This window comes from Cervus elaphus, chromosome 32 (assembly GCF_910594005.1).
Source record: "Cervus elaphus chromosome 32, mCerEla1.1, whole genome shotgun sequence".
In the NCBI taxonomy this organism is placed as follows: domain Eukaryota; kingdom Metazoa; phylum Chordata; class Mammalia; order Artiodactyla; family Cervidae; genus Cervus; species Cervus elaphus.
Window position 1 is genome coordinate 37,233,464 of NC_057846.1, and position 72,089 is coordinate 37,305,552.

At 37.6% G+C, this 72,089-nt stretch overlaps 1 pseudogene; it reads right to left on the reverse strand.

Moving 5' to 3' along the window:
- Positions 1 to 32,266: 32,266 nt before the first annotated feature.
- LOC122687945 lies at positions 32,267 to 32,817 on the reverse strand (annotated as a pseudogene).
- Between the last annotated feature and the right edge of the window lie 39,272 nt (positions 32,818 to 72,089).

Genomic DNA, 72,089 nt, shown 5'->3' on the forward strand with positions numbered 1-72,089 from the left:
AGGGGGCTAAAAAACCCAAAGCAGGAGAGACTAGTCAGCAATGGCAGCCCAACTCTTTAAGTAAAACCTCCACCAACTCAATGCATCTCACATCATTTTCTCTTCTCCATCCCTATTGCTTCTGCCCATATTGATGAGATCATTCCATTGCTAGTACTTCTCTCTGGAACTATAAATGGTGTTTCAACTCATTCTTCATGGCTGTCAAAGTTCTGGCCTGAACAAATCAGTTCATGTTATTTTTTCCTACTCCAATACCTAAAACCTCAGAACTTGGACAATCAAGTCCAAGTTTTTACTTCAAAGTTCTCCATGTGATGGCACCAACAAATTCTTCTGACTTAATATCCTCCAGCATCTTCTTTCACTCTTTCACTCCTTTCACTGCTAATTACGAACATTCCTGCACTGGGCAGAGACTTTCAATTCTTCCTGACTTTATACATATCCTAGAATTACCCTCATTCTAGAATTATCAAGATATCTCTCTGCATATACCAAAAATCTTTTCATTCAAGAATTAACTCAAATGTTAACTCCTTGTAAAGCCTTTTCTGAGTCCACTATTCATAAATACTTTCTTTTCTTACAATGTGGACGTTTTAGTTGCGTGTTTTCACACTTAGTTTATTCCATTTTCTATTATACAAAGTTTCAGACACATAACTATTACCATTAATAACTCTTCATTTTTCACCCCAGTATTTTCTATCCCCAAACTTTCCAAATTTTGCACCCCTGCCATATATTTTTTAAAGTAGTTGATGCTTGAATTCTGAGTTCACTTGGGCCAAATGATGAAGACTTTTCTATAGATATGTGTGTGTACATGTATGCATGTTGCAAAAATATACAGATCAATAACAACTTGCTGATTTTCTCTCAAAAGCTCCTACACATTTTAAAAGTCATCGCATCAGAATCTAGAGGGTTTCATTTGCTAGTTGTTAAGAATAACATACGATACTTGATACTGAGAGCAAAAATGCTAACTGAAATTCTCCTTCTACTAAAGAGAAACTGAAGTCCAGTGAGATGTAATAATTCACTCCTGATGATACATATTCATGTGCACTCTGGAAACTCTCCAAATCACTCAGTACCATCTTTGACTTGATTCAGTGATACAGAGTTATACATCTGGGACTTTTAAGAATGTCAAGGCAGGGAGGCATTTAAAGATCATTTAATAATAATAATAACCACAATTATGGGGTTTCCACCTGACACCTTACAAACATCATAATTAATACAATACCTCATGAAGTGGATATTCTTATTTCCATTTTCATGAGAAATTTATTCTTAATATGATGGAGTAACTTACCAGCAGCCATTGCTTTCAAATGTGACATATGACAAATCAATGGTGACATACAGCAATTTTATTTGCTTCTAAGTGGAAACTTTATTCTTATAGCTGTTGATTATTATAGTGAAGTCTAAGCAATATGGAGAATCAGCTCCTCTATGGCATCAAGACCAGAACATAAGAGCAGATAGCTGAGGACTTTCTAGGTGGTCCAGTGGTTAAGAATCCTCCTGCTATTGCAGGGGACATGGATTTCCTCCCTGGTCTGGGGAGATCCCACATGTCATGGGGCAACTAAGCCTGTGTGCTCTAGAGAGAGAAGCCACAAGAAAAGCCACCGCAACGAGGAGCCCATGCACTGTAATGAAGAGTACCCCTACCCATCGTGACTAGAGAAATCCTGGGTGCAGAAACAAAGAGCCAGCACAGCCATAAATAAATAGACAGATAGATAGATAAATACATTAAAATAAAAAGAGTAGGTAGCTGAGCACAGATGGGAATTTGGAGCACCTTACCCTTGGGCTCTTGTCCAGACCTTGTCCTCTTATGCGTTGATGGTGGCATAACCCTTGGTGGCAGATATTCTCTAGCAAAACTTGTGGGTCTTTGCTTCAGGAGCTGATAAAAAGATCTGATCCTAGAAGATATTTCATTTTCTAAAATTTCTCACAAATGATTTTTTCGTCTTCTGTCAACCTGAACATCAGTCAAATTCTCGATAACTGTGTAATTTACAGCAAAATCTTGAAACTAAAGTTTTTAAATTCTAGGTTTCAGAGCTCATAAACCCTTAATTTCAAAGAAAATAAGCAAGTGGTTGCTCTGCCCTTGAATTTTCACTCTAATTAAGCACTGCTTTCTTGAAGGGTGAGCATGTCTCCTAGATGTTAGAATGTATTTATTTTTATTTTTAAAAATTTTTTGCCCGTAACAAAGAGTATGATGATTTCTCCCTCATGAATAACTGATCATCAGAGGAACTCTCAAAAGCCATTGCATTGATTTGCATCTCAGAGTAAAACACAGATTTTAAACCCTGGCTAGGATTTCCCCTTGATTATCTCTGGGAGAAAGAAAACACAATACACCCGGAGGAGAGATTTTAAGTTGATTCTCTCCTTTTGTACTTACAATAAAGACTTTTCTTCCCAAACCAATCAGCAACCCATTGGCCAGAACCCAGGCCTGGCTCATAGGAGATTCAAGTCTGCAGTGGATAGCGGGAAGCTGCCTTTTTGAGCAATATCTCAAGATAAGTAAAACAAATTCGAACATTATGAAGCTTGAGTCACCTCATTACTATGAAGCACTCCCTGACATTCTCACCATCACATGAATGGTGAGAAATCTTGATGTTGACAGCCTGCCTTGTCCTAACTGGAGATTTAGCATCAGTCACCCTGGTTACCTGCTTAGAGGTCTATATTTTTCACTTTTCTGGAAATAGAACAGGAAAGCGTTCACTTTTAGCTAACATTTACTGAGTCCTCATTCTGTGCCAAATTCCATGCTAGATGCTTTTGGACCAAACACTGAAGCCTGGGAGCAGATAGAAGGGCTGCCCAGGGTACGGCCAGACTTGGAGTTGAATACATTTTCCCCCGGAGAAAAACAGAATGAGAAATCAAAGCCTTCAAAACATTGCACTTATTTATGCTGACAAAATATTCAAAGAGCCAGCATGAACATTTGCTCTAATGGAAGAGGGGGGAAAAAAAACAAAACTTAATAAAATCCATTTCATCTCTCTGATTAAGCTAAAATGGTAGTTGAAGTTGATTGTTTTATTTGGCACCTCAGTATGGGAATTTTTTTTTTTTTCTTTGCAAATTAGTAGCAATGGCAGGACCGTGTAGAGCATCAGGCAAGTAAGGATTTTAGCACTAACTTTATTTTACTGGATTAGGTGGGAAAAAAAAGAAGAAAGTGTGTGTGGGGGTAGGATGCTAAGTAATATCCCAGATACCAGCAAAGTAATTAAGCTTTGGCTAATAATATTTCAATGAAAGGTTCCAAGGCAGCATCTTAAATAAGTAGGGAGATGTTCCCAGAGGTTAGCAGTAGCCTCTAATCACAGACTTTTTTTCTCGTTTTATCTCTGTATGTATAACTTTTCTACATCATCCCAGTGAGATGAACTTGGCTTCTTTATCTGGATTATTAAAAATTATGGACAAACAGCAGTAGTTCCTGGGTCTTGCTGAGCAAACAGTCAGCATGAACACTTGATGAATTCATGGTAGATGACAGCATGGTGGATGGGCAGTGCTTGGTAAAAGGATGAAGAGCTGAACTTCATCCTCAAAAACAGCTGTAGTGTAGTGGAAAGAATATTGGATCAGAAGCCAGGAACCTCAGTGCCACTTACTACAACTATAGCTACTTCCTGCCTACATGACACCTGCAAGTCACTTACCTTCTCTGGGTCATAGCATAGTGGGGTTAAAGGTGTTTTGAAAGTTCCTTTAGGGAGCATGATTTCATTATGAATGAAAAAAACTTAAGCTGCATAGCACTAGATGAGAATTATGAATATCATTTCTACCTTGGTCCCCATTAAGATCATCTCTCACTCCATGTTTGAGGCTATCTGTCCCTTGACCCCTTGTTGACTGCTCCACACCTTACTCTGGATCAAGACCTCACGTTGATGATGCTGCATGGAGACAGAAAAGTCTCGGATGTTGAGAATAGTAAGAGGTGGACAGGAGATCTATTTGGGGACAGAAGGACCTGAATCTAAAATCGCTCAGATCATTCCGCTTACTCTGCACATGTCCTTTATGCCACCTTTTGCCTTTCTTCAGTCCAGAATTGTCATGTGATAGGATGAAATGAGCACTGCAACTACTCCACTAAAACTTTTTAGCAACTCCCAGTTGTTATTAGAGTAACAGTCAAATCTTTAGTATAACGTGACTGGTTTACATTTCCCCAGGCTTCCCCTCTGTGTTCCAGTCACTCCAGACATAATGAAATTAATTTCCTTACACTGTGCGCGCTCTCTCTCTCATTTTCTTCCTGTCTCTCTTTCAACTCCATGACTTCATTATTTTCTTGTCTCAGACAAGAAGAGATGAAGCAAGAATGAAGTGAAATAAAGTGAAAGTCGCTCAGTCGTGTACAACTCATAGTCCATGGAATTCTCCAGGCCAGAATACTGGAGTGGGTAGCCTTTCCCTTCTCCAGGGGATCTTCCCAACCCAGGAATTGAACCTAGGTCTCCCACACTGCAGGCAGATTCTTTACCAGCTGAGCCACAAGGGAAGCCTAACAATACTTTAGTGGGTAGGCTATCCCTTCTCCAGCAGATCTCCCTGACCCAGGAATCAACCTGCCTGCATTGCAGGTGGATTCTTAGAAATGTTAACTCACATTCAGGTCCCACTTTTGCTAACACTCATTCCAAGATGTCACGTCTGACCCCTGTCCCACCCACAATGCTCCCCTTCGCTGTTCTCTTGTGCTCATTGAACTTCATCACCTTTCCCCTTGCTCTCTGGCTCACTCTGCCCTAGTGCCTGACACAGGGCCTGCAAAATGAACTCTCTCATTCACTGTATTTGTTTAACTGAACTGACAGAACAACAAGAGACCATGATACTTCTATCAACTTGATATTATGACTTGGGTTGACTTTACCATTTTAGCCTCAATATCGTAATCTATGGAAGAAAAAATTGATGATATGAACTTTGTAATATGACTCTCTGGGCTTCCCCAGTGGCTCAGTGATAAAGAATCTGCCTGCAATGCAGGAGCTACAGAAGATGCAGGTTCAATCACTGGGCTGGGAAGATGCCCTGGAGAAGCACGGCAGCCCACTCCAATATTCCTGCCTGGAAAATCCCATGGAACAGAGGAGACTGGCCGGCTACAGTCCATGGGGTCGCAGAGAGTAGGACACAGATGGACCGACCGGCACACAGCACACACAATATATCCTCTGGTTTGTAGAAATAGTTTTACCAGAACAAAGCAGCATCCATAAAAGGGAATTCAGGCATATCCTCAATAACGACATCCAGAAATTACAGACTTTTAATCAGGTTGGGTAGACTCTTCACAGAAAAGGAAGGGTTTATATGTTGATATTTCAAGAAATGATCATATAGGTTTGATTCCTGATATTTAGGAGATGCCTGCATTATCATAACAATGATTAAACTCTCTTTTTCATGATGACTCTATTTCACAATCTTACTATATAACTCAATCAGTCCTCACACAGCATAATAATACTATCTATTGTATGCTTGAAGTGGCTGTAAGAGGGGTCTCTTTTTCTCAGCCTGAGTTGACTTGGCAAATCTCCTCCTCCAATGACTTTTGAGTTGAACTGGTGGGAAGAAAAATGAGAGGAAGAAAAATAGACATATTTATTGTTAAAAGAGAGAATAAATCTATCCCAGATAGAGATGCTATTAATATTCTGAACCACATGTTCAAACAAAGTTATGTTTCCTGTACAGGCTAAGAAGCTGTGGGGTAATAAACAAGACTTTCTGTGGCTTCATTTTTCCAGCTGTTAGTGGAGAGATCTGACATTTACCAACATGCACTCGGCTGTTTGACAGAAAATGGAATTATCACATCTTTCCAGCAACTGTCCACCAGGCAGATCTCACTACTCACTGCTGCCAGATGTCTTCTTGAGCCTAGAGTAGAATTTCCTGCAGAGGAAATTTCAAGTGCAGTGAAAATAAAGGGTGGGGGACATTTAAAGCAAGAGCGAGAAATAGCTCTTAAATACAACGATTTTCTAGGCTATGTCTTTTTCTTTTGATGAGAAAGAAAAAAAAAATCAATGTGTCTTCTGTCACCTCAGCCATCTGTCTTAGCCCTAGTCTCACAAAAGGCATCATCTTTAGCAAATAAAATATGGTATTGTGTCACTATTGTCTTTGCCAAGCCTCTGCATTCTCTTCATTGGTAGATGGGTTAGAAATATAACACTCTGTTGGAAGAAGCATGAAAATGAGATATGGAAGCTTATTTAGCAATCGACTGCCCCCCCCCTTTCTTTTCTTTGCTGAAATCTGAAACTCCGGAACAATGCCATTGCTAAGCAACAGATCAGATATTTCTTTTCAAGATGCAGGTAAATAGGAAGGTATAATGCCTGCTCAATCAGAGCCCACATGGATGCATCAGCCTTCTGTTCATCAGGGTCTTTGGTGTTCATCAGGGTCCTTGCACCCTGCACTGTTCATCGAGATGTGTGCCAATCTGGATATAGGAGGCAAAAATTCTGAACCCAGAGGTGTCATTAAGAATGGGAATTTGCCAGTGTCACTTAATGTCTCTAGACCTAGTTTCTCAATGCATAAAAGGAGGTAATTGGATGATAGATTAGCATTTCCCAAGTTTTAATTGCATCAGAATAATCTGAAGAGGACATTTATGTGTCTGAGTCAGTTGATTTTGGAGATTAACCAGATGGCTGTATTATTAAGCAACCCACTAGTGATTTTGATACAAACTCAAGAGTAGATCAACAGTTTCTAAGAATCCTTTCTCTCATGACTTTCTAAGTTTATAAATCTGCAAGTGTTCAACATTGTTCTTCAGTTAAAAATCTAACAATCCTAAAATCCTAAAAATCTCTTAGGAACATCATATTGTCACCAAACCAGGAAAGCTTTGTATATTTCATAAAGTTTATTTCATTTAACTCATGAACCACTAGAAGCAACAGTATCATCTGACCCTGAAGTTACTTTGACAAAAGTCTCCCATGTACACTCAAAATAATAATGGTAGTTAAGACTAACATAGCATGCATTTTGGGCTAGGAATTCTTTTAAGTTCTTTTTATTTGTCAACTAGTTTAATCTTTACAACTCAGTAAAATTGGTGGAATTATTAACCTCATTTTTACAGATGAGGAAAATGAGACTCAGAAGGTTTAAATAATTTATTCAGAGTCCCACCACTAATACTAGACTAAGCCAGAATTTGAACCCAGGAAGTCTAGCTCCAATATTCATACTCACCACTATGCTGTTCTGAACCTAGTTTATTGGTACAGTTTTGCTGTTTCCATAATTTATTGGGTGCTGCCTTGATTGATTCTTATCTTTTAATTCCTACTAGCAAATTCCTAATTAATGTTAATGCCAATTCACCTTAAATAAGTTCAAGAATTTACTGAGCACCTTGAAATGTGAGTAGAATCATGCTACAACATGTAATAATAAGATCTCTGCTTTCAAGGAATTATGTAGCCTTTTTAGTAGAGTTCCAGGTTTTCTTATTTCTGATCTGTCTAAAACAATTCTATGAGTAATTTGACCATGGGTTTTTCCACTTTAAAATTACAAGTTTGCTACCAATTTCTCAATGCTTCAGGTTACTGTACACTTTGTGTCAATAATTAAAACACTTATCCTCTTCTTTCATGATCACTAAAGGTACTCATTACTCAGTCTCTTTACCGAAGTTTCATACAAAGCAGTCAAAATATTACAGAGAAATGCTACCCAAATATAAATGTTCTAAATCAAACTTTCCCATCTTTGAAATCCTATTTAGAATTCGTATTTGCTAGGAAATACTAAATCAAATTAAGCAAAATTGATTTTCAAAGCATTTATAACTCCCCAAAGAATATTTTGCAAGTGTGATTGTAGATGTGTTTGAATACATCTGTGGAACAGTTTCACACATAGATAATATTCAGAATTTATATAAGAAAGCTATATTTAATTCTGGTCTTAGCTAGTTGAATCTGATATCATAAAATCAATCATGTGTCAAAGCTTATTCTCAAAATATTAACAATGTAATTTTTATGTAAATAAACAGTGATCATTTGTCAACATTTTAATTTAATTCTTTAATGAGGAAGCCAGTGATTTGAAAAGGAAACTGATTCAAAAAATACATAGAAGAAATGGGATTTTATATAATCAATGAAGTAAAGTAAAACACTGACCTGAGATTTTAAAATAAATATTCATATCTTATTTCATTGAAATCATGGATTTAAGTTATCGTTCCTACTTACAAAAAAATAAAATCACCTTGTCTTATTATTGTTGTAAAAGTTAACCTCTAGATTTATGGAGTTATATTTGGGCTATGATTGATAGTTAACCTTATGTTAAACATAAAATCCCCAAGAGAGTCAGTTGGCACTTAGGTAAAATGTTGGACAACCCATTCCAGTATGATATTAAACTTATACATAGTCAATGTTTTGCTTTAGTCTCAAATTTTGGATCTTTAATTACATGTTTATTTCATAGAATTCATCATGCAGTCAGATATTTGGCTCATTTCAGTGGATAACAGTAATTTTTAGTGTTAAGTTTAGCAAGAATTGGATCTCTCTTTCCCGCAGGCAAAGTTATTGTAGATTAAGAGAGATTGTATCAATACAGGCAAGTTGATAGTCCATGGGACCATGAAGAAAAAAACTGTAAAACAGCAGGTTAAGTGGTGACAAAGGGTTCAACCAGGAAAGACAGTGACTGGTAACTTATGAGTCATTACGTAAAAGTTGATAGAATCAGTATGTCTAAGTATAACTTTAAAGAAAACAACTGTCCCTAATAGGTACCCACTGGCAAAAGTAAAGGTAGATTAGCTAGGCAGTACTTTTAAAAGTATTCGGGGGTTCGAGACTTTTTTTCTCACCTGTTTTATTGTCTGTTGTTGCATATGCACTACATGGTTAATAGTCTCAAATAGAAGTGCAGGACCATTTTCTTTGCTATTTATCTCTTGTGATTGTACTTGGCTGGAACATTCTTCCCTCTGGTATCCCCATGGCTCACTCAGTTCCTACAGGTGCCTGAGCCTTTGGCCTCCCCTTTCACATTCTTTCCCTGGCCTCCTTCTCTGAAACAGCCTTCCCATTGGTACTTCTTATCTTGATTTGCCTCTCTTCATAGCTGGAGACACATTGCATTAACACTTAATTATTTTAAAAATAAATTTTATTTTTAGAGTATTTTAGGTCCACAGCAAAACTGACTAGAAAGTAGAGAGGGCTCTCCTAAACCTCCTGCCCCATGCCCTATAGCCTTCCCACTACCAACATCTCACATCACTACTAATAATAGTGCAATTATAAAAATCAGTGAATCTACACCAGGATGGGGTTAGGGGAAGGGTTAGAGTTAGGATTAGGGTTAGAGTGAGGGTCATTGTTACCCAAAGCCCATAGTTTACATTAGGGGCTCATTCTTGGCATTGTACATCCTATGGGTTTCGATAAATGTGTAATGAGATATATATATATATAATTGATATATATATTTATAATATATATATGATAAATATAGAATCATACACAAAATTTCAGTGCCCTAAATATCTAACTGCATCCTGCCTGTTCATCCCTCCCCTTCCTCAAACCCCTAATTACCATCAAGGGAGTAAAAAGTTCCAGAATCTTTGACTTTCTCAAAGAATGGTAAAATATTTAGAGCATAGTAACTATGTATTAAAAACAAGACTTTTAACCTCTAAGCACCTGATAAAAATATGCCTGTCTGATGCTGGACTGGTGATGATGCTGAAGAGAAAGCTCTAATACGTTGGCCTGTCATGGTAGAATTATAAGACTTGCCGCTTGATCAATGCATTGACTTTGGGAAGTGGAAAAAAGACAAAAGAAGCTGGCACACGGAGGTCAGAAGCAGCATGGAGAAGAGCAGGTGATTTTTTTTAGCAGTAATCATTGTTTACTTTTTTATTTTAAAGGGTTTTGTTTTTTCACCCAACCCATTGTTGCTTTTGAATGGAATGAGATTAAACCCATATGATGGCTGATAGGCTGTGTGTTCCGAAGATTCTTATCACAATTTGATCTAATGTCAGGAAATAACTTGGAAGCCAGACCTGGACACACCTGCAGAGTTAAGCATGTCTGAGCTGCTTCTGCTAATGTTTCCAGGAAGCTAACTACCATGCCAGGTACATGACTTGTTGCTTGGCAACCTCAGAACTCAAGCTTTAACTGCACTGGAGGTACTGTTCTGATGAGGGTCCATGGGTATTTTGGGACTTCATCTCAGAACACTGTGGCCTGATATCCATAGTCAAAGCAACTAGGAAGATAGGGACAATTTTCCAGAAAATTTATAAAATATTCCTATGGCTCTAATTGATTTGATTGAATTAAATTGATGCTTTTGAGTTGTGCTGGGGAAGACTCTTGAGAATCTCTTGGACTACAAGGAGACCAAACCAGTTAATCCTAAAGGAAATCAACCCTGAATATTCATTGGAAGGACTGATGCTAAATTTGAAGCTCCAATACTTTGGCCACCTGATGCAAAGGGCCAATTCACTAGAAAACATCCTATTTTGGGGGCCCTAGAAATTTTGCAACAGTGTGAGAACTTCTTTGGTATAATCGTTCTCCAGTTTCTGGGTCATCTGCTCAGCAGTTCTATGGTGGGGCTAATGGCGACCTCCTCCAAGAGGACTTATGCCACATACCTCACCTCCCAGGTCTGCTGCAGCCAGAGCCCCTGTCCCCACAGCAGGCCACTGCTGACCAGTGCCTCTGCAGGAGAAACTCAGACACTCAAAGGCAGGTCTGGCTCAGTCTCTTGTGGGGGTCACTGCTCCTTTCCCGGGTCCTGGTGTGCACAGAGTCTTGTTTTGCCCTCTGAGCTTCTCTTGTGGATATGAGGTTTGATTCTAAACACAATTGTGCCCCTCCAATCATCTTGTTGTGGCTTCTCCTTTGCCATTGGACATAGGGTATCTTTTTTTAGTGGAATCCAACATTCTCCTGTTGATGTTCGTTCAGCAACTAGCGGCGATTTTGGTGTTCTTCCAGGAGAAGATGAGCACACATCCTTCTACTCCACCATCTTTGCCAACATCCACTGGATCACAGAAAAAGCAAGAGAATTCAAAAGAAAAAAAAAATTTACTTCTGCTTTATTGACTACGCTTAAGCTTTTGGCTGTGTGGATCACAACAAACTGGAAAATTCTTCAAGTGATGAGACTACCAGACCACCTTATCTGCCTCCTGAGAAATCTGTGTGCAGGTCAAGAGGCAACACTTACAACCAGTCATGGAACAATGGACTGGTTCCAAATTGAGAAAGGAGTATGTCAAGGCTCTATATTGTCACCCTGCTTATTTAACTTATATGCAGAGTACATAATGTGAAATGCTGGGGTGGATGAAGCACAAGCTGGAATCAAGATTGCCAGGAGAAATATCAATAACCTCAGATATGCAGATAACACCACCCTTATGGCAGAAAGTGAAGAACAAAAGAGCCTCTTGATAAAAGTGAAAGAGGAGAGTGAAAAAGTTGTCTTAAAGGTCAACATCCAGAAAACTAAGATTATGGCATCTGGTCCCATAACTTCATGGCAGATAGATGGGGAAACAGTGGAAATAGTGGCAGACTTTATTTTCTTGGGCTCCAAAATCACTGCAGATGGTGACTGCAGCCATGAAATTAAAAGACACTTGCTCCTTGGAAGAAAAGCTATGACCAACATAGACAGCATATTAAAAAGCAGAGACATTACTTTGCTCACAAAGGTCCTTATAATCAAAGCTATGGTTTTTCCAGTAGTCATGTATGGATGTGAGAGTTGGACCAAAAAGAAGGCTGAGCACTAAAGAATTGATGCTTTTGAGCTGTGGTGTTGGAAAGTACTCTTGAGAGTCCCTTGGACAGTGACGAGATCAGACCAGTCAATGCTAAAGGAAATCAGTCCTGAAAAGTCATTGGAAGGACTGACATTGAAGCTGAAACTCCAGTACTTTGGCCACCTGATGCGAAGAACTGACTCATTGGAAAAGACCCTGATGCTCGGAAAGATTGAAGGCGGGAAGAGAAGGGGACAACAGAGGATGAGATGGCTGGATGGCATCACCGACTCGATGGACATGAGTTTGAGCAGTCTAAGGGAGATGGTGAAGGACAGAGAAGCTGTCATGCTGCAGCCCATGGGGTGGCAAAGAGTCGGACACAACTGTGTGACTGAACAACAATAGCTGATTTACAACATTGCGTTTGTTTCAGGTGAACCCACGCACAAGTATCCACTATTTTTTAGATTCCTTTCTCATATAGGCTGTTACAGAGGACTGAGTAGACTTCCCTGTACTATACAGTACATCCTGTTTAGTCACTCAGTCATGTCCGACTCTTTGTGACCCAATGGGCTGCAGCCCACCAGGCTCCTCTGTCCAAGGGATTTCTCAGGCAAGAATACTGGAGTGGTCACCATTTTCTGCTCCAGGGGACCTTCCCAACCCAGGAATTGAACCTGTATCTCCTGCAAGTCTCCTGCATTGCAGGTGGATTTTTTTTTTACCCCGAGCCACCATTTTACATGCAGTAATATGTGTATTAAATATGTCAATCCCAATCTCCCAGGTTGTCCCTCCCCACTTACTGGCTGGTAATTATAAATTTGTTGTCTACATCTGTAACCCTATTTCTGTTTTACAGATAAATTCATTTAAAATAGAAACCCTTAGATTATGATACAGTTTATCATCAGCAAAATCATGATTATTTAATAGGTATGAAGATTCTACTTCTTTTCCAGGCTGAACTAAAGTACTATTTTTTAGGTTCTGGTGCAGAGACAGTAGTGAATTGTAGGAATTAGATACTTGCCTCTTTCCATGGCTGAGGTGCCTTACCCCTCAACTCTGTGCTCACTATACTCCTAGCCAACAATTTTACAGCATTTTCACGAGCAGGGAGTATTAAAGCACTTTACGTAAAATGATTCATTTAATCATCACAAGGATCATAAAAGATAGGTGCTATTATTTCATTGCACAAGTGAGGAAACAAAATACAGAGATTAAGTAACTCTAAGAAATGTCACAAGGTCATTAAGCTAGGATTTGAGCGTGTGTTCTTTGGCTCTAGAGTTTGTTTCCTTGAGGCTCAGGAGCCAATTCTGACCTCGACAGGGGTTTAAGAAATTCTAAACTAACACATCAGGGGCTTCAGTGAATTTATTTGTTGCTTGGCAAGCTCTAATCTCATAGCCTAACTCTGACAATTGGATTTCTGCATTATTCCCAAGGCCAAATGCATATCTCCTAGGAACATTCTATTTTCTAGATACTGGCTTTTCCCAATTGGAACAATAAACTTCTGCCCAGCAACTTCACAAGTGAGGAAAGAAATGGCACTTTTGACATTGGTATAACATTGTAAGTCAACTTTACTTCAATAATAATCATAATAATAAAGAAACAGCATTTTTGGTAATTGGTTTACTCCCATTTACATATTCATCAATTCATTATTTGGCAGCAATGCACTTTGTAAGCAGTTGGGGATGCAATTCCAGGCACAATGAACACTATAAGAAATAGAAGGGAGACACAGGGAGCTCAACCCGGCGCTCTGTGACAAATGATAGGGGTGGGAAGTGGTGGGAATGTGAGGTTCAAGAAGGAGGGGACATCTGTATACTTACGGTTCATCCATGTTATTGTATGGCAGAAACCAACACAACATTATAAAGCAATTATCCTCCAATTAAAATTTTTACAAAGAAATAGAAGGGAGATTAGCAAATATTTTCCGGGGCTCTCTACACACTGGGCATTGTTCTTGGTGGTGAGATTATGATAGGAACTGAAGCCAAGTTCCTACTCTACTGGAACTTGCACTCAGGAAGACAGATACAAACAAAGGTATGTCATAAAATATAAGGACACTCTGTGTTAAAGTTTGAAGAGTTATGGAGTAAAATAAAGAAGGTGAAGATAAAAATAATAAAATAATAGGCAATTTTTTAAAACAGAAGGTCAGGAAGGTCTCCCTGAGGAGATACCATTTGAGTCAAAACTAAAAGGAGGTAACAGGCCATGCATGTGGACAAAGGACCATCATTGTTGGAACCAGAAGAATACTCACACATACCCTGTGGAAGAAACAAGCAACAAGGGAGGTAATGTGTTGGAAGAGGGGAGGTTAGTAGGAGATAGAAGATGAAGTTAGAAAGGTGCTAAGGGCCAGGATTGTGTGAAATTGTAAGCCAGGAAAGAACCTGGGTGACTATTGACTCACTGATGTTATTTATTCAAGTCCATAAATTTGCTCATTTGCACATTCTCAAAATTATGTTCAGTCCTATAAGAATCATAGAATATTAAAGCTGGAAAGGATACTCACATGATTCATTGTGGTCATAAATATCATACTTGATTCTCTCAGAAAATGCCCCCAAAAAGCAGAAACAGTTAACAACTTAAGTGCTGAGTATTTATAAGGCAATCATTGTGCAAAAAATTATGTACATGGTTTTCAATTGTTTTCATTGGTCTTTTCAGTCTCAGAAAGAAATGGTAAAAACAAATCTTACAGAAGTTAATCAGCCTCACTGTCTGGGGACCATCCATCCAGAGCTTACCATGTCAGGACAGGGTGGAAATACGAATACGCTTTGTGGTACAGGTCAGAAAGCCTTCTCTTGTCTCTCTCCATTTCCCTTTTTTTCTTATTGGGTGAAAATTTTTTCTGTGTGTGTGTCTGTGAGTGTGTGGGTTTTCTTCCCTAACTAGGTTGACTTGGCCGATAGGGTACTTTGAATAGAAAAGGCAAAGTTGTCACAGTGAAGTTAGGGAGACTGAAGATATCTTAGTATCATGGGGCCAGTTTAAAATTTTCCAGGGTCAAGTGTAAATTGCTTACTCTTTTGTGTTCAGATGCCTCAGGGCATGCATTGTCTAATTGGAGGCAAACTCACATTTAACCAAGGTCACAGATCCTGAGATGCAAAATCAGGAAATCCATCTAAGAATGTGCATTAAAAATTGAGGCTGCTAAAGGGATGGAAACTTTTCTTCTTCTGATGCATTGTTTCTGTGGACAGACAACATGAAAAGTCAGAGTACAATGTGAAGACTGCTCAGAATCAGGACAAAAATAGTTAAATAATTTAATTTTTACTGATATCCAGCTACGACTCTTGCTATCAATAATACAGGTAGAGTGAGTCCTTAGACCTACCTGTCCACCAGCAAGGGTTCCAACGGGGGCTTCCCTGGTGGCTCAGGGGTAAAGAATATGCCTGCCAATGCAGGAGATATGGGTTTGAAATCAGGTCTGGGACGATCTCACCTGCTGCAGAGCCACTAAGTCCATGTGCCACAACTATGGAGCTGGTGCCCTAGAGCTCAGGAACTTTGGCTACTGAGCCCACACACCACAACTGCTGAAACCTGCCAGCCACAGAATCCTCGCTGCTCAACAAAAGAAGCCATCACAGTGCGAAGCCCGCGCACCACAGCTAGAGAGTAGCCCCGCTCATCGCAACTGGAATAAAGCTAGAGCCGCAGGGAAGACCCAGCACGGCCAAAATTAAACAAACAAATAAAAGAAAAACCAGCAACAGAACCTTTAAAAAAAGTTATGAAAAAGGAAGAGAGAAAGAAAGGGCTCCAATGAACACTGCCAATATTCGCCCAAGTATTTCTCCATTTCCCCTGGTTTTAGGGTTGAAGTCATTTTTTCTCAGCGTAGCGCAACAGTAACTAGGGTCCCATATGGACCGTTTCTTACATGGCAACACTTTAAAGATACCACAGTCTAGCAAGAGTAATTAAAAGACAATTCTAGCCTTTACTTGTAAGCTCTCAGTGAACATTAATGAGCATCCAATTCTTAACCCACAGCAGGAACCCACGAAAAGAATTCCCTTTCTTCTCCTTTTCAGTTCTCTCACAGACTGCAGGTACCTTGAACTCCCATTGGCTCACTTCTTTCAACTCTCTCCAGGAACTATCCCCAGGACATCCTACCCATGTGGGATCTTTGCATTCCGCCTTCCCTGGCATCCTGCAGCAATCGCCTCCTGAGAGGGGCCATTTACATTTATGGTCTTGCCCACCAGCTGAGCCAACTTGCTTCCAGAGGATTGGAGAAACCAGCAACTTTCCATGCCTCAGTCTCCCTCCATCTGCAATAAAGTACACAGAAGACCTTGGGAATGGAATTCTTTTCTCATTTAGCCTGAATTTCTCAGGAGATATTCTAGTATAGAATTCTCAAGGACAAGCTCTGGTAGATAAAAATTCTTCATCTTGTTATATCCATAGAGAGTAGCACATTCAAGGATGTAACTGAATCAAGGTCACTTCAAGGTGACCATGTTTATCACTGCTGTGACCCATTATCAGTAGATAATATAACCCAAATATATAAACAACAACAACAACATTATTTTCTCTACATTCACATTCTTGAGTGACATCCCACTGTAGCCCTTGGACTTTTGGACTCTGTAATTATCTAAAGGATCAGTTATTATTTTTACAACGCTCATGTACTTATTATCATTTTGACTGCACTTCAGCTGTATATCCATTAAAGCAACACAGAGAATAGCTTTAATTCCCAGCCGTCTAAACTCTGGAAAGTACTACAGCAGTCAGTAAGTCAGCCTATAACTTTTCCCTTTAGTTAGCTGCCAGATCCAATCTAATCCAATACCAACATATTTTTGTTCAAAAGGGATATCATAGCAGAGAACTATAATGAAACTGGAGTTGAGAGGCAACACACAATCTTATAGGGAACAGTTTACTCTTTGGAACTGTTTTCATGGGGAATATTTAATGCCCGGAGATTTTTGAACAAATTAAGTCAAAGAGTGGCACTTCAGAGCACTGGGAAAATTAATGTTTTTTTGAACCCAGTGTTGTAGAATTCTATGTTTTTGAGTTCTCTGGTCATCCACTGTATGTGACACATTTGATGTCATGTATATGTTTCCAACATATTTTTATGATTCTAATGTTGAACCACTTTGACTAGTCTATCTTGTAACAAATTTTCTGTTGTTTTTCTCTTCTTCCTTATTTTTAACCTTGGATTCATCTTCTTTTAATCTTTTAATCATCTATCATTGCTAAATGGTACACATAATAATGAATCTATCATTGCTAAATAATATATATAATGCACTTTACATAATTCACTATTTCTTCAGCTTTATTCTTTTACCTGCCAGTTCAACCATTCTTTGAATACTATGTCTATCTAGACCATCTTCCTCTAGACATCTTAGATATATGGATCTAACTCAGCCCCCAGAAACCTTGAACATTTTCCAAGTCTCTATAACTGACTAAATCATCCCTAGTAATGTCAGATGCTATCTAGAAGGCATTTTAAACAATGGTACCTTTTGTTTACATAGATAAGAGCATGCTTACTATAAAAATCAGTTGAGTAACAGAACATCCAGCTCATTCATAAGTAAAAAAAGGGGTTACTATTTGAGTCCCATAGAATGAAATAAAAATCATATCTGTTACATTTAGCTCCCAAAGTTCTTTCACCCATAATCTTCAAACTAGTTGCAATTCCAGTAGCATCCCAAATTTTGTAGGGTCATCAGATATTATCTTGTCAGATTCTTTGCTTATGCATAAAGATCCACTTCAAAAACCCCAACAAATCGATGTCTATTTTTGCCGAGCACTTCTCATTTAGCTTCTATCTCTGAAGAGCCAATTTTGCACTCAGGAAAATTATAATCATGTTAATAAAGATATTAATTTAAAAGAAGAATGGCTTGGGAAGTGATGGTGTTGATCACACATAATTCACACTTAACTAACTAAGAAAATAATACATTATTTTCTTTGGACAATGAGGGCGCCCTTGGGAGTGGAAAAGGTTTCAGAAGTCCTGACATGAAATAGGAAGTTTAACTTGCATCAGATAGCATTCATCTTTGAAGACCAATAATCTTGGCAGGTAAACACACACACAAACCAAACTCCCTTTTACTTGGATAGGTTAAAATACTCATAGGTTCCCATGAGTAATCAGTCCTTTAGCCATTAACCTCAATTGCTTTCTAAATTGGCCTATCAGTTCCAAACCTTGTATATTCTTTATCCTCTGACTCTGAAATGACTCTTGGATTATTTATCCTCTGATTTTTCCCTTATGACAGAAAGCGAGGAAGAACTAAAGAGCCTCATGATGAAAGTGAAAGAGCAGAGTGAAAAAGTTGGCTTAAAACTCAACTTTCAGAAAACTAATATCATGATATCCGGTGCCATCACTTCATGGCAAATAGATGGGGAAACAATGGAAACAGTGACAGACTTCATTTTTGGGAGCTCCAAAATCACTGTAGATGGTGACTAAAGCCATAAAATTAAAAGACGCTTACTCCTTGGAAGAAAAGCTATGACAAAACTAGACAGCATATTAAAAAGCAGAGACATTACTTTGCTCACAAAGGTCCATCTAGTCAAAGCTGTGGTTTTTCCAGTAGCCAGGTATGGATGTGAGAGTTGGACCATAAAGACAGCTGAGTGCTGAAGAATTAATGCTTTTGAACTGTGGTGTTGGAGAAGACTCTTGAGAGTCCCTTGGACTGCAAGGAAATCCAACCAGTCCATTCTAAAGGAAACCAGTCCTGAAATATTCATTGGAAGGACTGATGCTGAAGTTGAAACTCAATACTTTGGCCACCTGATGCGAAGAACTGACTCATTGGAAAAGACCCTGATGCCGGGAAAGATTGAAGGCAGGAGGGGAAGGGGATGACAGAGGATGAGATGGTTGGATGGCATCACCAACTCGATAGACATGAGTTTGAGCATGCTCTGGGAATTGGTGATGGACTGGGAAGTCTGGCATGCTGCAGTCTATGGGGTTGCAAAGAGTCAGACACAACTGAGCTGAACTGAATTGAACTGAACTAACTCTGAAATGTTCTGGCAAACCGGAAGCTACCAGAGATGATTACAATTTTTCCCAAATAGAAGTGTGTCTAATCCTATAGTTCCCACCATCGGTTAAGTTAAAACATCAGCAATGAATTCAAATTCAAAAGACAGAGTATGACTCTCAAAAGACTATGACAATTTCATGATAATTGAGATGCTCTTACACACATACACACAATCACCCATGCACACACATATAAGCTCTTTACAGTTAAAAAGTGTATATTTAAGAGTGCTTTGGGGGATTTCCCTGGTGGTCCAGTGGTTGAAACTTCATCTTCTAATGTAGAGGGTGTGGGTTCAATCCCTGTTCAGGGAGCTAAGATCCCACATGCCTCCCAGCCAATTAACCAGAAAATAAACAACAGAAACAGTATTGCAACAAATTTAATAAAGACTTTAAAAACGGTCCACATAAAAAAAAGAAAGACAGGGCTTTGGCATGACGGAAATTCAGTCTGAAGGGTTCATAGCAAGGGGGCTAGTTGCACTACCTGCTGCCTATGTTTTCTCATCCCTCAGTGAAATGGGGTCATGGTTAAGTCCTTGACCTGTCATCTTTGGAAGGGTGTCCGTTCTCCAACTTGTCAATGGCTAGAGGAATCCTGAGGTACAGGTATTAATACAAAGCCAGGCCTATGTTCCAGCTGTTGTGTAGTCTCTGGGTTGTGTTGCAGAAGAATCACGACTCACATCAGAGAAAGGATGTGAGCCCAACTTGAGATCTGCATAAATTGAACATTAGCAAGTCCTAATATTTAAAATGGGATAACGAAGTAAAAACTCCCTGTAAGCTATTTGACAGCCTTATGAATATGCAGATAAGAAACCCCCAAACTGACTACCAGTCGTCTGCAGAAAATACATCTGCAGAAATGTGGAGCCAAAGTAGAGGATTTAAGTCCGTACAGTGTTTTCCCCGAAGTACAACACTTAGAGGCAAGTTTTATTGTAATGCACTGAATCTATTGAGCACTCAAATCATCTGATAGCGTTTTTAAATCACAGTTATTTTGGCATTTCTTATTGAAAGCAATAGAAGAGCAACCAGAAGTAATAAATTTGTTTGTGAAAAGCAGCCTTGCTCATCATTGCTGTACATTGTTGTAACTAGGACAGAATTATGCAGTAAATTTACAGATGCATCGCCTTTATTGTCAGCAATGGCCAGCTTTTTTCCTGTTTATTTTAAGCATGTTTATCCATGGAATTGCTTACATTTTCATCATTACTGCATGGGCATATACTTCAACCAAACTATATCTACCAGAGGACAAGGCTCAGGCTATTTAAATGAATAATATGTCTTTGCAAACTCTAGATTATTTGCAGCAAGTAATACTTAGCTCAATGTTCTGACAAACAAATGCCAGGAAAGCACGAGTTTTAAATACATGGCTGTGTCTGAATAAGTCACATAATTTCTCTCTACTCCAACAACTTAAGAGGTGACTTGGTTCCTTCTGACACAGTGCATGCACCCTGCGTACTCAATCACTAAGTTGTGTCCGACTCTGCGACTCCATGGACTATAGCCCGCCAGGCTCCTCTGTCCATGGGATTCCCCAGGCAAGAATAAAGGAGTGCGTTGCCATGCCCTCCTCCGGGGGATCTTCCTGACCCAGAGGTCGAACTCTCATCTCTTAAATCTCCTGCATTGGGAAGCAGGTTCTTTACCACTAGCGCCACCTGGAGGCCCAAATGGGATTGAATGCTTACCCTCAAATAATGCAACATACGATGAATTGGAAAACAAATCACTGGAAGGGACTAAAAATCTTAGAGGGAGCAAACACTCCTCACAGGCAGCTCTAATATGCTTTCTTGTTATTTCTTCCTACCACTCCATACTTTTTTGCCCTAGAGAAGGGAAGGATGGGGAGTAGACAAAACTAGAGTGATGACAATTATTTTTAAAAATTAGAAATGTCTCCTGTTTGTATGTTGTTCTGCTGAGGGTCATGATGAAAGTGAAAGAGGAGAGTGACAAACCTGGCTTAAAACCCAACATTCAAAAAGTGAAGATCATGGCACCCAGTCCCATCACGTCACGTCAAATAGATGAAGAAAAAGTGGAAACTGTGACAGATATTATTTTCTTGGGCTCCAAAATCACTGAGGATGGTGAATGCAACCACAAAATTAAAAAAACAGTTGCTCTTTAGAAGAAAAGTTATGACAAACCTAGACAGTATAGTAAAAACCAGAGACGTCACTTTGCTGGCACATGTCCGTATAGTGAAAGCTATGGCTTTTCCAGTAGTCATGTACAGATGTGAGAGTTGGGCCATAAAGAAGACTGAATGCCAAAGAATTGATGCTTTCGAACTGTGGTGCTGGAGAAGACTCTTGAGAGTCCCTTAGACAGTAAGGATATCAAACCATTCAATCCTAAAGGAAACCAACCCTGAATATCCATTGGAAAGACTGATGCTGAAGCTGAAGCTCCAATACTTTGGCCACCTGAGGCGAAGAACTGACTCATTGGAAAAGACCCTGATGCTGGGAAAGACTGAAGGCAGGAGGAAAAGGGGATGACAGAGGATTAGATGGTTGGATGGCATCACCGACTCAATGGACATGGCTTTGAGCAAGCTCCGAGAGATGGTGAAGGACAGGGCAGTCTGGCGTGCTGCAGTCCATGGGGTTGCAAAGAGTTGGACATGATTGAGTGGCTGAACAACAACTGCTGAGGGTATTCAATCCAATGTATAATAGAATTATATAAGGAAAAATATGGCACATAATTTCCCTGCTCTCAATCTAATGGCTTCCTGCTGCCTTCTTACTTTTGAGTATAAATTAGATTTTTACAATACGTGGCATTAAGAGTCATTGTATGGGATAGGGTAGGAAGTCTTCTAATATTTTGATCAGAAGGTGACTGGCTTTTTTTTTTTTTTTTTTGGCCCTTACTGCATGGCATGTGGGATCTTGTTCCCTGACCAGGGATCGAAACTGTGCCCCTTGAATTGGAAGTATGGAGTTTTAACCTCTGGACCACTTGATTGACTAGTTTGTGAGTCTAGAGACATTATTTAATCTCCACTTTCCTTCCTCCACAGGAATCAACAAACTGGCAATATGTATTAGTAACAATCCACTTCTATCCAAAGCTTTTGCACCTGAAGCACTTTCCTACTCATTGCTACATTTGATCCCCACAATCCTTCTTTATTTCCTTTTATTTTTCTCAATTTAATTATTTATATTAATTGGAGGATAATTACTTTACAATAATGTGATGGCCTCTGCCATACATCAACAACGCCTCTTTAGGACTGTTATTTCTATCTCAACTTCCTTAAAAAAAAATTGGGACTCATAGAGTTCTAGATGGAGCAGGAAATTGGCAACCCACTCCAGTATTCTTTCGTGGGAACTCCCATGGAAAGAGGCAGGCTACAGTGTGAGTGCTTGGGATCACAGAGTGTGGACAGAACTCAGTAACTAAACAACAACAACACAGCTCTAGAACCTGAAGTTCTCCCAGCTAGTCAGTGAAGCAGGAAAAGTAGAAGCCGAGTGTCAGCCCACAAAGCTATGACAGAATACCCATAGTGATGAAAAATGGAATGTAATTGTGGCAGAGACAATGTTCACGAATGCTATGGGCATGCAGGAAGACAGATTTTCTACCACGTGCATCACTGGGAGCCAGGAACTAGTTAGTGCCCATGGAATGTTCAGAAAGGTTCGAATGCTGCTGGAGGACCACAATCAATTTCACCCTTAATATGCTCCACTGGTCTTTGTTTATCAATCAATCAAATGCGGAGGATACAGAAGAGGTTCTCGAGGTTTTGAAGGGTTGGGATTACATGAGGTGGAAGACAGCATGGATTCTAGATCTCCCACATTTAGAACAGAAATTCCTAGGAGATTGCCTCAAACATAGGCATCTCCACTGTCCTTTTTGAGTGAGTCAATTTGTTTTTTATTAAACCGCTGAGATGTTAGGATTGTTTATTACTGAAGTTAGCAAACTCTGGGCTAATACAGATATCGAACCAGAAGTAATTACATCTATGAATTACTCTTGCAGAAGAGAATTCTAGTTTTCTCCCTTACTCAAATTGTAATTTCTTGATTTATTGAAATGTCTTTCCTGTGGTAGACAATGAGTTAGTGAGCTCCAAATGATAATACATCAAGATCCAAATAGGGCTTGTGGCTTGATTTTTTTTTTTTTAATTCAAAAAATCCATTTGAGGAAAAGAGTAACAGGAAAACACTTTTGGGGTTGCAGAGAAGTAGGTAATTTAGTTGTACTGAAATAGGAAGATAAACTGAGGCTTCTTTCAAAGCCTGATAGAATAGAAATTTAGCAGGAAAGAATGGCACTGGTACAAGAGGTGTAAAAACCAAAGGCGGGGATTAATTATGTCTGAGAAATATTCCTAGAAAGCCATTAAACCATTGTTTTTCATCCGTTGTCAGAGTAACCACTAGAGATGAGTGACCTGCCAATAATAATCAAAGGAGAGCAGAGTCAGGTCATGAACTCCTACAACTGACAAGTGTAAAACCTCCAAATGGGAGAAAAAAAAAAAAGCCCTTTGAGTCTGAGGACAGCAAGAGGCTTAAGTGGGGACAGCAAGTCTTGTTGACTGAGGACAGCTTATAATGTATCATCAAATGCAGAGTTTTGTCACTTCTTAATTCTCAGAGGGTATGCTGAATGATGAGTGTAAATTTGATTGTCCCAGGAGTCATGGAAGTTGCTGTGTGGTCCTGTAATCATAAAAATGAGTATTTAACACCTTCTTTAAAAGTATGTATAATTGAATAAGGAAGATTATATATCTCCTTATAATTAAAATAGAAAAATAAAGGATTTTACTAGACCCAAAGACAAGAAACAACAGCAGGAATGGAGGACAGATGGGAGATGGATGACAGGCAGGGAAGAAAAGCTCTTAGGAAATAATAAGAAATGTATAAGAAAGAAAGTGCAAGAAATCCCTCACAAAAACACAACCGCTGTAGTTCAAGCAAAGTAATAAAGAGGCCAGTGTCACTAGAACAGATAAAGTGTTCCTTGCTCAGTAGTGTCTGACTCTCTGTGACCCCATGGGCTGTAGCCTGCCAGGCTGCTCTGTCCATGGGCTTCTTCAGGCAAGAATACTGGGATGGGTAGCCATTCCCTTCTCCAGGGGATCTTCCCAACACAGGGATTGAACCTGGGTCTCCTGCATTGTAGGCAGATTCTTTAACATCTGGGCCACTGGGAAGCAGATGGAAACAGACTATCTGAATGGTCTATCAGGGAGGAAAGTCAATTGAAATGTATCAACTGAAATAAGAATTACTTCAGCTATACAACTGAGGGGGCAAAGAGTTTTCTCATTGTAATGGGATAGAATGAATAATATTCAGGCATCAGGACTGTCCAAAAAGAGAAAGAAAAAGATAATCAAATATAATGATATCTGACAACTACGTTCAAATAATCAGCTACATTCTTCTTAGAAAATATCACTAATTAACATAGGTTTGAAGAACATAAAAAGAAAGGTTTGACTATTATCACTTTAAATTTATATGAAAACTCATGCTTTAAAAGAACTTTCACAAGGTCATCTAATGCAATCTAATGATTGCATTCATGACAAATAAAATACATATGTATAATGTATCATATATTAAATAATACTTACATAATACTCATACACTGCATATATTATATAGTATATAAAATACTTATAATAAACTTATATACTTATGTATCTATATTATATATAAGATATACATTATATATTATATAATACATACAATATATATCTAATATATTATACAATGCACATATACAACATATAGTTGTTTTGTCATTATGTCCAACCTTTCACTACCCCAGGCTCCTCTGTCCATGGGGTTTCCCAGGCCAGAATACTAGAGTAGGTTGCCATTTCCTTCTCCAAGGGGTCTTCCTGACCAGGGATCGAACTTATGTCTCCTGAATTGGCAGGCAGATTCTTTACCACTGAGTCACCAGGGAAGCCACATTGTATATATTTTATATACTGTAGAATGTCTAACATATATATTGTGTATATATATTATGCAAAACTTACTGTAGGTATATATAACGTACAGATAGTCTATATATTGTGTTTGTAAAGTTTATACAATGTTTATGGCAGGCACATGTACATATATCTAGGTATATAACATGGACTTTAAAGCTTGGCCAAGTGTCAGTTCAATTCAGTCGCTCAGTCGTGTCTGACTCTTTGCGACCCCATGAACCGCAGCATGTCTGACCTCACTGTCCATCACCAACTCCCGGAGTTTACCCAAACTCATGTCCATTGAGTTGGCAATGGTAATTTATAGAATTTGGATTCAAATTTAGGTAGATACCTAGATACTCCATAGATTTGATACTCTTTCACCATGGCACTCTAGGAAGAGGATTATCAATGTTTTCTTTCAGCTATTCAGTTATTAAAACTAATTTGTTCATTAGTTGTTTGTTAGAAACGTTAGATTTTCTAGTAGTACCTAATTTGAAGAATGTACATTCCACTATCACAAAGACCTAGACATGTTCAACTTCAAAGGCAACTTGGAAACAAAGTAAGCCATCTTTGCTTTAGTCCTATGTTTCTGAAGTTTGCACAGTTACTATATCATCTGCAAAGTTGATTATAGATTTTCAGTCCCTGAACTATTAACCAGAACCCTATAAAAGGGACTTGGGAAACTGATTATTAAAGAAGCACTCTAGAGGACTTTTACGATCAAAGAAGTTTAAGAAATACTAATTTAAACCCTTGCCGTTCTGAGAGCATGTCTGAACCAACAGGTGTTTAAGAACAATGCAAAATACAAATTTTTAACCACCTTAGTATTTCTAGCTTGGGATGAATAAATAGTAGAACATTTTTTACTTCAAGACAGGAACAAGAAATGAGGGTGCATTATAAAAATATAACATCCAGAAATGGTTCACAATTATCTTTAAAAATAGTGTTTTATGATGTTTACCTTCAAAGACTTTTTTTCCTACTGGCATTTCTAACACCTTTACTATCACCTAAATCTCATTTTTCTCCTTGTGTTATCTTCAGTGGAAAGAAGCACCTTGAGGTCTTTGACTAAATTCACTTTGTAGGAACAAATCTTCAACTGTCTTGACTGCTTACTTCATATAAGAGACAGTCTTTAAAAACACTAACATTTACCTTTTAATAAAAGTGTACCAAAATAAATTTCTCCTTTGGCTCACAGTATGAATTGGATGGATTAGGAGAGCTGTATTTGTTAAGGTTCATGATGCAATACTGTGTATGGCCCCTGAGCCAGGGCACCATAATGGTGAGGAATTATTTCTTATGTTTCTGAATTATCAGATAATTTGCATGACTGTCTCCAACAAACTGGCATTCTCTTTGCCCAAAGAGTTTTGCTGTATCTCAACTATTCCTCTTCTTTGCTGTGGGGAGGATAAAAAAAATATTGACTTGGATTTTTAACTGTTTATGGAGATTGAATATATAATAAGCTGCATGTATTTAATGTATAGAATTTGATAAAGCTTGAAATACATCTGTTTATAAAACCATCACCATAGTCAAGATAACAGGTGTGTCCATTAGCACTAAGAGTTTCTCATGCTCTTTTTAATCTATCTCTCTCTCCGCCTTCATTTCTAAGGAACCACTGTAGTTTGCGTTTTTTAAAAATTAATTATACATTACATTTTACTCTTTCTTTCTTTGTCTAGTTTCTATTGCTTAGCATAATGGTTTTGAAACATTCACATCAATAGTGAAAGTGAAGTCGCTCAGTCGTATCTGACTCTTTGTGACTCTATGGACTGTAGCCTATCAGGCTCCTCAGTCCATGGAATTTTCCAGGCAAGAGTACTGGAGTGGGTTGCCATTTCCTTCTCCAGTGGATCTCCCCAACCCAGGGATTGAACCTGGGTCTCCCGCACTGCAGCCAGATGCTTTACTCTCTGAGCCACCAAGGAAGCCTCAACAGCTTACTCTTTTATTTCCGAGTTGTATTCCACAGCATATAGTGTATACAAGATGGAGGAGTAGAAGGACATGTGCTCAACTTCTCCTGTGAGGACTCCAAAATTAGAACTCGCTGCCAAACAACCATCAACAAGAGAACGTTGAATCCCACCCCCTCCCCCAAAAAAAACCCCTACCTCCAAGAGCAAAGGAGAAGCCCCAGCAAGAGTGTAGGAGGGGCAAAATCATGTTCAGACTCAAACCTCATACCCACTCCAGTATTTTTGCCTGGAGAATCCCATGGACAGAGGAGCCTGGTAGGCTACAGTCCATGGGGTTGCAGAGTCAGACATGACTGAGCGACTTCCCTTTCTTTTCACTTTCCATAACCACCAGAGATGCTTGGAGGGCTCAAACAAAACCTTGGGCACACCAGCAGACCCTACAAAGACTGAACCAGACCTGCCTTTGAGTGTTTGAATGTCTCCCATAGAGGTATGGGTCAGTAGTGGCTCTGCATGCAGCAGACCTGGGTATGGCATAAGCCTTCTTGGAGGAGGTCACCATTTACTCCACCATAGAGTCACCAGAACTTACATAGGGCTGGGGAAACAGACTCTTGGGGGGCACAAACAGAACCTTGTGTGCACCAGGACCCAGGATAAAGGAACAGTGATCCCACAAAAGACTGACCCAAATTTGCCTGTGAGTGTGCAGGAGTCTCCGATGGAGGCATGGGTCAGCAGTGGCCTGGTGCAGGGTCAGGGGCACTGAGTGTGGCGTGCTTTCACAGGACCTCTTGAAGGAGGTCACCACTATCTTCATTACCTATACCATAGTTTGGACACAGGTCAAACAACAGGAGGGAACACAGCCCTGCCCATCAACAGAAAACTGGATTAGAGATTTAATGAGCATGGCCCATCAGAATAAGAGCCAGTTTCCCCCTCAGCCAGTCTCTCCCATCAGGAAGCTTCCATAAACCTCTTATCCTTATCCATCAGAGGACAGAGAATGAAAACCACAATCACAGAAAACTAATCAAACTGATCACATGGACCACAGCCTTCTCTAACTCAAAGAAACTATGAGCCATGTCGTCCATGTAGGGCCATCCAAAACAGGCAGGTCATGGTGGAGAGGTCTGACAAAATGTGGTCCACTGGAGAAGGGAATGGCAAACCACTTCAGCATTCTTGCATTGAGAACCCCATGAACAGTATGAAAAGGCAAAAAGATAGGATACTGAAAGATAGGATACTCCCCAGGTCGGTAGGTGCCCAATGTGCTACTGGAGATGAGTGGAGAAATACCTCCAGAAAGAATGAAGAGATGGAGCCAAAGCAAAAGCAACACCCAGTTGTGGATATGACGGGTGATGGAAGTGAAGTCTGATGCTGCAAAGAGCACTATTGTATAGGAACCTGGAATGTTAGATCCATGAATCAAGGTAAATCGGTAGTGGTCAAACAGGAGATGGCAAGAGTGAACATAGACATTTTAGGAATCAGTGAACTAAAATAGACTAGAATGGGTGAATTTAATTCAGATGACCATTATATCTACTACTGTGGGCAAGAATCCCTTAAAAGAAATGAAGTAACCCTAATAGTCAACAAAAGAGTCTGAAATGCAGTACTTGGATCCAATCTCAAAAATGGGAAAATGATCTCTGTTCATTTCCAAGGCAAACCATTCAATATCATGGTAATCCAAGTCTATGCCCCAACCAATAATGCTGAAAAAGCTGAAGTTGAACAATCCGATGAAGACCTACAAAACCTGCTAGAACTAACAACCAAAAAAGATGTTTTTTTCACTATAGGGGACTGGAATGCAAAAGTAGGAAGCCAAGAAATACCTGGAGTTAACAGGCAAATTTGGCCTTGGAATACAAAATAAAGCAGGGAAAAGGCTAACGCAGTTTTCACAAGAGAAGGCACAAGTCATGGCAAATATTCTCTTCCAACAACACATGCATGGAAGACTCTACGCATGGATACCGCCAGATGGTCACTACTGAAATCAGATTGATTATATTATTTGCAGCCAGAGATGCAGAAGCTCTGTACAGTCAGAAACAACAAGACCAGGAACTGACTGTGGCTCAGATCATGAACTCCTTATTGCCAAATTCAGACTTAAATTGAAGAAAGTAGGGAAAACCACTAGACCATTCAGGTATGACATGTCAAATCCCTTATGATTATACAGCGCAAGTAACAAACAGATTCAAGGGATTAGATCTGATAGATCTGATAAAGTGTCTGAAGAACTATGGATGGAGGTTCATGACATTATACAGGAGGCAGGTATCAAGACCATCCCCAAGAAAAAGAAATGCAAAAATGCAAAATTGTTGTCTGAGGAGGCCTTATAAATAGCTGAGAAAAGAAGAGAAGCTAAAGGCAAAGGAGAAAAGGAAAGATATACCCATTTGAATGCAGAGTTTTAAAGAATAGCAAGGAGAGATAATAAAACCTTCCTCAGTGATTAATGCAAAGAAATAGAGGGAAAAAATAGAATGGGAAAGACTAGGTATCTCTTCAAGAAAATTAGAGATACCAAGGAAACATTTCATGCAAAGATGGGCACAATATAGGACAGAAATGGTATGGACCTAACAGAAGTAGAAGATATTAAGAAGAGGTGACAAGAATACACAGAAGACTATATAAAAAAGATCTTCATGGCCCAGATAATCATGATGGTGTGATCATTCACCTAGAGCCAGACATCCTGGAATGTGAAGTCAAGTGGGCCTTAGGAAGTATCATTAAAAACAAGGCTAGTGGAGGTGATGGAATTCCAGGTGAGCTATTTCAAATCCTAAAAGGTGATGCTGTGAAAGTGCTTCACTCAATATGTCAGAAAATTTGGAAAACTCAGCAGTGGCCACAGGACTGGAAAAGGTCCATTTTCATTCCAATCCCAAAGAAAAGCAATGCCAAAGAATGTTGAAACAATGCACAATTGCACTCATCTCACACGCTAGCAAAGTAATGCTCAAAATTCTCCAAGCCAGGCTTCAACAATACATGAACCGCGAACTTCCAGAAGTTCAAGCTGGATTTAGAAAAGGCAGTAGAACCAGAGATCAGATTGCCAACATTCGTTGGATCATTGAAAAAGCAAGAGAGTCCCAGAAAAACATCTACTTTTGCTTTATTGACTATGCCAAAGCCTTTGACTGTGTGGATCACAACAAATTGGGCAAAATTCTTAGAGATGGGAATACCAGACCATCTTACCTGCTTCCTGAGAAATCTGTATGCAGGTCAAGAAGCAACACTTAGAACCAGTCATGGAAAAATGGACTGGTTCCAAATTGAGAAAGGAGTACGTCAAGGCTGTATATTGTCACCCTGCTGATTTAACTTATATGCAGAGTACATCATAGGAAATGCCAGGCTGGATTAAGCACAAGCTGGAATCAAGATTGCTGGGAGAATATTAATAATGTCAGATAGGCAGGTTATGGCAGAAAGCGAAGAAGAACTAAAGAGCCTCTTGATGAAAGTGAAAGAGAAGAGTAAAAAGGCTTAAAACTCAACATTCAGAAAACTAAGATCATGGTATCTGTCCCATCACTTCATGGCAAATAGATGGGGAGAAAAAGTAGAAGCAGTGACAGACTTTCTTTTCTTGGGCTCCAAAATCACTGCAGATGGTGATTGCAGCCATGAAATTAAAAGAGGTTTGATCCTAGGAAGAAAACTATGACCAACCTAGAGATTGTATTACAAAGCAGAGATATTACTTTGTCAACAAAGGTCCTTCCAGTCAAAGCTATGATTTTTCCAGTAGTCACGTATGGATGTGAGAGTTGGACTATAAAGAAAGCTGAGTGCCGAAGAATTGATGCTTTTGAACTGTGGTGTTGGAGAAGACTCTTGAGAGTCCCTTGGAGTGCAAGGAGATCCAACCAATCAATGCTGAAGGAAATCAGTCCTGAAATATTCATTGGAAGGACTGATGCTGAAGATGAAACTCCAATACTTTGGCCACCTGATGTGAAGAACTGACTTTTGGAAAAGACCCTGATGCTGGGAAAGATTGAAGGCAGGAGGAGAAGGGGATGACAAAGACACAGTTGGATGGCATCACAGACTCGATGGACATGAGTTTGAGCAAGCTCTGGGAGTTGGTGATGGACAGGGAAGCATGGTGTGCTATAGTCCATGGGGTCGCAAAGAGTTGGACATGACTGATCGACTGAATTCTACTGTAAGAAAGTAACACAATTTATCCATTCACCAGTGCATTATATTTGTACTATTTCCAGTTTGGGACTTTTAGAAATTAAGCTACTATCAACATTTTCAGCCAATCAAAAGAATGTATGGTAGTATCACTGTGGTTTTGATTTGCATTTCCCCCACTGCTAATGATTTTGAACAATTTTTCATGCTATTTTTGACACTTCCATTTACTTGGTTGTGTCATTTAAAATCTAGTGTTAAGTTTTAAAACTGAATTGAAATATTCTTATTTAAAAGATTACAATTCTTCCATTGAATCATCTTGACATTTTGTAACCTATAGTAAAGCATCTGCCTACAATGCAGGAGACCCAGGTTCAATCCCTGGGTTGGGAAGATCTGCTAGAGAAGGAAATGGCAACCCACACAGTATTCTTGCCTGGAAAATCCCATGGACCAAGGAGCCTGGTAGGCTACAGTCCATAGGGTTGCAAAGAGTTGGACACCACTGAGCAACTTCACTTTTAATTTATTATCATGTTTTAATTTCCCATCCATTCAAAAAAGTTTCCAGTTTTATGATTTATCTTTGATGCATAAATTATTTCAAGATATGTTTATAATTTCCAAAAATCTAAAGATTTTTCAAATATTTTGTGTTCTTCATTTTTAGTTTCTTTTTTTGTACTCAGAAAGTCTATTTTATATGAGTTCAACTCTTTTAACTAAATAGGGACATGTTTTATATCTTCAAATTTATGATATATCTTGGTAAATGTTCCATGTATTCTTTTTTTTAATATACAAATACCTTTATTTTGTTTTTAAACATATATAGCAGTAAACATGTGAGACAGGAAGCTGCTTAAGTCCAGAAGGGAAAAGGTTACAAAAGATACATTAAAAATATTTAGGTTGAAAGCATGAGCATCCTTACATCCTTTCTTAAAGAATAAGCACATTCTATACAAATGATTGTGACAAAGAATTTTAAAGCTCAAGAGCCCGTCACAGTAATGAGGTAAAACGTGGACAAGAGGGGTCTTGCCAGCTTCTCTCTTCTCCAGCACTCACTGAAGCCTCATTCGTTTTCCAGGTGGGCCTTTAGTGCCCACTGTTTGTTGCACGTTCTTTGCGGTCTCCTTCTCCTCAGATTTTACAGTCTCTGGTAGAGGTTCTGCCTCTTTCTTTGTCTGATCCAGGGGACAGGCATTTCTCCAGACTTTCGCTGCACAAATTTGGGTGGAAATTTCTGTCTAAGATCTAGGAGTAAAGCATCCACACGCTGTCTCTGGAAAATAGGGCTTGGTTCTTCTTTCCTTTTGACTTTAGGTTCGACTTTACCTTGCTCTTCGTGGTCTTTGAAGTGCCACCAATACCCTTTGGAAGGGCGATATCGACAGTATGACATGGCTTCATCAACAGCTTACTGAAAGCCACGCACTGCGGTAAGCACTCGAGTTTATAACTGACCCCAAGTCTGGTCCTGATAGATCACCCCAGCAATAACATAGTCATCAGTCAGTGGGATAACTTGAGTAGGGGACCGCCGCCGTTGCTTCCAAATGATAAAAAGAATGGGCTCTTGAGCATATAAAAGGATGTATTCCACTCCAACCATCTGACTCGGATATCCACCGCCGCCATAACTCTGAAAAACGTTTCATGTATTCTTGAAGAACATATATATGCTGCTGTCTTGGGGTGAAGAGTCCTATAAATGTTGATTAAGTCGAAGTGGTCAATAGTGTTCTATTTATTATTGACAAAAGTGCAGAATTTTCATATATTTCTCCTTGATGTTCTATCAGATTCTACATTGTATATACTGAAATGATATTATTAGCTGCATAAACATTTGAGATCATTATACTCTTTATGAATCAATTCCTTATTACTGTGAAATGATTCTTTTTATTCCTTATAAAATTCTTTGTTCTGAAATCTACTTTTCAAATATATAGCCACTCCAATTTTCTTTGATAAATAAAAGCATGGTGTAGCATTCCTTTTTATCTATACTTTTCCTTTAACTCTATCTGCAATTTGTAATTAATTTGTTCTGGTTGACAGCATATAACTGGAGCTTTTACTTCCAATAGATTATTTGTGTCTTTTAATTGGTAGACATATTCAATTTATTTTAAAATGTGTTTATTGGCACAGTTGGATTTAAACTTTTCATATTATTGCTTTCTATTAATCTCATATGCTATTTCATTTTTAATTTTATATCTGTTTTAGACCCAAATTTGATTTTTCCATTTTTTACTTCTGCCATAGGTTTATTAGCTCTATTATTTTTTTCTTTTTTCAGTGATTTCTTGAACAGTTACAGTGTATAGCTTTAACTCATTGCAATCTACCTTCAAATAGTTTTATGCTATTACATCCATGGTATGATGAATTTAAAATACTTTATTTTTGTTTCTCCCTTCCAGTCATTGTTCTGTGTTACTTGTAGGAGAAACCCTCAAATCCTCAAACAGTCAGTGAAGATCTACTATCTCACGCTAAACTTCCCTGTGAATTTTATTTCCCACTACGATGTTTTACAGTCTCTGTTCCTACCAAATACTGATGCATTTATGCGAACTCTTCTGATATTCTCCCCAGTTCCTGTTATTTTTCCCCATGTATATCAACCATATTTTTAGTTTCCCTTATAAACATCTTTTAAGTTTCATCTACTATCATTTAACCTTATTAAAATTCTTCAGATATATTCTGATTTCCAAAGACATTAATTTCCTTCTCTGAGCTTTTCTAAAGCTCATTCTTCATAATACTCACAAAGTACTTAATGTATTATAATTATTACATACATATCCAGGTTCTATAATTTAAAATTGCCTAAACACTTGCAGCTGAAGTTATAGCTAATGATTCTCTGAATTCTTTGCAGCGCCCAGCACAACACATGTACCTCTACTAGGTGCCAAATCAATGTTTTGAAAAAATTAGCCTTAGATAACACTTTAGTCATAAATATGGCAATTATTCTAAGTTTGGTGATCACAAAGCATGTTAACTAGAATGCAGTCATAAGAAAGAAATCATATCGGTTATTTTAACAGAGAATTTAAGATAAGCAATTATTGACCAAGTATTGAAAACCTGAAAATTTGAAAGGCAACACTAAGGTTTTATATGATGAACAGCTACAGGACACAGCCACAAGCCTTAGTCACTGGAGGAAAATGGAAAAGGTTGGAATTATTAAAATTAAGACACTTGGTGGAGAACTCCTGAGAGCTGAACTTACGTTAAGTAGTAGGTCTTATCAGTGGGGATTGTTGTCTATTAGTTCAAAGAGAGACCTTAGGGGCTAGGGGACAGACCTCTGTGAAGGACATCAGCTGGCAGGTGCTAAATTACTTGAAGGGTCATGAGGCTGGTTCTATTAACAGAAGTATAGTTAAAAGCAGAAAACCCTTCAAACTGTAGTTAATTGCTGCTATAAACAAATTGCTCCTGTTTTAGTGAAGCATTGCTGGAATGACAGTGTTAAGACTTGGAGCCAAAAAAAAAAAAAAAAACCAGAAGAAAGTTGTGATTGAGAAGAAGTATGTTTTCCCTCTTCCTGCTTTTGAGTCTCTTTCCAGGGCCCCAGATGATCAGGGGCTAAAAGAAAGAAGCTGGAGAAACTGAATGCAGATGGCGGAGTCCGAGCCCCAGCATTACAAAGAGTGAGTTTGAAGCTGACAACTAATAGCTTAGTTACTGGCACGGTCTCACAACTCTCTGGGTCCAAATACCGACTTCTGTCTACAAACTACACTAAGTGAGGAATGTAAAATGAGCAAAAGAATATCACTTAAAATAGGTGGATGTCTTGAAACATTTAGTGATGTTCCAAAACATCCCTGTTGTTTTGAAATACCGAGATGAACGTAGAAAGGACAGATAAGAAAAGTTACTGATTTTCTTAGAAAGCTCTTTGAAAGGGAAAACCAGCTTAATGAAAAATAATAATTTTAGATGCTTATTGAGTGATCTTTGGATTGCCAATGGGTCAATAAAGTGGATTTTGTAATACATTTCTGTTAATTTTTACATTTAAGTGAGTCTCATTTATTTGATAGCATTCTATCAAACTGAAGTCTTTGCTGCTAGAGTATTCTCAACTATGTCCTGCAGTTATTCTTTGGAATAGTTTCTTACACAACTGACCTACCCAAGAGGAACAAGTGTATTACGACAAATCCCTCTGAGACTTGCTCAGAAATCCTCTGAGCAAGGATTTGTCAAAAGAAAAATATATGCACTAGACTGTTGCTTCTCAGAACTGAATTCCTAAGACTTGTCTGTAAGGTCTGGGGAATTGTGAGAGGTACCATCACTAAGTCAGGAAGATTTGCAAACCAAGGAACAGAGTGTCCTATTATATAAAAATGTACCTTGAGGCTTTTATGTTCTCTGACTCAGTTCAAGTTTATCAGGGAAATGCCATGTTGTGGCTGAATTAATACTGTTCAAACTGAATTTTGCTTTCAAGAGGAGATGAAAAGCAGAGAATGACAAACATAAATATGATATTTTTCATTAAACCAAATATATGAGTTTCCTTTGAATTATTTCAAATAGAAAAACTTTATTAACAGAAATGTGCTTTGTAGTCTCCAGATCTTTTGCAACCACGGTAGAGGATCCCAAGTGAAAGGTTTTGCAGAAAAACATGAGCCTATCATGATTGACACTAATGAAATTCTTAATGCTTAGTAAGAATATGTTTTATAGGAAATTATTCATTCATTCATCAAATATTAACTGAATGCCTACTATTCATGAATCACTGAATCAAGTAATTTAAGGCTTTTCTCTCTAATCTAAAAAGGCAACAATCTATTTATTTCTCATTACATTTGACCTTTCAACTTTAATCTATACTACAAATAGATATCTCCCCAAAACACTAAGAATTTCAACTGAAATATTAGTTCTATTGAAGCACTAATTCTATTTTTTCTTAAATCTGTAAAGCTCACTTTTATTTCTCTAATTGTCAGCTACACATTTTGCTGTTCACTTGGAATAAAATATTACGTTTTCTCGCCTGCTGTGCAAACATGGATAACCTTTTTTTTTTTTTTAAGTTCTGGACAATGAGATATAAGGAGAAAAGTTTTGTGACACTTGTGGGTAATCTTAAAGGAAGCTGACTTGTCTGCAAGTGTTGTTTTGCCATTTTACCTTTTATTCTTCTTTTGGCTCCAAATTCAAAGCAGTCATCTTAGACTTTGACATGAACTTAAAGAAACCCATAACTAGAAAAGTTAAATAGATGGGGATAAAATTACCAAGTTGTAATCTTGTACTGACCACACCATTAATTCTGTTCAGTATATTTTTCACCTCACATATTTTAGTTTTCACCTCTCAAGTTCAATTTTAGTCTTTCTAAAAGTATCAATTTTGTCATGTTTCTACTTAATTTTTTGAGCATACAGGGTACAGTTGTAATAATTGTCTGAATATGTCTTTCTGCTATTTCTAGCTTATGCAAGAGTTCAGGGTGAGTTCTGATGATTGATTTTCCTTTTTAATAATTTGGATATTCCTGTTTCTGTACCTGTATCAGTTTTTAATTGATGCCATATTTCATGAATTTCCTCTTGTTGAGAGCTGGATCTGTTTATATTCCTTAAAGGATGGTTGAGCTTTGTTCTTAAACTACTGGGAAAAAAATAATTTTTCCTTTCCCATCTATCTTACTAGACACTGTTGTTGCTTAGTTGCGAAGTCCTGTGACCCCATGGGCTGTAGCCCACCAGGCTCCTCTGACCATGGGATTTTCCAGGCAAGAACACGGGAGTAGCTTACCACTTCCTACTCCAGAGGATCTTCCCAACCCAGAGATCGAACCCAACTCCACTGGCAGATTTTTTACCACTGAGGTACCAGGGAAGCCCTTACTAGGCATTTCCACGTTCAAATTTTATTCCATTCAGTTTAGTCAGTCAGTTTAGTTCAGTCATTCATTCCTGTCCAATTCTTTGTGACCCCATGGACTGTGGCACGCCAGGCCTCCCTGTCCATCACCAACTTCAGAGTCTACCCAAACCCATGTCCATTAAGTCGGTGATGCCATCCAGCCATGTCACCCTCTGTTGTCCCCTTCTCCTCCTGCCTTCAATATTTCCCAGCATCAGGGTCTTTTCAAGTGAGTCAGCTCTTCGCATTGGGTGGCCAAATTATTGGAGTTTCAGCTTCAACATCAGTCCTTCCAATGAACAGTCAGGACTGATTTCCTTTAGGATGAACTGGTTGGATCTCCTTGCAGTCCAAGACTCTTGGATCTCAAGAGTCTTCTCCAGCACTATGGTCCAAAAGCATTAATTCTTCGTCCTTCAGCTTTCTTTATAGTCCAACTCTCACATCCATAGATGACTACTGGAAAAACCATAGCCTTGACTAGAAGGACCTTTCCTGGCAAAGTAATGTCTCTGCTTTTTAATATGCTGTCTAAGTTGGTCATAACTTTTCTTCCAAGGAGTAAGCGTCTTTCTATTTCATTACTAAAGCAAAACGCTTCTGAGTGTATTAGCCAATGCCCCATGAACTATGATGCTTTTCAGTCTGATTGTGGAGCAGTGTTGGCACCAAAGCCTGCTCTCCTCTAAAGCACTTCTGGCTCTTTCCCTGACTTTGAGTGTTTTCCTCACATGTATGGCATAGGTACCTGAGGGGGCTGCCTAGTGTTCGGCTGCATACGTGAGAGGGACCCTATTCGCTTTTTGTCTGTGTAGCCCTCTCTCCTCTGGTACTTTGTCCTGTTATCTGTCTTTCTGTCTCACTGGATTTTTAACTCTGCTTTTTCAATTTGAGGAATCCACTAGAGTCTACGATTCCTCCTCCTTGTGCTATAAGTCAGCAAGCTGGAACAATAACAGGGTTCACCTCAATTTTTTTTTTAATTTTTTTTAACTTTTCAATTTTGTTTTGGAGTATAGCTGATTGACAGTGAGAGTTTCAGGTAGACAGCAAAGGGATTCAACCATAACAAGTGCATTTATCCATTTTCCCCCAGACTCCCCTCCCACCCAGACAGCCCCGTAACATTGAGAAAAGCTCCCTGTGCTCCACAGCAGGTCCTTGTTGGTTGTCCATTTCACATACAGCAGTGCGTACATGTCTATCCCCACTTTTTTTTTCCTATTTCTCTAGGATCAGGGTCTTTCAGTGGTTCTCATAAAAATCTGATAATTTAGAAAACAAAAACATATTGGTATATTCTGCTGTTGTATGTAGGGAAGAACTGGGCTCAAAATACTTGATTTCTCTATTACTTACCAGTGTATTTAAAAAGTGCGTTTCACTATGCTATCTTGTCTTTTACAGAACATACATACTAGAATTGTTTCTATTCTGTCCTACCTTCATGAACTATCTACTGGAAAGTTTCATCTTTGAGTTGGTAAGCTAGGAAGATTTCTTCTGGTTTTGTGTATGCAATGCTAATCAGTATGATGATATTGAACACTTAACATGCAGGATTTTCAAACTTGTACTCCATAGTGTTTTTATTTATTTTAAATTATGTTTGCTGTAACAGGTGGAAAAATATATTACACTCTGTAAAGCTTGATATAAAAATCTTAAAATATATGTTCCAAAACACACCAAAGGAAAATAATGCTGAAATATGCCAAGTACTCCTTCAGATCCTTCAGTTCAGTCTCTAAAACCTCTCTCAGGCAGAGAGACATAATCATTGGTCATTTTGGACCCATATTTCTATGCACCTTTCCAGTTGCTAGTAACTGATCTCAGATAACAACTCTAGAAAAAAAGAAGATTAAGAGCCAAGCTCAGCATTTTACTTGTTTTCATTTATTTTTAAAAAGTGTTTACAACCACCTGAAAATTGCAGAACCAAGAGAAGGGAAAGACATATTTGAAACACGCGACTTTAATAAATCTAAGTATAGGGACAAACAGAACAGGAGCATAAGCTCTGCTGCAATTCAAGAAAATTAAAATTGCCGTACAGGATCTGAGACAATGTACAATTTCTGAAGGTCAGAGAGTACCTGGAACGTGTAAACAGAGAAGAGAAAACTTCAGCTTCATTAGTTCTTCATTGAGGATCTTTATTTCTGATCCCCAAAGAAAATGTACTTTTTAATAATTGTAATATTACTGACCTTTCCCCACAGCTTGTTGATTGATTTTATAACCTTTCACTCTGCTGTGGCACTGTGTGTCTTTGGTTTGTGTTCTGGACACCAATTTAACTCCATGGGAGGAAAGCACAGAGGTTGAACTATGGAATGAGAATTGTAAAGCATTTGGGCTATTGGGAATGCCCATGCTCCAAAAAATGATTTTTTTTTAAGGAATTAACTATTGATTAAGAATAAAAAAATCAAAAAAAAAAAAAGAATAAAAAAATCAAGAATATAGATGCAAGAGAATCCTGCATGGAATCCCAGTTACCCAGGTAACCATATGCTGATTTTGGTTTGTAGAGCTCCAGATCTGAATTTGGAAAGGAGAAAGATCTTTTGAAAACATCTATTTGTTTTGAACCGAAAAGAAAATTATCACAGAGCATGTACAATTTGGAAGTCCAGACACAAATCAAGCACAAAACGCAGATTAGCTGAACAGCAGAACAAACATTGTATTAACAATTTAATTATTGCTTTAAGAAAGGACTGATTGAAATAACTGAAAAAAATGTTAAAAAATATATAAATAAATGTTAAATAACAAGTTAGAAGAACTGTTTCAGTCAAGCATTTAGATTGTGGCATCCTCTAATATAAAAGAAGAAACAAAATAAAAGATAAGGAGACACTAATAGATATTTTGAACTTCCTAGGTGGTTCAGTGGTAAAGAACCAGCCTGCTAAGCAGGAAACATGGGTTCGACCCCTGGGCCAGGAAGATCCCCTGGAGAAGGAAATGGCAATACCCTTTAGTATTCTTGCCTGGGAAATCCACAGACAGAGGAGCCTGGCAAGCTACTGTGCATGGGGTCACAAAGAGTCGGACATGACTTAGCGACTAAATAAAAACAACACAACAACAGTAGATATTTTATTACTTTTAAAATTTTATACTTGCTCTTAGATCTATTTTTCTTGTATTTTCATATCTTACAGAAGTTAATGATCAAATGTGTGCTGTTTTATCAAAATCAGTTTTAATATACAATATAAAATAGACATTATTTTATCTCTAGGATGAAGAGATCCATGCATTGAATCAAATTTCCTTTTGAGCTAAAGTTGCCCTAAAGAGCAGCTCTTCCCCTCACTGATAGAAATTGGGATTGAAGGGACAGGTTATTAGTGGAAGAAAAAGGATGAACAACCAGCTATGAGGTTGTTTTGTGAACACAGTCTCCCTTGGTAATGTCAAAAGTCATCGCATCTTTCAGAATCAAACAATTTTTTTTTTTTTTTTGAGATGAGGCATTTAAGGGATTCAGAAAAACTTAGTGTATTCACCTGGGGATCCCTTAGTGATACCTCTTAGAAAATTTATGTTCTTCCTAATCCTGAGTTCTGAGAAAAAATGAATTGAGAAATAAGGAAATAGGAAATTATAACTCTCCTGAGAGAATTAAAGCTTAACTATCAACACAGAAATGTTCGTGCTTTGAAAGAATCCACAGAGGTCAAGTTGAAGCACAGTAAAAAAAAAAAAAAAAAAAACAGGCTGCAGGAGAAGTAGAAGTTTATGACCAACATTTCTTGAAACCAGGATAAGAACTACTTAGGAAAGGAATGTGTTCATGATGTAACCGGTCCCTCTCAGTCCCTCTCACTTGTAGCCACTGGTATGTTACTGGTGTGTACTGAGACCCCATCTGCTGCTAACAGCAATACATTATTTCTTGCAAATAAAATACATATTAGCAAGTTCATACTCAAAGGATACTTCATACTAATCCAAGAAATAGGATTCCAAGAAATAATGAGTTTGGATGCAAAAGAAACCTTAAATTAACTACCTCGACACACGATCATGTGTAGAGATGTTATCTTTGCTGAAATATATTAATGCTGCTGTGTTTGCATACCATGTAAAAATGACCACTGGCATTCTCCAGTTTTGCAAGTTGGTTATATTTGATTCTTCTTTATAACCCATTAGCAGAAGAAATGAAAAGATGTGCACGTAAAATGGAAATTTGATCTAAAATATGAATTAGCAAAAAACAATATCAATATCAAAATCGGCAAGCACACAAAATACTTACCTTAATCATTAAACAAAAACAAACTCTTTTGTTTATATAAAACAATTTGTATTCAAATGCCCAAAATAAATATGTTTTTGATACTTGGTATTTCAACCAATTTTACTGCAAACTGGAAGGCATTTTTCTACATCTAGAATTTTTGTCAAGATCAAAACTAAAGGATATGGCAATCAATGTTTTAGACGTTTTAAAACTTCATTTTGAGCATGATAAATTTTTGTGATGTTATTTTTCAATTTGTAAAATGACTTCTAGTACGCATTTTATAATCATCTCCCCATCTACCACAAAATATACTAATCAGATACTGATCATGTGTACATGGTATTGAAACTTATAATCGCAACAAAATGTTGATAACAAATCATGCATCTGTTAACACTGTATATTTTAATAGAAAAACTCCAAAACTTTCTATCATAGATTTCTATCACAGAAAAATGATTAATTTTTTATTATTATAATCATTTATTATTATGAAAGATATATGTTATGGGAATTATAACATATATCTTTAATTATAATTTCTTTTGGAGACTTCTCAAGAAATCCCTGGAACTTTAATTTCTTATTCTAAAATCCCCCAAATTAATATTTGTTAAGTATTTGCAAACACTAGGGAATCTTAATTTCTTTTTTTTAAACCTCTGACCAGCTTTTATTTCTGCCTCCTGGTTATACTGCCCTAATCTTCATTTGAAGACTTGCTTCCACTCCTCACTCATTCCATTTCATTCTCACATGCCTCAAGCCCCACTCTGTGGCTACAAAGCTGAGATTCTGATCACTCAGAGCTCTTCTCTGGAATTTCCTCAACTTGAGACAGAGCTGCAGCTTTCTCTTTCAACTTTTACGCTGTGCTATTGTACAGTTAAAAGTTCAGAGTGCTGGCAAAGAAAAACTGGAGAGAGAGTCAGCACGATGACAGAAGATGTGACAAGAAAGTGAAAACGGAGCGAGCATGAAGCCAGACACTAAACTCCTGACAGTGCTTGAGATTATAACTGCACCTCTCAACTTGTAGGGTATGAAGGAAATGTCTATTCTCTTCTCAAAGAATTAAAGCTTGTTGGAGTCGTTTCTGTAATTCCCAGGCAAAAGGGACCTAACACATTGTCTTAGTCTGCTCCTCGGGCTGCCATAACAAAACATCATAGACTGGGAGGCTTAGACAACAGGAACTGATGTTTCACAGTTCTGAGAAGTCCAAATCAAGGTACTGGAAGGTTCAGTTCTTGATGAGGCTTTCTTCCTGGTTGGCAGACAAACGTCTCACAGTATCCTCACTTGGCAGAGAGAGAAAAATCACTAATGTCTCTTCCTCTTCTTAGAAAGGTGCTAATACCATCCTGGGAAGCCCCACCCTCGTGATCTCACCTAAATCTAATCACCTCCCAAGGGCCCCACCTTCTAAAACCATCACACTGGGAGTTAGGGCTTCAACATGGGAATTTGAAAGGGACACAAGCACTGTTTCCTCAAATGTTCAGCATTTCTCTTTCACAGAGATAGCATTTTGCTGACTCAAGACCTCCAGGATTTGTACTTAATAAATAACACTTTTCTAAATTAAACACAGGGGATCCTGACCCAGGGATTAAACCCATGTCTTTTGCATCTCTTGCATTGGCAGGTGGATTCTTTACCTCTGAGCCACCTGGGAAGCTCCACCTTTGGCAAGGCGTTAGCAAATAATTCCTCTCCATTTGGATTTATGGATACACACAAATCCTGCTTGGCCCTTCTCAGTACTCTTGATAATATTTGTAACATAGGAAATGTTACTTTTATCCCATTTTTATTCACAGTTTTAATTAAACAAAACCAATATTGATTTAGTTTTCTCCATTAAAAAGGGGGGGAAATGATTTATCTTCAACCACAATACCCAATCTTGTGCTTGTCCAATAATTGAACAGGTAAAGAGATTTAGGATCTCATGCCCCACTTATTTGGGCTTCCCAGGTGGCTCAATGGTAAAAAAAAAAAAAAAAAATCCACCTGCCAATGCAGGAAATGCAGGTTCCATCTATGGGTCAAGAAGATCCCCTGGAGGAGGAAATACCTACCCACTCCAGTATTCTTGCCTGGAGAATCCCATGGACAGAGGAGCTTGGCAGACTACAGTCCGTGGGGTGGCAGAGTTGGACGTGACTGAACATGCATGCACGCCCCACTTATTTGCTGATATTATGATACAGTCTACTGAACTTTCTCCGTCACCTTTTCTTTTTGAATTTAGGTAAAGAAGTGAAGTTAATTAAACTCTGATTCATGACCCATTGTCATCCTTACACCCAGCAAGTACTCTCTTGTTTTATTTATTCGCTTTTATCCACATTTCTCTTTTCTGTTCTCCCAGCAGAGACAAACATTTTAATACGTTTCATGTGTACCTTTTTTACTATATGTGTGTCATATATGACAGTCTTCACAATCAGTTTTCACAATCAGTTTTCTTGGATCTTGCCTACTTGCTCTACCTCGGCCATGGCTGGAACCAGGAACCCATGAGTGTCCATATGCATCTTTCATCTGAAGCTTGGGATTTTTAAATTCTCCCACCACTCCACAACGTGCCACCAGGAGGCATGGGGTCTGACTTCCCAAAGAGCCAACTACCTTTCTCAACCTTAAATTGAAGTGGAATTATTTCCCTGTGGCAAGGATTTTGACCAATGGAGACAGGAGACGAGATCAACAAATTCCCTCTTTATTCCAACCTTCTGTTGACTTTTCTGAAGCATTATTCTTCCACAGAATCTGTCCAGAAATACCTCACATGGCCAAGCATGTGCACAAGATATAGGAGAGGCAAGCTGTATCTTTTCGTAGCTCACCATACAGCCGTGGCCACAGTAGTAACGCATCACTCTGCTTTAGCATCTTATTCTTCTCCACCTCACTTCTGTTTTCCCTGGACTTGTACCTTCCAGTAAATAATTAGGACTGACAACTCACTTCTGGCTCTGTTTTGCGAGGTTCTCAAACCAAGATATATGAATTATGTATTCTTGCAAACTAAGAATTGCTATTTTGTGCGCATGAAATCTTTATTTACCTAATGGCATTCTGTTTCTTCTTTTTTCTCACCCAACACTTGAGTTTGAAGATCTGTCAAGCTGCTAAATATACTCTGTTTCTTCTAACAGGTGCTTAGCACCCTTGTTTGCATCCACTGCCCTTTACACGTATACTTTTCCTGTGCTGGATGGCCAAGTTCCCTTTTCCAAAAGCTTGGCACTCTGAATAACACTGTGAGGAGCATCCTCACACGTGTCTCTTCATGTATCTATGAAAAATCTCCATAAGGTTCATACAGGGGTGGTACACAGTACTGGACGGCCAGTACTGTGTATGTTTACTTCAGTAAAAACTACTAGCATGCTCTCCCACATTGTTTGATGGAGGTAAGAGTCTACATTCTCACTGGCAGAGTAGAAGAGTTCCAGCAGCCATTCATCACTGCCTGCTCGAGAGAGCATCAAACTTTTCAGCATAAAGTAATTTTTCACTGTTGGTTTCACTTACATTTTTTTTTTATTGTGAATGAAATTGGATATTTGTAAACATGGTAGCCATTTGGGTTTACTCTTATGTGAACTGCCTCATCATGTATTTTTATATTTTTACCACTTATTCTATTGAGGTGCCTTTCTTCATGTTGATTTATGGAACATTATATTATCTACAACATATACTGTTATCTGTCCATTAACTTTATTCAAGGCTTCATTTTTTAAACAGATACAATATATATTTAATATTCTTTAATGGCTATTGATGGTGGAATGCCTAATTTCTTTTCTTTCCTGAATACTGTGGTATGGATGACCCAATGTTTGTTTATTAATTCAATCTATTGAAGCACATCCTGGTTGCTTAGAGATTTTTTTCAATTATGCATAAAGTTGCCACGGACTTCCCTGGTGGTCCAGAGGTTAATAATCTGTGCTTCCACTGCAGGGGGCTTGGGTTCAGTCCCAGACTGGGGAACTAAGATCCTACATGCCACACAGTGCAGACAAAAAATTACAGAATACAGTTACTACAATTGTACAGAGTTTTGTGTGAGCATACATTTTCAAGTCAATTATGTGAAGATCTAGATGAGTGGTTACTGATTCATAAGGAAAAGCTATGTTTATCTCTGTAAGAAATAGTCAAATGGGCTTCCCTGGTGGCTCAGTGGTAAAGAATGCACCTAGGGATACAGGATCTCTGATATGGGAAGATCCCACATGCCACTGCACACCTAAGCCTGTATGCCATAACTACTGCGTCTGTGCTCTAGAGCCCAGGAACTGCAACTATTGAGCCCACATCCCTCAAGTACTGAAGCCTGTGCAGCCCACAGCCTGAGCTCCGCAACAAGAGAAGCCCCTGCAATGAGAAGCTCGCACATCACACTATGGAGTAGCCCCAGCTCACCACAACTGGATAAAAGCCCACACAGCAATGAAGACCCAGCACAGCCAAAAGTAAATACATCAACATTTAAAAAAGAAAGTAGACAAATAGAAAGAGTCAAACTGTCTTTCAAAGTAGCTGTACCATTTTTTATTCTCATCAGCAATGAAGAGAGTTCCTACTAATCTACATGCACACCAGCAATTTATAATGGCAGGGGGTTTTTTTAGTACCAAGGTAATAGTTTTTCATTATATTTCATTGTTGCTTTAATTTGTAAAAACCCTAAGGACTCAGGGCCGCTTTTCTGGTGGTTCAATGGTAAAGAATCCACCTACCAATGCTCAAGATACAGGTTGAATCCCTAGGTCAGGAAGATCCCCTGGAGAAGGAAATGGCAACCCACTCCAGTATTCTTACCTAGGAAATCCCAAGGAAGAAGAACCTGGCAGGCTACATTCCATGGGGTCACAAAAGAGTGAGACACAACTCACCGACTAAACAACAACAGTGATACAAGATGCTGAACATCTTTTCAGGTGCTTGTTTATAATTTGTTTATCTTCTTGGGTGAGCAATCTCTTATGCCCATTTTTAATCTGGATTGTTTATTTTCTTATTGCTGAATTCTAAAAGTTCTTCACATGTTTTGGATACAAGCCCTCTATAAGATATGAGGACTCTGCAATTATTTTCACCTTTTCCTTTCCTTTTCATTCATTTAACCTTGTCTTTTACAAAGCAATTTTTTTGTTTACTTTTAATAAGTCCACCTTATCAACTTTTGTTTGCATGATTCATACTTCTGATGTTATATCTAAAAATGTATAACCAGACCTAAGGTCACCTACATTTTCTGTTTTTTCTAGAAATATTTTAGTTTTGCACTTTATTCATTTATTCATTCATTGCCTATTATGATATTTTTGGCTCTTAATTTTGAGAGATGTAACATTTATAGCATATTCTCCTCCACCATTTGGACTTCATACATTCTTTTGAGTTAGTCTTCAACCTTTATTTATGTATTTTTAAGTATAATTTTATAGAGAACATACTACCACAATTTCAAGTTTAACCTGAGAAGTAGTGCTTTTAAGTGATTCCACATATGCAATATCAAAATTTATTTCTGCCATTATTTTTTCATGTTTTCTGTATAATTTTTTTATCTCCATTGTCAAATTAAGTTTCCTTGTCCTGGTTAAAAAGTTACACATTTTGTTTTGAAAATCTTTATTGAGATGTAATTCACACACCATATAATTCACCCATTTAAAGACATTCTCTCTTTATCTATAGCATGGTGGCCCTTGACCAAGGGCCCATGAACTAAGTAATTAATTTTTAAAGTTATGTAAAGTTCCTTTGAGTTTGAACAGTTCTGAATTCTTATTTATAAATAGCATCCAATATCTGTGTTTACCTAGTGTAAAAGAACTGATCAGTTTCTTTGCTAATAAGTCAAGAACTTATTTAAAAAAAAAAAAAACAAAACTTACCTCCTGCTTGAATGACTGATATTTAGAAAGACTCCATTTTTCAGAAGAAATTCTCCCCCTCTTAGGAGCAGTGATTTAACCTATAACCAAAAACAGACAAACATATCAGAATAAAGATGTCAATTACCATATAAGACATACAAAAGATCAATTTCTTATTCAACCAACACAGTGTTGAGTGTAGGAGAAGGAAAAGAACATGAAATTTGACCTGGGAATTCTAGGTGCAGTTATATCCAATATATACTGAATTGCTAAACTCAGAAACTAACAATAGTTGCATCAATCAAAATGACATTAACACAAGTAAATATCATCAGAAAGCAAACACATATCCAAGCAGGTGTTCTTTACTTTTGGAAATTAAAACCCACTCCAGTACCCCCTTGCCTGGAGAATTTTATGAATAGAGGAGTCAGGCAGGCTACAATCCATGGGATCCCAAACAGTCAAACACAGCTGTGCGACTAACTTTCAACTTTCACTTTCATAAAATCAATAAATGTTCAGTATGAAAAATCAGAATATTTACAAGTTTATACAACAGAACATTCCATTTCTAGCTCTAATGATACAGTAGCATCTTTATTTTCAGTAATCTTAAATAATCTGTAAATGAAATCAAAATAATATATGAAACTTTACCTTATTTACATGCTTATAATTTTATTATAAGCATCTTTTAATGTCATTAAAAACAGTAACCTATTACTATGGATCATACCACATCCAATTCTACTGTTGGATACAAATTATTTTCTTACCACTAAGTTAATATTGACGTTTTTGTTTATAATTATTCAAAATGTTATATAATTCTTCAATTTCTTTATTCATACTCTTCTTTAAATTTGTTTTTTCTTAAGATGTATTTCTAAACTGAAAATCTTTTGATCACTGAACATTAATATCTTATATACTTAAAATGGATTGTCAAATGTTTTTCCAAAAATATCTACTAATTTACACTTTCATCAGCAGAATAATGTAGTGTTTTTCATGCTGTGCTTTCACCAATATAGTTTTTAAACTTTGCTAATTAGAAAGGTGACAAGCAATAACTTTGCAGTTATAATATTTATTATTCTGATTTATAGTAAATCTGAATATCTAGATATTTCTTCTTTTCTGAAAATTCAGAAATTTCATAATGGTTAATCTATTTCTTGGCTTATCTCTTTCTCATTGTTTTTCATGTTCAGTTTGACTCCCTAAATATTAAGAATTAAAAATTTTCTTATCTGAAGTAAATATTTCTTTATATTTTCTTGGTGGCTTTTTAGCATTTTGTGCCAGCAATTTAAACATTTTTATGTAATCAAAATAATTCTTTTTTTTGAGATTATTTTTCCCTTCATTTTCATTGTAATATGTGCATAATGTAGGAATGGGAAAAAGCTTTTCTCAACCCCTTAGGGTCTTTGGCTGCATCTGAAAGTAAAGTGACAAAGACAGACTAAGGGAAAAGCGTACAAATTTTGTTAGCTTTTTACATGCACATGGGGGCCTTCTCAAGAGAATGAAAAGGTCACCAGAATGGGAATCTTTTATAGCATTTAGATGAAGAAGCAATACATTTGTGAAGAATTAACGAGACAAAAGAGTTTGGGAGAGGGTAGTAAATGGTGAAGGAATAAATTAGGAAGATACGGATTAGTTTAACAAGGTTTATTTGTAAAGCTTTCTCAGCCCTAAATTTCCAGTTTCTGGTAATAAGAATGACTTTTTTTCTTCTAGTACTGGACAGGTAAATTGCGCATGAAAGATAGATGACCATTTCAGGGAAGAAGGGTGAGAAAGGTGGGGAGGTCAGCATGACCTTTCCGCTTCTGCTGTTTCTCAGATTCCTTCAGCTTACGATATTCAGTTTGCCAAGGAAAAACATTTTGCAGTAGTATGTTCTGAACTCCATCATATAACAAACAATGCAAAATGTATGAAGACAAAACAAATTATTTACTACTATTTACCCACTCCCCTAACAACCTCTTTTTCTTTCCATGAATTTCTTTTTACTGATAGAAATACATACACACCTATACACACATCTGAGAGCATTAGGGTTTACTTGCGGAATTTAAACAAATTGAATATACTATACACATAACCACATTGTTCCCTGGTGGCTCATATGGTAAAGAATCTGCCTGCAAAGCAGAAGACCTGGTTTGATCTCTGGGTCAGGAAGATCCCTTGGAGAAGGGAAGGGCTACCCACTCCAGTCTTCTTACCTGGAGAATTCCAAGGACAGAGGAGCCTGGCAAGTTACAGTCCACGGGGTCACAAGGAGTCAGGACATGATTGAGCGACTAACACTTTCACTTCACATAATTACTGAATAAAAGAAATCCATGTTTCTTCTTAATGTAGTTCTTATTTCTCTATTTTCATGTTTGCTTGTCTTCCTTCTAGTCTCTTTCTCTTCTTTTCCAGCATCACCTAAAACCCTATCTCAAATGACTTCTAAAAAAACACATCTTCCATATTTTTCTTCTCACTCATAAACATGTGTCACTGTGGTTTTAAACAGCATGCTGATCATATATAATGGCAAGTCACTCAAGTCCACAGTCATATTTCTACTATATTCTATTAAAATTATGGCATACTATTAAATAATAAGCTACTTCACTCACAATGAAAATATATATTCACTTTTCCCCAGTGTGTGATCACTGTCAACGTGTTGAAACAAAGACCTCCTTCATAAACAGGAGGTTTTACGTATATGTGAGATATTTTAAAGGTGATATGTCTGAGTCAAATGATAATTTACTTTTGTTTTTATTTTTTAACTTCTTTGGTTGTGCCAGGTCTTACTTGTAGCATGTGGAAATTTTAGCTGTGATATGTGGGATCTAGTTCCCTGACCAGGGATCGAATCTGGGCCCCCTGCACTCAAAGTGCAGAGTCTTAACTCCATGAACAGCCAGAGAAGGCCCTAATTTTGTTCATAAACAGATATCTCTTGGTAAGTTTCCAGTTAGCCTTTAAAATTTCCCTTTATTGATGTCAGCAATAGTTCTCCCCCTTTCTTATCCAGTTTAATGGTTACACACTAGCATATTCTTATGACTTGTTCTTGCATTTTTCTATCTGAGAATATGAACAACTTTAATAAATCTGTCAGCTTTTAAAATATCCCTTTCCTTGAATTACCCATTTTTCTATTAGAACATTTTGTCCCCTATTAAAATGAAAACCATTAATTATATATATTATATTGTATTAGATTACATATATTAACATTTTACGAACAATGAGCTTTACAAATATCATTTCCCTAAATATTTATTTGTTGGCTTTGTTTCAAAGTGTCTACTTCTGTATAGAAATTTGTGTTTGTTTTTAATTTTTATATGATCAAGTGTGTCAATATTTTTTAATAGCTGCTGGAATTTTGGTCTTGTTTCTCCCAAGGTCATAGATATTAAATGCAGTGTCAGAGTTCTTTATTTCAAGAATTTTTAAAACATTTCAATCTTTACTATGTCTGGATTTAATTTATGGAGTAGGTTTGATAACAGTCCAGCTATCATTTTCTCTTGATGAAAATCTGCTGCGCCAGTATTCAGTTCAGTTCAGTTCACTTCAGTCACTCAGTCGTGTCTGACTCTTTGCGACCCCATGAACCGCAGCACTCCAGGCCTCCCTGTCCATCACCAACTCCTGGGGTTTACCCAAACTCATGCCAACTGAGTCGGTGATGCCATCCAACTATCTCACCCTCTGTCGTCCCCTTCTCCTCCTGCCCTCAATCTTTCCCAGCATCAGGGTCTTTGCAAATGAGTAAGCTCTTCACATCAGGTGGCCAAATTATTGAAGTTTCAGCTTCAGCATCAGTCCTTCCAATGAACACCCAGGACGGATCTCCTTTAGGATGGACTGGTTGGATCTCCTTGCAGTCCAAGGGACTCTCAAGAGTCTTCTCCAACACCACAGTACAAAAGCATCAATTTTTCAGTGCTCAGCTTTCTTCACAGTCCAACTCTCACATCCATACATGACTACTGGAAAAACCATAGCCTTGACTAGATGGACCTTTGTTGACAAAGTAATGTCTCTGCTTTTTAATATGCTGTCTAGGTTGGTCATCACTTTTCTTCCAAGGAGTAAGCGTCTTTTAATTTCATATCTGCAATCACCATCTGCAGTGATTTTGGAGCCCAAAATAATAAAGTCAGCTACTGTTTCCACTGTTTCCCCATCTATTTCCCATGAAGTGATGGGACCGGATGCCATGATCTTAGTTTTCTGAATGTTGAGCTTTAAGCCAACTTTTTCACTCTCCTCTTTCACTTTCATCAAGAGGCTCTTTAGTTCCTCTTCACTTTCTGCCATAAGGGTGGTGTTATCTGCATATCTGAGGTTATTGATATTTCTCCCAGCAATCTTGATTCCAGCTTGTGCTTCCTCCAGCCCAGCGTTTCTCACGATGTACTCTGCATATAAGTTAATTAAGCAGGGTGACAGTATACAGCCTTGATGTACTCCTTTTCCTATTTGGAACCAGTCTGTTGTTCCATGTCCAGTTCTAACTGTTGCTTCCTGACCTGCATATAGGTTTCTCAAGAGGCAGGTCAGGTGGTCTGGTATTCCCATCTCTTTCAGAATTTTCCACAGTTTTTTGTGATCCACACAGACAAAGGCTTTGGCATAGTCAATAAAGCAGAAATAGACGTTTTTCTGGAACTCTTTTGCTTTTTCGATGATCCAACAGATGTTGGCAATTTGATCTCTTGCTCCTCTGCCTTTTCTAAAACCAGCTTGAACATCTGGAAGTTCACGGTTCAGGTATTGCTGAAGCCTAGCTTGGAGAATTTTGAGCATTACTTTACTAGCGTGTGAGATGAGTGCGCCAGTACTATTTGTGAATTAATTTGCCTTTTGTCTCTGAATCCAATTAGGATCTGAGTTATATATTAATTTTTCATATATTCTGGGTCTATTTTACATTCATGTACTTTGAAAAATACCTGAGTCATAGTCATAATTATTTTGTAATTATTTAATGGCAAGTACTTTATAATACTTTCTACCACCTGATAAGGCATATAAACTACTTTTTCATAATACTATTTGTTGTTCTTGGTAATTTATTCTTACATAAGATTTAATATCATCTTATCTAATTCACCCAATTCAGTGTATATTCTAATTACTATATTAGTTTCCTGGGGCTGCCATAGTAAATTACACACTTGGTGGCTAAAAGCAACAGGAATTTATTATCTCACACTGCTGGAGTCTGGACATCCTAAATCAAGTTGTCAGCAAGGCTGCTCCCTTTTGGAAACTCTGAGGAAGAATCCATTTGGTGTATCCATCCTAAGTCCTGTTGCCTAATAAAGGTAGTATTGTAATAAAACTCAAAGAATAAAATGTTGTTGTTATTTAGTCGCCAAATTGTCTCTGATTCTTTTGCGACCCCATGGACTATAGCCTGCCAGGCTCCTCTGTCCATGCGATTTCCCAGGCAAGAATACTGGAGTGGGTTGCCATTTTCTTCTCCAGGGGATCTTCCCAACCCAGGGATCAAAGCTGTGCTTCTTGGATTGCAAGTGGACTCTTTACAACTGAGCCACTGGGGAAGTTCAAAGAGTAAAATGTGTCAACAAATGTATTACTAATATAAATAAGTAATTATGCAAGTAAATAGAGGAGAAGGAACAAATCTTCTTTTCATATTATTTCCCAATAATAAACGCAAAAACAATGAGAGAAGTAGAAGATCACAATTAGAACACCAGTTAAAAGTATTTCAGCTGATACCCACCAATGAATGCTAAAATCACTGGGTAAAAGTAACAAAGCAACATTTGCCCAGTCCCAGAGTAACTCCCCCAAATTGCTTATTAATTATTGTGGCAATTTAATCAGACAGCTACAAATTCACTGCTACTCTTTCTTCCTGAAAAGGGAGCTTAACTGCTCTCCCTTTGAATGTATACTGTGTTTAATTATGCATTTTTAACAAACAGAATATGGAATGGGGGATAAAAGTAACTACAGTGCAGAAACCAGGCAAACACTATCTTAACAAACATTAACATTATCAATGATAAGTCATGTGGCTGTCATGAACTTCCTGACATGATGTAAGGAGAATGGCATTTCATCTCTGTCGTATTCTTCCTAAAAGCCATTAAGTCCACTTTAATGATGAAAGAACATCAAACGAATCCAAATTGATGGACATTCTACAAAATTATTGACCAGTACTTCTTGAGGGCATCGTATCATAGATAACCAGGAAAGACTGAGAAAATGGTGTCAGATTGGAGGTAACTAGGGATACATGAGACATGACAGCTAAAATGCAACATGGTGCCTGCGTTGGATCCTGGAACAGGAATAGGGCTAAGGATGGGAAAATGCTAAAATCTGAATAAAGTCTCTAGTTTAGAGTGTTGTGGTAATGTTAATCACCTCCTTTGCAGAACCTAGTTCCAAAAACAGTCAGAAGGGAAGTTAGGTTTTCAACATACAAATGTTGGGGCACACAATTTAGTCTACCACACTAAGCATTTACTTTCCAAAAGCTTGAATCATAAATCACCAAATGTAAGAAACAGAAAGAATTCTGCATCAGTTGTTCCACACTCAGCTATGGATAAGAACTTTTCAGAAGCTTTAAAAAAATTAACGAACTCTGGATCTCACTCTTGGAGGCAATGAATCAAAATCTTCAATGACTTCAGAGGATATCAAATTCAATTTTCACGTTGTCCAGATAAGAAATCTAAGGTTTAAGTTTTTGAAGTGACTGTCCCAAAGGCTGCTGATGCCACAGTAAGCAGGAGAACTCACATTTCCCAATGCTTAGTTCAAGGAGGGTTCACTTCGGGCACATATTGTCATTCTTAGTCCAACTCATGAGGATGGAATGAGAGTTGAGATGATATGTAAATTAAGCAATTAGAAGCAAAAAACAGTGAAACTAATTTCCCAAAACTGTCTAGAAATTTAATTCTAACTTGCTAATTTTATAACACCTCCACCACTTTTTGTAAACATAAATGTCTACAGTAAGATAATTTCATGTCATGGAAAGGAATGTGTGGAATATTAGCCACCTCAACTATAAGAAGTTTGATTTGTAAGAGTCCCAGTTTAAACTCATGGCACTCTGTGAATAACTGTTTTGTTCAGGCAGTCTTCACACTATCTGACTTTATTTAAATTCTGCTTATTCACAGGAATTTTATCAAATATTTGAAAGGCAGTGATCGGAAAGAAACACTTTTATTTTAGAAAAGGCACTTTTGAATTAATTGGGAAACACAAAATGGCAAGTGTTGTAGACTTGTTGTCAAGTGAGAAGACTATGTTGATGGCACCCAAGCAATGTACCAGCATAAGGATCAGAGTTAACCCACCTGTTCCCACCAGAAATGTTTTAAATTATTTTTTTCAAATTATGTTTGATTCATGAATGATCCAAAGTAAAATATAGTTTGTTTCCAATAACTAAAGTTGCTTATGGAAAAGGATTTTCACCTCTTACCAATCACATGTTACTCAATACTTTGAAATAAACTGACACTGTTGAAAGTAACTCAACTTTATAAAATTATATACAACACACACACTTACAAATACACACACACACACAAGCACACAGCAGTAAATTTAACCTTGATGACAACATTCCCCTTCTATTCCCTGCTGATAGGTAGGAAAGGCACTAATCTTTCTGGCCAAATTAAAATTTTATTTTCCCCCTTTTCCTGTGTTGATCAAACAAGGTAGATAGGTGGAGTTGAAGTAATTGCTTTATGCCCAAAAGGAAAAAAAAAAAATGAGAAGGGGATGTGGGGTGGGGCTGGAGAAGGTGAGAAAGGATTATATAAAATTATAGTATTTCTGTGTTTCTGACTGATCACAGCAAGAATTTGTCTAGAGAGAGCTATCACTTGTGAAACTAGCCAACTGGAAAATAACTAGTTTCATTTAAAAAAGCAGTAATGAAAAAGCACCTACCTACTATCACAGATATTTGTATACAACTATAAACTGAACATGACTCTGGTGCTATAGCCATTCAAAGGGTAGAAATTATGCCATGATTTGTAAAAATGCTTTCGAGTTTAATCAAAGCAGCCAGATAACACTAAATGTATGTAAAAAAGTTATCTATCTCTCATCTCTCCAAACCATGTTTGTATTTCATCATGTGAAGATTATAAGAGGGAATTGAAGAGGTCCCATGAAGAAGGCTCCTTACCAGATGGAACCAATGATTCTGGGAGACTGCCCTCTGCACATCCCAGGGAATGTTCTGTAGCCCCAGGTGTGCTACCAATCTGTTCAGTTCAGTTCAGTCGCTCAGTCACGTCTGACTCTCTGCAACCCCATGAACTGCAGCACGCCAGGCCTCCCTGTCCATCACCAACTCCCGGAGTTTACTGAAACTCATGTCCATCGCATTAGTGATGCCATCCAACCATCTCATCCTCTGTCGTCCCCTTCTCCTCCTTCAATCTTTCCCAGCATCGGGGTCTTTTCAAATGAGTCAGCTCTTCACATCAGGTGGCCAAAGTATTGGAGTTTCAGCTTCAACATCAGTCCTTCCAATCAGACCCAGGACTGATCTCCTTTAGGATGAACTGGTTGGATCCCCTTGCAGTCCAAGGGACTCTCAAGAGTCTTCTCCAACACCACAGTTCAAAAGCATCAATTTTTCGGCGCTCAGCTTTCTTTATAGTCCAACTCTCACATCCTTACATGACTACTGGAAAAACCATGGCCTTGACTAGACGGAACTTTGTGGGTCCCAGCAAATATCCCAGAGCTCCTGGGCATTAGAGAATGATGTCACTGGTATGGCAAGTCAGAATAGTCCCTAAAACTCTGGGGTCTTTGGATTTCCCAAAGAGAGAAATATAGGGAAAGAACAGGGAAGATGGGGATGTAAGGTATTGGGAGATGGAATTGACACATACCCTATTTATACTATGTATAAAATAGATAGGGCTTCCCAGGTGGCTCGGTGGTAATGAATCTGTCTGCCAATGCAGGAGATGTGGGTTCAATCCCTGGGTTGAGAAGAAAATGGCAACACATTCCAGTATTCTTGCCTGGAGAATCCCATGGACAGAAGAGCCTGGCAGGCTACAGTCCTTGGGGTGGGAAAGAGTCAGACGCAACTTGACAACTAAACAACAACAACATAGAATAGACAACTAGGGAGAACATACTGTATAGCACAGGGAACTCTACTTAATGCACTGTGGTAACCTGAATGGGAAGGAAATCCAGAGGGGAGGGGATACATGTGTATGTATAGCTGATTCGATCTGTTGTTCAGTAGAAGCATAACATTGTGAAGCAACTATACTGCAATAAAAATTAATATAAAGAAAAAAAAACTTGCTTTTAAAAGAAAAAAAAATCTCTGCCATCTTTGAAGTTTTCTATATTGATGGCTTCGGTCTAAATATAAAGATTAAGAGCCAATGCTCCTATCATCTCAGGTCTTGGCTCCAGGATTTCACTTTTTTATTCCTAATTTCATCTTTGCTCACATCATACCAAGTCCTAGCTGCTCCTGAGCCAAGGCAGTACCATTGTTGAGGCTCATTCTTCACAATGATTCTACTGTGAGCTTCCTGATTCTGTTTCTGATGGTTTAGCCTCAACTTTGTTAGAGATCTAGGTCAAAGTTGATCTTTGTCTATAAAACTATAATTTTCAATTCATCCTTAACATTTTTTTTTTTTTTTTTAGCAAAAGCAGGATGTTTATGTCAACTAGTAACTTCAGTTATAGCAAAAGCAGGATGTTTATGTCAACTAGTAACTTCAGTTAATTGAATTTGTCTTCTGGGAACAATATAATAAGAAGGCTTTTGAAGGTTAATGTTGGAGAGTGCTTTGATGAACAAAAAAATATCTTCCATTAAGCATGGTAAGTAGTGTGACATGCATTTACTGTCCCTGTGTTACATGACAGGACTTTCTTTTGAGTCCCTACCAAGATAATGTGTTACTGTTTGGCACATCAAAATGTATCTACGCCTGGTTGCCCTTTTTTTTTTTTTTTTTTTATTAGTTGGAGGCTAATTACCTCACAACATTTCAGTGGGTTTTGTCATACATTGACATGAATCAGACATGGAGTTACATGTATTCCCCATCCCGATCCCCCCTCCCACCTCCCTCTCCACCCGATTCCTCTGGGTCTTCCCAGTGCACCAGGCCCGAGCACTTGTCTCATGCATCCAGCTTGGGCTGGTGATCTGTTTCACTATAGATAATATACATGCTGTTCTCTCGAAACATCCCACCCTCACCTTCTCCCACAGAGTCCAAAAGTCTGTTCTGTACTTCTGTGTCTCTTTTTCTGTTTTGCATATAGGGTTATCATTACCATCTTTCTAAATTCCATATATATGTGTTAGTATGCTGTAATGTTCTTTATCTTTATGGCTTACTTCACTCTGTATAATGGGCTCCAGTTTCATCCATCTCATTAGAATTGATTCAAATGAATTCTTTTTAACGGCTGAGTAATATTCCATGGTGTATATGTACCACAGCTTCCTTATCTGTTCGTTTGCTGATGGGCATCTAGGTTGCTTCCATGTCCTGGCTATAATAAACAGTGCTGCGATGAACACTGGGGTGCACGTGTCTCTTTCAGATCTGGTTTCCTCAGTGTGTATGCCCAGAAGTGGGATTGCTGGGTCATATGTGGTTGCCCATTTTTAAGCCACTTCTACATTGAAAGAAATATAATTAAAGAAAGGTTAGCAAGTACAGGATTGGAACAATGTAAACTGTTAAAAGTTTCTCCCCAAGGCAATTCTTTTCCAAGAAAATCTTAAATATATTTACTCTATTCCCACCACTACTAGCTCCTATCTTCCTTTCTATTTTACCAAATCCTGCTATTAACTGAACTAACTAGTGGCTTGTGCCTAATAACTAGTCTTTAGGTCTAACTGGTTTCTCTATAAACTAGGCAATTAAACAAGGATTAGAATGTTAAAGTTTTAATGTAACATCATTTTCCATATCGCTGTGGAGTCAACACAATTGAGCATCATCTATAAAGATACATACTGATTAAGTAGGAAAAATAAACAAATATAGTATGGTTATTTCATGCCAATAGAAATAGTCTCAGAATCTGTCAATTAGCAGAGATTTTATGACACAAAAAGGAATGTTGATGCATTATATATCCACTCTGCTCTTCAGCTTTGGTTGATATTTATTCTTGAATGCCCATGGTTAGTATTGTTTACATGGTCAAATTGTTTATTTTAAAAACATTTATCCAACAAGACTCAACTGCAGCAAAGTGGTATATGGAAAGACCTCCCCATCAAGAAAATGTGAACAGTACAAAAGGTCAATGTATCAAAATTTGACTAAACGACAGATACACAAAATGAAAAGAAACTCTGAGTAGAAATCTTCATAATGCAGTCATGTAACTCTAACTTTTATAATACAAATTTATCAATAAAAATTTAAGGTTTTATAATCTATATGAATAGACAATTGATGCATTTACTAAAGCTCAATAGTTTGTTTACGTTTTTAGATTAAGAAAGAAACACATACAGAATTTAGGCTATTTTTGTCTGCTTTCTTCTAAGATACACTACACCATAGAGACTTCTACTTTTAGTAAAATGATTAATTATCCAACATGTTTGTTTTCAGAAAGTAGCGTAGGTCATAAAGAAGAACAAAATTCATAAAAGAAAAACAAAAAGGTAAATTGGACTTGATCATCATTTAAACTGTTTGTTCTGTGAAAGATTCTCATCAGAGTATGACAAGACTAGCTAGCAATAGGAGAAGGTATTTGCAAACCACTTATCTGACAAAGCACTAGTAGCTAGAACATATTTTATATATTTTCCCCAAAACTCAACAGAAAAAAAAAAAAAAGAATAAAACAAAATGTCTAATTAGAAAAAAGCAAAATTAATTTATCTCCCACGAGAATTCAGATCTGACATAAGCACACAGGACAATTTTCAACATCCTTAGCTATTAGGCAAAAGCTAGTTAAAAGTATAAAAAGGTATCCTTGCAAATCAGAATGACTAAAATTAAAAACAGTGACAACTCTAAATGCTAGTAAAATGTGAAGAAACCAGATCATGCCTATGTTGCTGATAGGGATGTAAAATGACACTAGTGGAGAGGTAAAATTGTCCAGCCCCTTTGGAAAACAGCTGGTTGTTTCTTTAAAAAAAAAAATAAATGACATACAACTACTATATGACTCAGCAGTTGCACTCCTGGGCTTTGAACCAGAGAGACAAAGACATGTGTGTAATAGAGAAGAACAGACCTGACTCCATATCGGATCTTTTCCTTCAGTTCTAACACTGTGCTCTGTTGTCTGTTGAGTCATGCTGACTCTACACCTTTTGTAAAAGAAAGTTGCCTAAAGCCTGAAATAAACATGGTTCTTAAGGCTCTGCCTCCCAGGCTTGACCTTTAAAGGTATAACACTTTTCATTCATACAGATATAAAAAGTTGCATAACTGAGAATAATGTTTGTTTTGTTGGAGGCTTATGGCAAGGTTGTGATTAGACCTATGTGGACAGAGGCAAGAACAAAGGATTATCACATCCCCTCTGGGGTCTGACAGGTATGAGGAAGTTTGCAGCAACCAGTTTTATCTCCTCCCCTTTTAGTATAAAAGAAGCCTGAATTCTAACTCTGGTAACGATTCTTTCGGACACTAGCCTGCCATCTTCTCCATCTTCTGGCTTTTTGAATAAAGTTGCTATTCTTTGCCCCAAGACCTCATCTCTCAACTTATTGGCTGGTTGTAATAAAACAGTATGTGCTTGCACTCAGTAACATGTTTACAAAAAATCCTATCCAAAGATGTATATAGCATTTTTATTCATAATAGCCAAAAAAATCAAAACAACCCAAATCTCCTTCAGTAATGGGTGAATGTTAAATTGTGGCACATTCATGCTATGGAATAAGAACAAGAAAAAGAAATAAGCTATTGATACACATGAAAACCTGTATGAATCTCCAGAGAATTAGGGTGAATGAGAGAAAGCCAATTCAAAATGCTCGCATAGTGTATGATTCCATGTATATACTGGTCTTGAAATGACAAATCTGTAGAAATTAAGAATAGAGGAGCTGGTTTCAGGGGTTAAGGAAGGAGTGAGAAGGGAGGACAGTGAGTGTGCTTATAGAAAATAACATAAGATAGTCTTTTGGTGGTGATTGACATGTAGATAATTTTATTATATCAGTGTCAATACTGTGCTCATGATATGGTACTACAGTTTTGCAAGTTGTTATCAGGGAAGGGCCAGGGCAAAAGATACAAGCAATCTCTCTGTATTTTTCCTTACAAATTTATGAGAATTTATGATGATCTCAAAATAAAAATTTCAATTAAAATAAAGAAGATTCCAAGAGTTAGGGAGGAGGGTGGAAAGAACAGAGAAAATTTAGGGCAATGAAGCTACTCTACGATACTATAATGATGGGTTCATGTCATTATACATTTGTCCCAAACCACAGAATGTACAGCACCAAGACTTTGATGCCAATTATGGATTTTTGGTGATGGTGATGTATAAATGTATGTTTATCAATTATAACAAGTATACCACTCTGGTGGGGGATTTGATAATGGGAGAGGCTAGACAGCCTATTAAAAAGCAAAGACATTACTTTGCCAACAAACGTCTGTCTAGTCAAAGCTATGGTTTTTCCAGTAATCATGTATGGATGTGAGAGTTGGACCATAAAGAAAGCTGAGTGCCAAAGAATTGATGCTTTTGAACTGTGGTGTTGGAGAAGACTCTTGAGAGTTCCTTGGACTGCAGGGAGATCCAACCAGTTCATCCTAAAGAAGATCAGTCTTGGGTGTTCATTGGAAGGACTGATGCTGAAGCTGAAACGCCAATACTTTGGCCACCTGATGCGAAGAACTGACTCAGTGGAAAAGACCCTGATGCTGGGAAAGATTGAAGGTGGGAGGAGAAGGGGATGACAGAGGATGAGATGGTTGGATGGAATCACCAACGCAATGGACATGAGTTTGAGTAGGCTCCAGGAGTTGGTGATGGACAGGGAGGCCTGGTGTGCTGCAGTCCATGAGGTCGCAAGAGTCAGACACGACTGACTGACTGAACTGAACTGAGACATGTGTGAGGTAAGGCCTGTAAGGAAAATCTCTGTACCAATTTTTAAAAAGGAAAAAAGAATGTAAATCCATGGCTGATTCATGTCAATGTATGGCAAAAACCACTACAATATTGTAAAGTAATTAGCCTCCAACTAATAAAAATAAATGAAAAAAATAATAAATAAATTAAAAAAATAAAAAGGAAAAAAGATTTTGAATAAAATGGAGATTTGCTTTGTTTTTTGTTATAAAGGCACACTAAAAATACTATATCAGTCAAACAAACAAAAAAACAATCTGGTGATTAGAATAAATGGAATAGTTTGCTCAATTTTCTTTTTTTTTTTTTTTTTGGAGGATTGTTGGTACTCAAAGTGATATTTCTTTGGCCCATCATCATGGATGCAAAGTGATCCCTAACTGATATTTAAGCAAATAATGCTACATATGAATAGAATTCCTAAAACGTCCAAGTCTAAAACAACTACTTTGATCACTCAACTAGTATGATTTTAAATTCATTCACCAATTTCAGTATAGTCAATGAGTGTTTTCAAGTATTTTAAAACACTAATTAAATAATATTCTTTCTATTTGGTAATTTAACCTTTCTATTATAAGTCCTGTTTATGTAACTCATTTCCTTAGGAGGGAAATATATTTATCCATAAAAAAGAAAAAGGAAATTTTAAACAAAGTAGTTTATATTGTCATATACTTTTACTTACTCACATATGGAATTGTCACAGAATCTTACAGATATTAGACATTAAATGTCAAGTCATGTGTGAGAGAGGCTTTTAATGCCTTTATTGGGGAAAAAAAAAGATAAAAAGATTACAGTTACAATTGACTTCCACAGTTGCCAAAAGCAAGATATGAAATAATGCAATTTAAGAAGCTTCATAACCATAAAACTTTGCATGTAGAGTAGCTTTTACTATCAATAATAATTATTAGTATTCTACAATTATGGTTTGTTTTCTAAACATCATTCTCCCTGAAATTCGCTATATACCATTCTAAATTTATTGCAACTCCTCTGTAGCTTCAAGTTGCCTTTCATAATTCATGAAAAAAGTCTGTTTCTTCACTCTTTGTTATACTAGATGGTATAAGAAAAGTGTGGTTTTAAACCAGCCTTTAAAAAAGCGGTTATACTATTTCTGTAAATTCTTAGCTCATTTCTGAGCTAGTGCTTAAACAAAATATGATAATAGTTGTGTTGTTTTTTTTTTCAAATTGTTTACCATGATTTGAGTCATCATATTTTGCTTAAGCACTGGCCCAATGCACTTTAAAGGCTGTCATTTCTCTACCTTGATTCGACACCTTCAATTTAATCTCTTAAGTGTTAGAGAACAAATCATAATTAAAAAGGGGGTGGAAAGGGTTCCTTTAGAAGACTGTTTCTTGCATACAGATGAGTAATTAGAGTGACCTCAATATGGTGGCTTTCCTTTGTTGCTGAGAGGCAAATAGTTTTATGTGGCATATAAACAAGCTTCCCTCTACAAACCCTTAATGTGAACTAACCCCCTGGATGTGAGTCTTTGGTGTCTTTGCCGAAAGATGAAAGGGAGTGGAACCTGCAGTGAAACAAGAGTAGGGAAGTCTAAAGTTTGACTTTGCTGTTATCTGGCCATGCAAAGTTAGCTCATTAGAAGTTTGCTCCTGCCAGAAATCCAGTCAAGGTTCCACCATATTTCCTTTAAACACACACACACAGAGGCGGAGAGGGAGAGAAAAACCAAAGTAATTCTTTGAAAGTTTAGAAGAAAACAAGGTATGGTTTGTCTGGGTTTAGAAGCTGTCATCTTAAAAACGAACTTTTCCAATGGTGAGAGTTATGAGCAGTTAGAATCTGGTTTTCTCTAACGTGAGCAGTGGATTTTTGTTTGCTTTGTCTCTTGTTTGTTTGTTGCCTTTTATAAGGGTAGATTGTGCATAATACAGATCCTAAGATGTGATTATTAAAATAATGTGATTATTTCAGAAACAGCGGCAATCTACTAAAAAATGAATAGATTGAGTGGAAGTTATAGATATACCTCAGGAAGAATATTAATCTTCATTCTGCATCTTTAAACAGATGTATAACAGTCTTCAATCTGGAACTGAGCATTCCAGGACCCCCATAGGCAGCAGTAGAGCCATCTACTGACTTAGCGGCTGGGGGTGGTATAAACTGGGTGTTGGAATTAAGCAGTTGCATCTTAAATCTTGGCCCTACCACTCAATTACATAATGACCTTAAATGGGATAGCTGACCTTGGGCTCTCAGGTTTTTCTTGAATAATAAAATTTATGGAAGCCCTACTCTAATTATTCTGAGATTTATGCATCTCTGTCTAGCCAGAATGTAGTTCAGGTTTAATGCTCAAAAGTTCTTATATTTCCTCTTCTGTGATCACTCCCTTTTAACTCTAATCCCAGGCCAGGAACACAGCCCAACTAAAGATCGGAATGTAACTGAGTAAAACCTAGCATTAACTATGGTATTGATGGATAGTCAAAATGTTAGCAAAAAGAGTTTGATTAGTCAGTCCATGCCAAGCAGAGAGGGTAATGAAATTATACTGTCTTGGCGATAACACCAGTTTGTCCTTAAAGTCAGAATGTTAGATCCCCAAGGAATTCAAATGATGGTTTAGTCTGATTAATGCCTTTCATGAATGAGAGAATTAAGGCCAAAAAGATGAACTGTACTGTTTCCAGCAAATTAGTTAATGGAAAATCTGCTATTTAAGCCAACGAAATGGTTTCATGAGTGGCAGTTGGATGTTCAATCTAGCACATTAAGAATACACTTCCTATGTGGTACATAGATACATTATAAGAATGTCGATAAGAACCTTTAATGAGAATGAAATAAGACCACTTGCAGCAATATGGATGGATCTGGAGATTACCATACTAAGGGAAGTCAGAAGAAAACAAATACCAATGAGATCGCTTATATGCAGAATCTTAAAAAAAAAAAAAAATGATACAAATGAACTTATTTACAAAACAGAAACAGACTCACAGACTTAGAGAACAAACTTATGGTTCCCAATGGGTAAAGGTGGTGGGGACAGATTTTCAGATTGGGATGGACATGTACACACTCTTATATTTGAAATAGACAAGTGACAAGAACCTACTGTTTAGCACAGGGAATTCTGCTCAATATTCTGTGATAGCCTAAATGGGAAAAGAATTTGGATATGTACAACTGATTCACCTTGCTGTACATCTGAAATTAACATAACATTGTCAATCAATTATACTGCAGTATCAAATAAAAATTTTAAAAAATGTTCCTGCCTGGAGTAGAATATGGCTACCCACTCCAGTATCCTTGCCTGGAAAATTCCATGGACAAAGGAGCCTGCCCGGTGGGCTACAGTCCTTGAGGTAGCAAAGAGTTGGATACGACTGAGCACATATACATACATATGCATTTCCTGCCTAATATTCTTTTCCCAGAATAGTGTGATGTCTATGACCCCAAGAATCAGAGAATATGTTCTCTTGTTTTTTTCACAGAATAGGCCACAAATATCTGTTTCATGAGGAAGATTTGAAACTTAAGAATGGAATATGTTGCTCCGTATAGAAGCATACAAGACGTATTGTTTGTATGTGAAATCTACCTTCACTCTTACCTGAGAGGCTGAATCAAACATCAAAGAATTACTGGAAACCGCTGTAATCTTTACATGCTGTCATCTATGCACCCATTGTTGTAGTTTTTCTGTTTAAAGTGACAGATTCACAACTTTAACATGGCAACTAATTCATTCAGTTTCCAAAACCATAAGCTTTTAGAAACAAGTCTAAAGAGAGAGTTTTCAAATACTAAGGCAGGAGCAGCAATTCTCAAATTTGTTTCTTTTTTTGAAAATTTCGTTTCTGGCTGTGTGATTTTCAGTGAGCCAAAAGCTCTTTGTACCACCTGCATTCTTTGTCACCATCAAAAGAAAAACATAAGAGTAAGATTTCAATGGAAAATGATTTTTAGTAAGATTTTCATGAGACGGAGAAAAAGGATAAATAAAAGGGAAACTAAACTAAGTGAAAGACAAACAAGAAAAGGAATAAATGCAAGAATAGAAAAGCCCACAAAAAAGGTGGATAAGAGAGTAAGATAGAAGATTGTGTTTCCTTAATCTTTTCATGGTTTCATGACCCATACATGCCGGCCATTGACTCACACTTGGAATTATTCTTAGCATTGGTCCATCTAAAGCCTCAAGACATGTCCGTACCCCAAACTCTGCTTAATGGATTCCCAAGAGGCAATTCTTTGGCAACTTACTGCTGAGGCTGTTAGTACCATGAGGGGTTTATAATGAGGACTTTCTGGTGTGATCATTTATCCATTACATGTAGACCTGTCTATAAGAAGTAGACAAGAAAGTGTTTCCAACAAGAGTGGCAACCTCCATCTTCTCCCTCTACCCTCCTCTGAAATAGCATCCATCAAGGAGAAAGTCTAGAAATCCAGGATCTGAGTCCACTCCTGTTGATCTGAAGGTGTGGTGCTAGAAAAGGAAGCACAGCCATCTTTTTGCTATCACTTTTTTGTAAAGTATCACTTTGTAAAAAAAGTATCAAAAGTGATACTTTTGCAATCACCCCTTAAGCCTAGAACCATCCAAGGAAAACCACCTGGACTGTTAAATCAGATATTGCTCCTCTTGAAACTGGATAAGGTTGCACGCCAGACTGCGTTTAACTAATAGGGTATTTCCTTTCTTTTTCTTCTACTTTAGAGAGAACAATATGATGGATTCATGGATAACTCACGCTTGCTGTCATGCAGCCATGAAGGAAGAGGGTAATATTGGAATTGTACTAAAGCGTACTGGATTTGACTGAATGGCTGGTAGGCAGTAATTCTTCCCAGTCCCGTGAATCTCAGCAATCCATCAAGGAGCATTACTGGTGAAAATGACAGAAAAATGTCATAAACCTTCCTTTCATTTGATTCCTGTTGATGTGAGGACTCCTGCAGTTTAAGCAGATTATGCTCCTGAACGGGAGCTTGGTTGAATGATTAAAAGATAAAACACTTCCATTTAAATCCTTACCTAAACTTATCAGCCTGGATTTTCTGAATTGTACTGTGAAATTTTGTCATAAAATGGAAATGTTTGATTCAAAGGTAATAAAAGCTATTGATCTACAGTGAAACAATATTAATATTAACATACAGCTTTTATAATTAATTTGGTGCCAGATAAAAGAAAAGATCAAGATCTTTTAGCTTTGATGATTAAAGGGGGACCAGACCTTTGAAAATATATTTGTATGTATAGCAAGATGAATTTGTTTTAGAGGAGGTATAGAAAGGATTAGCTATTTGAATTGCATCCTAGATGTCCAATTAGCAGTGAGCTAGCTAAATGAGAAAGCAAAACACGTACATACTTTTGGTAAATTCCCATTTAAACATGTAACACAGAAATATACTTTTTTGTGTTAAAGCCAAAGCAGCTGTCACTTGACCTAGAAAATCTAATAATGGCTTGCCATCATGATACCATGAAAGTCCACCAAATTCTACTATTGTTTGTCTTAAAAGAGAACATGTCCCAAGGCAAAGATAGCAGATACAGTGGAGAAGAGAATGGTTTATTCATTTATTTATCTTTAGCTTTACAGTAGGTCCTTGTTGGTTATCCATTTTAAATATAGCAGTGTGTAAATGTCCATCCCAAATTCCCTAACTATCCCACCCACCCACCCCCTCCATCCTCCCCACAGCAACCATAAGTTCATTCAGGAGAGAGGTTTATTCTGACCCCAGGATCCTTATCAGTAATCTTACATAGTGAACACGGAACAATGTGAAATGGCATTGTTAGCCTGGGCTTCCAAACAAATGCTAGCTCAAAAAAAAAAAAAAAAAAAAATATATATATATATATATATATATATACGCCCAGGAACTTTCCTGAAAAAAATTTCCCTCTCTCCAGAGGTCAGCTGCCTAGATTGTGAGAACAAATGGTACCCTCTTTGTGATGGAAGGGGTCAGTTTAAGCACCCTGTCATCAGGGGCGTGACTGCTCCCTAGAAGTTGTGGTACCCCATGAAGCCTCCAGGTTGGTTACTGCTGGTGGGACATCAGGAACTCAGCCATACCAAAAAAGAACTCAGCCCGAACTGACAAGAGAACATGAATGTATGGCCTCCGCTTTCGCCATCAGTCTTGCTCTCAATGAACACTTCATTCTCGGCGACCACAAAAGTAACCAGGCCAACTAATTTACTATACCATGCCATATGCTTCAAGGGACTCTCTGGGAACTGTAATAAGGTTCTGACTGCCCTCAGCTCCAAAGAGAAAACAAAGGCATCAGTGTCTACGACAAAAGGCAAGCAAGTCTGAGGGATGAGTCTTCTTTAAATAGTTAAATCATTTAAAGCTGGATGAGAGACAGAATGAAACAAGAGTTATTAAAGGACAAAAGAAAGAAGTGATTGCTGATGAACAATGAACAGGAAACAGGCGGCAAAGACAGGAAGAAGTCAGAGAGCTTAAGAGGGATGCTCTAGGCTGGAACTCGTCTCTAATTAAGAAGGCGACATTCGGTAAATCATGTCAGGACTCTGCCTGCCTAATTGCAGTGATATCATTGGACTGAATTTTATTTTCAAGGTAGCATCCTATTCGGTTTCATTTCACATCTGCACAGAAGTTCTTTTCTAGACCTAACCTATGTGCTCGAAATTTCAGAGCTGTGATTAGTGTTTGAAAACATTAATAAAGGCAAGATGTTTCTTTTAAAAAGTGAAATGATAATGAAGAAACAGACATAGAGAATATACTTCTGGACACAGGGAGAGGGGAGGAGAGGGTGAGATGTATGGAAAGAGTAACATGGAAGCTGACATTACCATATGTAAAACAGATGGCCAACGGGAATTTGCTGTATGGTTCAAGAAATTAAAAAAAATAAGTGAAATGATAGATTAGTATAAAATCGTATTTTTATCTGTTCAGTGGGATTCTCTTGGATGGGAGAAACTTGCAGGATGCCACAGAAACTCTTCATTTTCCTAAATACGGGGAAGGGGCATGTAATATGATTCATGAATTTGGATGATGGCTTCCCAGTGACTCAAGGGAAATTCATCCAGTATTGAAAGATTCAATTTATTAAAAAATAAAATGAATTAAATGCAGTGATTCCTGCTACTGCATTAATTCAAGATAATTGGATACTTAATTGAGACTTTTAAAGGCCTTTCACAATATAAAACAGAAAATGACACAGAACAGTTAAGGTATTTGGAGTCATATTAACTGTGGTTAAAGTTACATTAATGATCTCAGCTGAAAGGTTTATGTCTCTAAATTATTTCTCTTAAGTTCTTTTAGGCAATATTATCTGTAGAAAAATTAAAGAAAATTACTCCACTTTGTAAAAGAAAGCAAATCATAGCATAAATAATAAAATTATTTCCCCCATGCAAATGTGAACCCCTCTGAGAGTTTTGCAAGCTTTTTCTTGTACTTAATCTTCAGAGTTATTTGGTAATTACACAGCAAAGTTGTCTATCCTTACTCTCCAAACCCTATTAAATAGTTAATAAAATATTTAAACAATGATATCAAATTGTTGTTTCTTTCAATAACATTCTCTCTAATCTTGACCTATGGGTAATTAAACATTCCATTTCAAAAGTGGTACATGGCACACACTCCTGCCCTTCCATTGTAAACTGTGTACATACACAGACCCATTAATGTGATCTGTATCCTTATTTACATACATTATTGTAATAATATTCTGAGTTGAGAGCTTCTTGGAAATTCTCAGTAAAATAGGTCAGACATTACCATCTGTTATTCTCATAGTGGAATCACCCGATCTGAATGAGAGTTTAAATCTTGGCAATGGTGAGATTTTTAGTGCCACAGGAAGAAGAAGGAAGGGCTGGGAAGGGAGGGGAAGAAAGGAGAAAAAGACTTGCTCACCATAATAGGTGCTCTTATTCATATAGAGTGGAAATTTCCTACCTTCTTACTCTACACTTAAAGATAATGGATCACTATTTCCTTATATCATCACCACTGGAAGAAAAAATGAGTAAAATAGTCATTGATTAATAAAACAAACAAAACAAATAGACCATGATTTATCTTTAATTTAGTTCTTTACTATTTTAAAGAACCTTAAATCATAGAAAATAAGATGAGAAACAATAGTAAACATGCTGTAATTTCATGTCCAGGTTACCTAACTTCAAATCCTCCACTTAATGATTATACAATCCTCCACTTACTTATACAGTTATACAACCCTCCACTTAATGATTAGGTGAATTTGGAGGGGATCATATATTTTCTCACCATCCATTTTCTCATCATTACAATGCAAATAACATACTTATGTCTCAAAATTGCCTACACAGGTTAAATGAGATAATAAACCTCACTTAGTGCAAAAGTCTTTGTGATGTGGACTATATCCCGCCAGGCTCCTCTGTCCATGGAACTCTCCAGGCAAGAATACGAGAATGGGTAGCCATTCCCTTTTCCAGGGAGTCTTCCGAACCCAGGGATTGAACCAGGTCTCCGGCATTGCAGGCGTATTCTTTACTGTCTGAGCCACCAGGAAAGCTCTAAATACATAGTAAGAGCTATAAATGTTCATTTACATTTAAAGTAGTGGATCACCAAGGCAGGAGCCCCTCAATGAATGGCTCCAAAATTGGCAACTGCATTGTCACTAGGAAATATTCTCAAATGATTCAAAAGCATTCTTACACAGCTTTTACTGCTTCAGGAAAAACATGAGGTGAAGCACAGTTGAAATAAGAGGTTGGCGGGGAAACCTTCCAGGTTTCAGTGAAATAGACACTAAGGATGAATATGAGAGGTATGGGCTTTCTCTGTGACTATCCTCATTTGCTTAATATTTTGAACTGTCAAGGTGACACTGTGCTGCTGAATAGATGTTGCCTTAGGGACCCACAATTTATGGAAAGTCAACAACATTTACTGATGGGAAACTTAAGGTATCGTTATGGTACATAGGTTTTTTCCAATCCCTTAGTCCCAGATACAGTCTTGGTACTTAAGGTATTACAAATAGTGAATATATTTTTCACAAGGAAAAAAGGAAAAGAGATAAACAGCTCCTATAAATAACCCTGCTGCTAGCCCAACCTGTGATTTCTAGATCTGATTCATCTATTTATCCACTCAGCGGGTGGGATTTTATGATAAGACAGGGATGGAAATGATATTCTGCCTTTCTATTTTCAGATGCTTCACATTGATACCAATCTCAGAAACACAGAAATCAATTGCAATGGAGACTGAGATCACATTAAGTAAAGATTTGTCCCTCAGGGAAAGTTACCCCATTGGTTTCAGAGGTTAAGTACCTCTCAAGACTTGGACAAATTGTAACTAATTTTTATTAATTTGAATAAAAGTTATATTTGATTTTGTATATGATTCTGAAGAATCACACCCAGTTTACATTTGTCTCCATTATGGTGTCCTTAAAACTTAGCTGTGGAAAACAAAAAATGGAAAGAATAAAGTAATTTGATTTCCTATTTGGAGTCTACTTTTTTTTTAAGTCATAGCATCTTTTTTCTTAAATTGAAGTAATTCAGATTTTATAAGAAAGGAGGAGGAATGGGTATCACCATATTCACTATATAGCAGTGGGCATTTTGTTTCTTTTAAAAAATGCAATCAGAGTATCATATGTATAGTCCTTGAATCTAAGAAAATGTAAAAACCAAAAAAAAAAAAAAAAAAAAAAACAACGAAAACTAGAAGACTTGCACAGGTATCTCCAGATGTAATTATATCAGAGCTACAATAATTCTAGAGGGGTAGAAGTTTTGTGAGCATAAAAGGGCTCGAAGAAAACCATAAGGAAATCACTTTATTTCACTACATTTTAAAAGAATAATCATGGTCAGTGTATCTGTCTACAGACATAAGAAAGCAGTTATTCTCCCTCATTTTAATATATCTATTCTTCCCTGCACACTCTCCAACACTCATTCTCTCTCTTTTTAAGCCCACAGATACTTGCCTTCTCTTCTCCATTGCTATCTGCAGGAAACTGACACTGGTGACCAAGTCATATAAACTGAGAAAGCAAGCCGGTGAGGCTCTATCGCTGCTGATCAATATGACTTGCTTCAGGGATGTCCCTGGTGGTCTAGTGGCTATGAATTCAGGCTTCCAAAGCAGGGAATTAAGACCCCTGGTCAGGGAACTAGATGCCATGTGCCACAACTAAGAATGGCACATCCAAATAAATAAATCAAATAGGACTTGCTGTTGGAATCCCTCTCTAGCAAGGCAGCAGAAAGGAACTGGGAACAGAGGCTGGATTGAGAGGTGAGGGCTGTTTGGGATCCTTTCCACTATTTTCATGTATCACACCAACACCTACAGTTCTAAGTCCCAACTAAACTTTCTCAAATTCGTGATGGCGCTTTAACTAGCCATTGTACGTATTTTGTAAGAAAAAGAGTTCCGAACCCTTGGGATGAATATATGGAGTGATTTTTATCCAAACTTGAGTGAACTGTGGGATGAGTGTATAGTTTGGATTGGTTTGCTGGAGATGCAGAGCTTAGTATTGAACAGTTCAGTTGC